The following is a 72,089-nucleotide window of genomic DNA, read 5'->3' as shown; positions in this document are numbered from 1 at the left end:
CCGATACATGCGGAGACATTGTCATATATCTCCTGTTGCCCCCGATCAAAATTTTTATAGGAGGGCACCCGCCTCCTGGTCAGAAAACCTGCCACCTCTGCGTTAATCTCCCTATGTGGCCGCATATATCGTTGCCTCGGCCTTTGTGCACCGGAGGGTTCAGCTGCCTCCTCTTCTTCACCCATTTCCACGTCTTCTTCCTGCACGGGTGGTGCCCCAGAAGTACGGACCTCATACTTGTTCCCCAACTCATCGGTCACAACATACTTATTTCCCGAGAACTTGACCTCTATCTTCCAATTTTTCTTCATGTAAGCCACGTTAAATTCCTCCACCGGCTTAGAGACCCATAGTGATTCCAAGGGTAAGCAATTCTGCTGCACAATCATGGCGCTAATGAGGCGTGCATACGGAATAAACCGCCTCTGGGACGACTCCCTGGTAGCCCATGTGTTCATCATTACTATGTGCCTCCACGACAGTGTTGGGGTCCCATACAGTAAAGCATGCACCACCCTGCAATCACTTACTCTCACTCCCCCACGATCACCAAACCTTGCCAATATGTTCTCAACCGAGATCCCCTGCAAAATCTTTCCCTCAAGTGACATATGCTTCCGTTTCATGTCACCCCCTGGGTGGGTCGGCAAGATAACCTCTATCAACTGCTCACCGTCATTGATGTTCAAATGATTATCCAAAAACTGCTCGATGGTGGGGTAGTCATATGCTTGTGCTCCCAAAGAGTCAAAACGAGCAATACGATTCATGGTCTCGAAAGACATCGTCATGCTCCCGCGAGTAGTCTTCCCCACTAACTTCCACTGTGAAGGGGATTCATTCTTGTTTACGAGCCTCAATGTGGACAACCATTCACATACCTCCGATAAGTAAATCCTGGAGGTATTATCTTCGCACCAATCAAGAACGCTTTCCCATCCTAAACGCTCAAACATTTGTACAATCCCGATGTTCCGGAATTCTTCTACATTCACGGTCCGTTCACATATCACTCTTGTTGGAACCGACGTGTTCACCCCATTCACCATCTTCCACTTCCACAACTTAGCTTCTAACTTTCTATCTTGATAGCTCGACAACTGTTTGTTCTTCTCGTCATCCCAAATTCTAGCACTTTGGCTATCCCTGAACTTTGCCCATTCCCAATCTTGTCTGTACAATCTTGCATCATTTTCCTCAACAGAGCTTATTTGCTCCCACTTCTTCGGTATTAAACCGGAAGAAGACCCAATCCCGGATGATGAAGCTTGACCTGTAGTCTTTTGTCTCTTGCTTCCCGCCATGACTACAATCACAAACAAACAAAACATCAATATAGATTCAACCTTCATTAACTCCCAAACTTTGAACATGAGGTATGATGTTGACAACTTAATTAACAAGTAAACGCAAAATCGCCTCTTTAAACTTCAAACGTCGCTCACTTTATCGTAAACTTATTAATCTCTTGTTAATCTTACAATATCTTATAATTTCAACAAAAGTCAACATCATCTTCATGTTCAATCATGTTCATAACAGTGTAATCACTTCACTATGGTTATGACATACTCAAATTCCATTCAAAACAACTAATCTTGCTCAAAATCATGCTAGCACATCATACATTGTCTAAACAACCTACTCTTAAACCAAAAAGTTTAAAATTTCGGAAGAAAAACACTAATATATAATAATCAAGCATAAATTTAAGAAGAATCCATACCTTTGGTGTTGTTAGACAAGAAGAACTAAGAAAAGATGGCAAACGAGCAATTTGATGAACACCCTTTCAAAAAAAACCTAAAGAACATGCCCAGAAATCTCGCACAATAGCAAGAATTGATGAAAACCGTGTTGGGGGTTTTGTTCCTCTTGAAAAATTACTCAAGATGGACCCGAAAATCAATGGATTTGGTGGAGAATTGAGAAAGTTATGGTAGCTTGAAGGTTTAGGGTTCTTGAGGTGAGATGAAGAAGATGAAGGGAATAGGTGAGTTTGGAGAGAGAAGTCAGAGATTTTTGGAGGTGAGGAATGATGTAAGATGGGTAGGGTTCGGATTTGTGGTGGATATTGAGTTTAGGTGATGTTTGGTTAAGTAAAAACAAGTTTAAAATCGTTTTTAAACCCTGAAACCCGACCTGCAGCGGAGTGAAATTGGGAACCTGTCGCCGACGGGTCCCACCCCGTCGCCGACGGGCAGTGGAAAATTGGTGTGGAGCCGACGGGTTAAACGTCTGTCTACGGGAAAAACTCACCCGACGGGTCATTAGAGACCCCGTCGCCGACGGGTACAGGCTTCTTCTTTTTTTTTTTTAAAGAAAAAATATGAAGTTTTAATAAAGGGACTATGTACATTAAAAATTCCTAAAAATTATTAAAAATGTTTTTGTGAATTTTTATAAGTTAAAATTTTTAAACAAAATAACCGTTAACGGCCCTACCACCCCCCAAAAATTCGTGTATTGTCCTCAATGAACCAAATCAAGTCTAAAACATACCTTGTATCTTCATGACCCGTTTGGAGTGCCCGAACTTCACACAATCAAGAAAGGTTAGTATAAAACGGAAACGATTCACATCCAAATACGCAAACAATTAAACAAGTATACATAACTTTACAAAAAGTGTTACCGGTCCTTTTACTTCCCTCATATGTTGGCACGCTTACCAAGAAACATACCAACTCCACATTTGCGTCCTTTTTCTCTTTGTTACCATCAAGGAATGGTTTAAGGCGGTGCCCGTTAACCGTTTGTTTCGACCCGTCCTTCGGGTCCTTGATTGTAACATCTCCAAGCCTTCCGACCCGTGTAATCACATACGGGCCCATCCACTTGCTCTTAAGCTTTCTGGGGAAGTATTTAAGCCTTGAATTGTAGAGCCAAACCTTTTGACCCACTTCAAACTCCTTTGGCTTCAACTTTGCGTCATGTGCCCTCTTCATGTCATCCTTGTATTTTGAGGCACACTCATACGCTTCTCCCTAAGCTCCTCCAACTCGCAAAGCTTTAGTTTCCGCTCTTTACCTGCATCATCGTATTTCATGTTAACTTCTTTAATAGCCCACCAAGCACGATGCACAAGCTCAACCGGCAAGTGACAATTCCTCCCATAAACTAAACGATAAGGAGTGGTCCCAATAGGTGTTTTATGAGCCGTTCTATAAGCCCATAAAGCGTCATTTAACTTCGTTGACCAATCCTTTCGGTCGGGTCGAACGGTCTTTTGCAAAATTTCTTTTATTTGCCTATTGGAAACCTCAACTTGACCGCTTGTTTGTGGGTGGTAGGGAGTGGCAATTCGATGGTCAACACCATACCGTTTCAAGAGTTTGCCAAAATTAAAATTCTTGAAATGAGATCCCCCATCACTAATGATCACCCGGGGAACCCCAAATCTAGAAATTATATTCGTTTGAACAAAATTGCAAACAACGGTGTGGTCATTCGTTTTGGTGGCAATCGCTTCGACCCATTTGGATACATAATCGACCGCCACCAAAATGTATAAATTGCCATGCGAATTAGGGAATGGGCCCATGAAATCGATCCCCCATACATCAAAAATATCTACAATAAGGATCGGTTGCATGGGCATCTCATCCCTTTTTGATATACTCCCTAACTTTTAACACTCAACACAATTTTTAGCGAAATTAAAAGCATCCTTAAAAATAGTCGGCCAATAAAGGCCACTATTGAGCACTTTGTGCCCGGTTTTGTGACCACTGAAATGGCCCCCACAAGCAAATGAATGCAAGTGCATCAAGACGCTAGGAATCTCCTCGTCGGGTATGCATCTTCGAACGACTTGATCCGGACAAAATTTGAATAAGTCCGGTTCTTCCAACGTGTAATACTTGATTTGAGATAGGAAGTGCAACCTCTTCCTTCTATCCCAATGAGCCGGCAAGTCACCTGTAACCAAATAGTTGACAATATTAGCATACCATGGTAATATTCCAACTCTTAAAATTTGCTCATCTGGAAAAGTCTCATTGATTTCTTCACGGGAAGAATCCTCCACACTCAACCGAGACAAGTGGTCCGCGACCACATTCTCACTCCCTTTCTTATCTCGAATCTCTAGGTCAAACTCTTGTAGCAAGAGAACCCATCGGATTAGCCTCGGCTTCGCATCCTTCTTGTCCATGAGATACCTAACTGCAGAATGGTCAGAATAAACAATGACCTTAGTACCCCATATGTAAGCACGAAACTTATCCAACGCATATACCACCGCAAGTAGCTCTTTCTCGGTAGTTGTGTAATTCAATTGTGCATCCGAGAGAGTCTTACTTGCGTAGTAAATAGCAACCGGTTTCTTATCTACCCTTTGACCCAACACGGCCCCCACCGCATAATCACTTGCATCACACATAATTTCAAATGGTAACGACCAATTCGGTGATTGCAAGATTGGGGCCTCAACCAACTTTTGTTTTAGCACATTAAAGGCATTTTGACAATCTTGGTTAAATTCAAACGGTTGATCTTTTAGCAATAATTTACATTGGGGTTTGGTTATATCACTAAACCCTTTTATAAATCTTCTATAAAACCCCGCGTGACCCAAAAACGATCTAATACCCTTAACATTCGTGGGATAAGGTAAAGTAGAAATAACTTGCACTTTTGCACGGTCAACCTCTATCCCACGACTCAACACTACATGCCCCAACACAATCCCTTCTTGAACCATGAAATGGCTCTTTTCCCAACTCAAAACAAGATTTTTCTCAACACATCTTTTCAAAACTTTTTCGAGTTGGTCAAGGCATGTATCAAATGATGACCCAAATATTGAGAAATCATCCATGAAGATTTCCAAAGACTCCCCCACCATATCTGAAAAGATACTCATCATACACCTTTGAAAGGTGGCGGGGGCATTACAAAGTCCAAATGGCATTCGCCTAAATGCGAAAGTACCATATGGGCAAGTAAAAGTGGTCTTTGCTTGGTCTTCCGGATGTATAGCAATTTGATTGTATCCGGAATAACCATCCAGAAAACAATAAAATTTTTGTCCGGCCAATTTCTCAACTATTTGGTCAATAAATGGCAAAAGGAAATGGTCTTTGGAAGTTGCGGCATTCAACTTCCTATAGTCAATACAAATACGCCACCCGGTTACCGGCCGAGTGGCGACCTCTTCACCTGCGTCATTTGTGACGACTTGAATACCCGCCTTTTTAGGAACTGTTTGTGTCGGGCTCACCCATTGGCTATCCGAGATAGGGTATATAATACCCGCATCTAGCCACTTCAATACTTCCTTCTTCACCACTTCTCGCATATTCGGATTTAGTCTCCTTTGTGTGTCGCGAGAAGGATTTATACCATCTTCCGTGATGATCTTGTGCATCACCACTGAGGGACTAATTCCCTTCAAATCCGCAATGGTCCACCCGATAGCGGCTCTATGGGTGACCAATACCTTCATCAACTTCTCTTCTTGCTCTCCGGTTAAATTGGATGCAATAATGACCGGGAGCGTGCTACCTTCACCCACATAAGCATATTTAAGATGCTTGGGTAGCACCTTCAACTCTAATACCGGAGGTTCTTCCAATGACGGCTTCAACTTCGTGTCTATGCTTTCCGGAAGACTTTCCACTTGATGTGTCCAAGTGGGTCTTCCTTCTTTTGCCGCCATAACCTCCAACTCTTTCATCTCTTCATCCATGCTACGATTTGTTTCTCCTTGCAACCTGTCAAACATGAAACACTCCTCTATTGTGTTTTCCCCTTCGACACTAGTGTCACATAGAGGTATACACTCGTCAACGATGTCCGCCATGTAACATTCATCGCCAACTAGAGGATCCGTTAATCCTGAAAAGACATTTAACCGCAACCGACGGTTACCAAAAGTCATGTCGACCGTGCCCGATTTGCAATTTATTTGGGCATTCGATGTTGCCAAAAATGGTCGACCTAGGATCACCGTTGGTTGCTTGGTTCGGTCCAAAGAAACATAATCTAACACAAGAAAGTCCACCGGATAGTAAAAGTCCTCGACCTTGACTATTACATCCGTGACTATCCCACGGGGTAGTTTAGGGGTCAAGTCGGCTAACACCACGGTGGTGTTAGACACTTGAAGTGGACCAAAATCATATTGGTCATATAAACTACCCGGCAAGATACTCACACTTGCCCCAAGATCCAAAAGTGCCCGTGTCATTTTGAATTCACCCACTTGTATTGAAATAATGGGCGCCCCCGGATCTTGAAGTTTTGGTGGAAGTGCACCCGAAAGAATCGAACTCACATTTTCGGTTAAATCAAGTTTCTTAGGAAACTTGTGAGTCCTCTTTTGGGTACATAAATCCTTCAAGTATTTAGCATATGAAGGTATTTGTTTGATTGCATCTAAGAGTGGTAAGTTAATTTTAACTTGTTTAAAAATTTCCCACATCTCTTCTTGATGTGGACCTCTTTTGTTTACCACTTTCTTAGATGGTCCCAAAAGAGCTTCGGGAAAAGGGGCGGTATTACCCTCCACACCCTTGTCCTTAGCCTTTGGGACGGGAACGGTCGCAACGGGTGTATCTTTGTTAAGTTTTAATTCATTTTTATTTTGACCCGTTCGACCGTTACTACCTTCATCATCACTCGCATCTTCCACCACCCCTTCAACAAACTTGGGTGATGGTGGCTCAACACCATTATCTATCACTCGACCACTACGTAAGGAAATTTTATTTATGGGTACCTCACGTGTGTTTTTCGAACTCGACCCATGATGCTTAGGGTTCACCGTGGTGTCGCTTGGAAGTCCTCCTCTACTTCCGCGAATTTGAGCCATCTCTTGAGCAAGTTGCCCCACTTGCTTCTCCAATGCCTTATGGGATTTATCTCGTACCTCAAACTCTTTCTTCATCTCTTGATTTGAATGATTGATAGCATTCATAATAGCATCCAACTTCGAATTTATTGAGTCATCACCTTGAGAGTTTGAAGCACTACTCCCATTTCCGCCTTGGTTGTAACCTCGTTGATAATTACCTTCACGGTTTTGATACCCTTGGTTACCCCCTTGATTGTAATTCCTTTGGTAACCCCCTTGGTTACCACCTTGACGATTATTGTACGAAGACCCACCTTGACCTCCTTGGTTACCCGATTGAAAATTCGGGTTCATTTGGTTTGAAGCATTACCATACCGGAAATTAGGGTGATTTCTCAAGCCCGGATGGTAAGTGTTGGAGTTCATATCATATTGCTTTCGGTCCCCATACACTTGATTAACTTCTTCGGTGTAGTCATTCGCCCCCGTTGGACATTGTTCCGTCGCATGCCCAATATCCCCACATTCTTCACAAACCGCAAATTGAACCGCATTCACCTCTTTCTTCTTTTTCAATTGAGCTATTTCCCGTTCTAAGGTGGAAATCCGATCCTTGGAATCGAGATCGGGAAGTGACCGGGAAACCGGATGCCTTTTGGCTCTATCGGCCGATTCTTTTTCTTTGGATCGTTTGCTCATCCTCTCCAAAAATTCCCAATCGTCATCCTCATGATTGCTCAAGAGTGTACCATTGCTTGTTGTCTCAAGCCGATTCCAAGTTGCATCATCCAAACCCCGTACGAAGCATTTCACCAATTCCCATTTTTCTATTTGATGATGTGGGCATTTCCTCATGAGTTCTTTGAATTGGGTGAATGCTTCATGTAAAGGCTCACTCGAAAGTTGACGAAATGACCGAATTTCATCTCTAGCATCGTCGGTCTTGGCCATGGAATAGTATTCATCCAAAAACGCTTGTTGCATTTGTTCCCAAGTTCGAATACTATTGGCCGGAAGTGTAAGGAACCACTGTTTTGCTTTATCTTTCAATGAAAATTGAAATAGCCGAAGCTTCACTTCCTCTAGTGCGAAATTGTGCCCTCCAATAGTATCACAAATAGACGAGAACTCCGTTAAATGAGTGTACGGCTCATCATTGGACCTCCCGTTGAAATGAGGAAGGATGTTGATGTAATGCGGCTTACAATCAAACATCCTCCTTTCGCATACTATCGGAGAATTGTTCTCGGTCACTATCGGTCGGAAACGGTCATTTACTCCCCGTGGAGGTTGTTGACGACGTTGTGGCCCATTAACTTCTTGATCGACCGGTCTTCGATTATCCCGTCTTCCACCCCTTCGATCCTCTCTTCGATTATCCCTCGGGTTACCACCTCCCACAAAACGAGGAATCCGGTTAGGGTTTACATTGTTGTTGTTATTATTGTTGTTGTAAAACCCTTCATTCTGGTTCCGTTGGTTATTGTTTTGTGGTTGACGGTTGTTCCCATAGCCATCGTTTCTTCCACCTCCGTACCCATAATCATCTTCCCCAACATAATTGGCGTTTTGAGACCCAAACTCCTCATCGTCGTACCTTCGAGCATTGTATACGTTTCCCCTATTCACGTAGCCCCAATCTTCATCATCATTAGCTCGATCATCGTAATACCCCCCATCGTCCGAATTTTCCGTATGAATGCTTACGTGTTCCGGCGATTGATAACCGGGAACACTATACGGTTCGTCATCAGGAATTGCATTCCTTAAATCGTCGATGTTGAAAAACGGGTCTTCATTTTCGGGATTGCCGCGATCACGGTTACCTCTTCGATCGGAGTTGACATTCCGATCATCAAGATTGATAGGTAACGATGCTTGTCGGTGAAGGGGTTGTTGTTGAGGTGTTCGTTGGGCGTTGTTGGTATTTTGGTTTCGGAAAGGTGGAGTGGGTGGTCTTGCATTGGTGTTACCACCCGGTTGCTCTTGAGCGGGATAAAAGGTTCCTCGGGATTGGAATTGATTTGGGTGGAGGTTTTGGTTTGGGTTAAATTCTTGGTTGGAATTGTGGTTTGCCATTGAATCGGTTTCAATGGTCGGTGTGAGTGGTGGTGTTTGGTTGGTTTGATTAGAAGCAAGAGTTGCTTCTAACCGGCTTGCTAGGTTTCTTCTTGCGAGTCTTTCAATTTCCGGTTCGTAGACTAGAGGTGAAGTCCTCCCGGAATTGCGTGTACGCATGCACTACCTGTAACCTGCACAAGTAACACACCCCGCGTAACAAGGAAAAAGACAATACAAAAAGAAAGCAAAACAAATTAAACAGTTAATCACAATAATTCAAACAATATCCAAACACAAAGCGCACGCACTCCCCGGCAGCGGCGCCAAAATTTGATCGGAGTGTCGCGCTCCGGTCAAAGATAATATTTATATACCCTAATTACCCTTAGCAAATAGCTAGTGGTAGTGAGGGGTCGAACCACGAAGAGTATGTGGTTTGCGAATGGACTTTGAATGAAATGTAGAAAATGTCACTTTTATGAAGCTTGCTAAGATATGTTTTTGTGTTTTTTGTTTGATTGGAAGATGTGAATTATAACTACTAAAAACAAGCAATTGCAATAATGTAATTAAAGGTTTTGACAAGATAGAGAAAACAAGGTTCACACCCGGTTCGGTTATTGCAATCCTAGGGTTCTTACAAGTTTTAGATTTAATTCACTTGAATATGTTATTAACGAATTTCTATCATCAAAGCTTAGGTGCCAATTGTTATCAACGCATACACGGACCACAATGCACTTCGTTACTTCGGACAAGTAAAACCTTTTGAATGACAAGGCATAATTGCACAAACTTATTTCGCAAAGTCAAATTTCATAACTCACTCGACAATTCACAAATATAGTTCAAATGCAAGACAATTGTCAATCAATTCAAATACAAGTCAAGTTGTCACAAAACCAAACTAAATCATTGTTCAAACCCTAGACTTACAATAACCTACACCGGGGTGAAACCTCCAAGAAATTAGCCGCTCATGGTGTAAATGGCACGATCAACGGATGCACGAGACTTGAATTGGGTCATCTTGAAGCTTGAAAATGGATGATTGAATGATTAGGGTTTGGAATGGTTGGTGGTGATGAATGGATTGAATGATGGTTGATGATTAGGGTTATGGAATGAAGATTGGATGGTTTTGATGGTGGGTGATGAGTCAAGGTTGTAGGATGGATGATAGATGGATTAGAGATGAAGTCGTTGGTGAAAGATGGCTCCAAGACTAAGTTTCAAACTCCAAATCATGTGTAACTCCCGAATTGAATGAGTTAGAGCCAATAAAAATCGAATTAGACCTCCTTTTGACCAAAATCCCGTTTCGCAAATCCAACACCCGTCGCCGACGGGCCTGACCCCGTCGCCGACGGGTTCCCAAATTTGCTCCTTTGGCCGACGGCCTAAATGACTGGATACGGGCAAACCTTGCATACGGGGTTATCTGGAGGGCGTCGCCGACGGCCTGGACCCCGTCGGCGACGGGCTCTCGTTTGTGAATCCCCCGTTTTCCGCACTCCTTGCTCCCGGTTGACCCGTTTTGCCTCCCGGTGGTCCCGTTTTCACTCCGGTGGCCCGCAAAGCTCCCGAAAAGCTCCTTAAACTCCAATAAACCTGTAAAACACAAATCTAATCAAGAGTAGGCAATTCGAAACTAAAACTTGTGTAAAAACATCAAATTAAACAATTACAAGCACCGGTTTTCAACCACGTATCAATCTTGTTGAAGAGATGTCGACTGAACTTCCACTGTTGAAGTGGCCCAGAGCATCCTTTGAAGGTCTGATTCAGAATCTCAAATTTCAGGAGAACTAGGGTGCTTTGTATCCTGAAGAGGGTCGAACGGCAGCAGATGCTCCGGCCGGGTATATTACTCTCTTTTGGGATTTTTTCTGTGACGGTAACTTTCGTTTGCCTGTTACCAGATTTTTCCTTGAAATTCTTGGATTTTACAATCTGCACATCTCCCAACTTCACCCTATTGGTATGGTTAGGGTTCGACATTTCGAATTTGTATGTCGGACGATGCATGTGGAGCCAACCGTTCCCCGATTTAGGGTTTTTTTTTATCAGATGCATTGTACCCAAGGATTTTATTCATTCGTTCAGAGGGCTTCTGCAAAGAAGATTTTACATCAACCCTCAAAACTTTTCATGATTGGAAGCAAAAATTCTCTTTTATCAAAGCTGGAGTAATTCCTGTGAGTATGGTTCTTAGAGGGAAAGAAGATATTCCGATCGAAACCCTTCAGACTCCAGTTGATGAAAACTGGTACCAGGATTTGAAGGATGTGCCCAATATTGCGTTGCCGGGGAAAGCTCTTGTCGGAGCCGGCATGAGTTTAAATTGGAAGATGGAGCGTGATGACAAACTCGTATACACGGAGGATGGTCATAGTAAGTTTGGGGCTTTTTCTCTTTCCCAGTTTTTTTTAACCTGTTCTCTCTTCAAATGTAGTTGTTTCTCTATATGTCATTGCCTTCAAGAGGGAAGGCGGAAGAATGGGTACTTTCAAGAAGAAGCCTGAAGAGGAGCTCTGGTATCATCGTATTGTGAGAAATTTTGTTCTTTCGTGGGACGCGGACCTATCTGTTCAACCGGCTGCTGGTGCTGGTGAGTTTATATCTGTTTTTCCTTTCTTTTTTGCTTTGAGTAATTTTTTGCCTTGCGCTTGTGTAGGTGAATTGTTGAATTTGGGCGTAGGCCCTGAAAAGAAAAAACGCGCAACTACTTCTACTTCCGCGCCGAAGAGAAGTGAGACTGTTAGAATTCAACCTTTGAAGGCGAGAAATGTTGGAGAGAAGAAAGCTACGCGCCGTTCTTCTGTCTCCAGGTGTGATTATGTGGTGGTTTCTGACTCTTTGGAGGGTCTTACTCCTGTAGTGATTATGCGGGAACCGAAGCCTGAACCAAAGGATTTTGCCGACATTCCCCCTTCTAACCCGAATGAGCCTATCGATCTGGATTCTAGTCCCGAGCATTTGGTTCATAGGAAGGTTGGTAAAAGAGAGCAAGCTGATACTGATGCGGAAGATCAACCTCCCAAGAAAGTGCAGAGGAAGAAAATTACCAGAAAGGGAAACCTTGATGCATTTGTTTCAGAGTCTGTTCCTGGTAAGTGTTGTTTTCCCTTGCTTTCTTTAAGCGGGTGGAGTTCTTACAACTTTTATTTGTCCAGAAGTTCCTGTTTCCCCTGTTCCTATAGAGATACCATCTGTGGTTAATAAAGAACTTCCCCCTACTCCTACGCGCGCTGCTGTTGCAGACCCGTTAGAGCCTTCAGAGGTTGCTGGGGAAGGTGTTGAGAAATCTGTTGAGGCTGAGAAGCCTGTTGGTGTTGATGCTGAAAAGGTTGTTGAACCGGTCATGGTAGATGATGTTGATAATCCATCGACCCCGGAAACTGTTGTTCAAGATTTGGGAAAAAAAGAAACTGCTGAAAAGATTCAATCTTCTCCCCCTAGACCTTCTGAGGCTATACCTGAGCATACTGAGAAGGTCACAACTGAGGAGACAGGTTCATCTGCTGGTGTTGATAAACAGTCTCCAATTCGTCCAGAAGAAACTCTGGGAGAATATTATTACCGGAATTATACGGAGAAAGACGCTTCTGATCCTCATGTCCCTGTTTGGAATGTGAAAAAAGGTGATACCTTCTCGGATTGGCGTGTATGCCAAGATTGGTTGCAGGGGATACTTCCGCCTGGTGAGATTAAATTTCAGGAAAATCAGCCTTATGAATAGACCTATCAGTCTTATCTTGCAGAAACTGCTTCTCATGTTTCTACTACTCACCGTATAGTGCGTGAGTGGTATAGCATGCATAAAGAGCGGGCATCTTTTATAGCATCGCAAAGGAAGTTTGCTAAAGATGAAAAACATGTGGCTCAGTTGAAGGCTAGATTAGAGACTGAGCAAGCTAAGTTTGAAGCTGAGCGCAAGACTGAGGAATGGTCTGTTGCATGTTGGAAAAGAAAAGCTGAAGCTGAAGCTGCGCTTCTATCTGAGGAACGCAAAAGTTGGAGGAGAATTTGTGAGAAGGATAATGCTGAGAAAGCAAACCTTCGCAATATTATAAATAACCTCAAGGCTGAAGTTGAAAATCTGAAGAACCAAGATGCGGAGGTAGAAAGATTGAAGAAAGAAAAAGCGGATATGGAAGCTGTGCTGGTGGAGGCACGTTCTCATAGGGAACGAAGTGAGCAACGGGAGGTACAAGCTTTAGCCACTCTTGCCATTAGAGATAAAGAATTAGAGGAACTTACTGCTTTGGTTTCTGACCAGGAACAACTGAAGAAGGATCTGGAGCTTGCGCATTCCGAGAATACTGAAACCTCCCGCCGTTTGACTGAGGTTGAAGAGAAACTGGAAAATTCAGAAACGGCGCGGGTTTCAGTGGAAAGCGAGCTTGAGCTTTAAAGAATGATATGGCCTGGTTGAAGGATCGCGGGATTGCTTGTGTAAGTTCCTTTTCCCTTTTTTGTTGCGAAATCATATATGCGCTTTTTTGATGCTTACTTTCGCTTGATTTCATAGGTTGCTGAATCTGTGTTAAACTCTGAAGAACTGGATAAAACTGTTGCTAATTTGATGGTTGCTGCACGGCGAGATGGGTATGCGCAAGGTTACGCGGAATGTTCCCAACATGTGAATAGCACGCTGAAGGTTAACTGGGATGATAGCAAGTCTGCTACCTTTGGCGTAAATACTGCCGCTGCGCTTGCTTCCATGAAGACGGAGTTTAATAATTTGCAACTTCCAGTTATGGAGTTGATAAATGTGGCGCTGCAATCGGATGATCACGTGGCGCAACTCAAAGAAATCTTTCCGGATGAGGGTGAAGATTTAGAGTAGGATGAAATTGTTTTGAACAATTTGTTTTTTGTGGGATGTAGATCCTTGTTTTGTCAGTGCGCTGTTGCGCAAGAATTCGAAACACTGCTGTGTTTGAAGCTCTTTAGGGCGTATTTGTACGCTGAAAATAGTATGTTTCTATTTGTTTTGTTAAATGACTTTACAATATTTTGCATGAGTACAATTGCTTTTACTTGAGTAAGGCGAATGAAGTTGGTATGAAGCTCATGTGTGAGTTTATGGTCGTTTGTGACGTGATCACTGACCGCGCATGGAGCTTGTTTTATACTACCATAATGTTTTTGCGCTTACTAAAAAGAAATTGCATGCACTTTGTAAACACAATAGAAACTTTGTAATTTTATTCATGGATAAAGCTCAGAGGCGTTACAAAGTTTTTTTTTTTTTTTGATAATTAAATGGAACTTAACTTACTCCCTGATAGTTCCGCCGCATTTGATAAGTCATGTCTTTTATGCGGAAAACCTATAGATTCCTTTAAGTTTTGGCCCGTTTGCTTGAGCTTTCTTCTCCCCGGGTAATCTGCTTAATCTCCTTGCGCATATTCTGGAGTAAATGCGTAAGTTCTCCATTTTTGAGGGCTTTCTCTATTTCCGTGCGCAGAGATATGCAGTTATTCGTGGTGTGCCCGTTGTCTTTATGATATTCGCAGTATTGCGCCGGGTCTTGACCACGTTTACTCTTCATCGGAATCGGAGGTTTGAACTGGTAGTGCTCAGTACTCAGAACCTCCGCCGGGGTCTTTGTTAGGGGAGTCCACTGCCTCTCCCTATTTTCGTGCTTGTTTTCTCTTTGTGCAGAGAGCTTGTTGATTGTTGTGCGGGCATCTTCAGAGGAACGACTTCCTGATGACTCGCGCCATGATTTTTTGAACCTTCTCTCACCGGTTGCGCTTAAGTCTGCGGGCCTGTTGTGTGGTGGTGGTGGCCTGTTTGTAGTAAGGTTTTTCTCAGTCTGCGCATAAACCTTGGCCGCCGCCATTATCTTTCCCAACTCTTGGGAAGGCCCTCTGTTCCAGATAATACCTTGACCATGTCGTCACATCTAACCGCGTACTTAAACTGAGCACGGATTAGTTGTTCGTTAACACCGCCAATCTCCAACACTTCTTTATTGTATCTGGTGATCAAATCCTCCAGATTCTCGTCATCGCGGCGCCAGATGTTCATGACGTCGGATGTATCACGCATGGAACGCCTTTGTTGGCTGAAGTGTGTTAAAAACTTTTTACGCAGATCTTTCCATGACTCGATTTGTCCCGTCGGTATGTTATCAAACCAGATTCGCGCTGGGCCGGTTAATGTTTGTACAAACAAATGACACCATAGCGGAAGAGTCCAACCACCAACCAACCCTGCGCTGGTGAATACTCTCAGATGATCATCGGGGTCAGTTAACCCATTGAATTTCCCAATGTTAGATGGTAATTTTGCCCTCTCCAATGGAGCCAGAGCTATCTCCAGTATGAACTTCGAGTTTTCCGCTGCTTCTGCGGGGCGGTAAACTAAGTCATAATTATGCTCTGCCTCAGGGTTATAAACCGCTCGAGGCCTGCATTTGTTATAGTTTGGCTGCAGTCTGTTGAATACGCTAGTGTTTGCACTCAAACGATATGTTTGATCGGATTCATCAGTGTGAGTGTCCCATTGGGAACCCAACCTATCATGAACCGATTGCCTTCGACGAGGGTGTGGTTCACCATGGTGTTGTCTCTGGTAACTGCCTGTATCATCATAAGTTGATTCTTCTCGCTGGGAAGCATGAGCTCTAGATCCCGGCCTTCGTGATTGGGTCACGGGAGTAGTTTGAGCACACAACTGTGTGTACACTGCGTTTAATGCCCCTTGGGACCGGACATACCATGATATCGGAGTTTCTCCTGGTGGTAAAATTGATTGAGCGGGATTTGCTGGTAACATTCCTGGAGTAACAGAATCATTTGCTCGATTGGATTGAACCTCATTATCTTCTGAGGCCTCTTCTACAATCCCTTCCACTGGTAAATTGTTTCCGACGTTTGGTCGAGGACCAGGTTGCCGGTGAGATGACGAATTTTCTGCCATGTGCAAAAACAGAAAAATGGAATGAACTGAATCGAAACGAGGTAGAAACTAGAAAAACTGAGAAAACGGTGGGCGCCAATGAAGAAACACTAGATAAATGGTCGGAACCGAAATATCTAGGGGGTTTGAATCCGCATAAAAGGGTTAGCTCTCTCTCTGTTGATTCAGTTGCTGCTGAACTTCTTCTCCGGTGATTCTGCAAAAAAGAGCACCGTTAGCCTCGCCAAGGGGAGAAGAGGGTTCTCTCCTTGACCCGACTCCGGTGTGAGAATAAGTATTGGTAATGGAGAAGAGAAAGTATTTGAGAAGTGAGTGTGATCTGAGTTTATACCTGAACAGTTCTCGTATTTATAACCGGGAGTTTGGGAGGGAAAACCTGTTATTGAAAAGATGACGGAAGATGCTAACGCCGTAGCGGTTATATCTTCTTCCGTTAAGTTTTTTGATCCAACGTCAAGTTGTCTCGATCCGATGTGAATGCACACGGATCGTGGTTTGATCTGTGGCTGGGGGATTGCCACGTGGAAAGTGATTAAGTGGAGATCATTCTCCAATTGCATGCTTTCATTGTGATTTCAGGGATGCTTGAGGTAATGACACGTGTCCAGACGGTTATAACCGTCTGGGTGGTGCACGATCATATTCTTTGTAGAGGATTACTGCTGTAATCTAGTGTGACACCTTACTGTGTGGACACAGATGAATAAATCCCAAGTCTGAGTAAAATGATATCCAAGTTTGGATATTTGGGCGGAAGTATTGATCTCAGGATTTTAATCCTTTTGCTAATGGAAGAAGGCGCAAGGATTTATGCTTTCCTTTGGGCGCGCGACTATAAATTATTGATTACTTTCTCCCTTTTGTAAGACCAATGCGCGGCCGCGCAAGGTTAAAAGGTTGAAAGGCCAGTTTGTGGTATGGTCTTGAATCCTTTTTATGAGGTTTTTGGGACCTTACCCCTTCATAAACTGAGAATAAAACTAAATTAAAAATGGATTGGTCCAATAGGGAAGTGCAAAGCAAGCTGCCTGACACTATTCCCTCAACTTGGGATTATATATATATATAATTATATAATAGTCAATGAATTTTCTAAAATTAATCAAAAGTTTATAGTTATAAAACTATTAATAAAAGGAATCTCGATCAATATTAAACGCGTAGACCATTTTATGTAAAACGTAGTCACTTATTTGCAAAGCTTTGTTCTGATTAGACACTGATGTAAAAGTGCTACCGCATTTGTGCCTACTAAGCATTTGCAAAGCATTGTTCTAATTAGACACTGATGCAAAAGTGCTACCACCTTTGCACCTAATAAGCATTATCGTAAAGGTTCTTTGTTCTAGATAGACATTGATGCAAAAGTGCTACCACATTTGCGTCGACAAAGCATTATCGTAAATGTTGTGTTATGATTAGACACTGAAGTAAACAGAGGCGGATCTACTTGGGTGTCGGGGGTTGCCCGGGATACCTCTCAACTTTCTTGTAGAAGTGCAATTTTCTTTTTTATCCTCGTTTCATTTATTGGGGATACCCCTGAGCACATATTAGGACACCCCTGAGTATAGATAAGGATGAGTTGCAATGCAATTTTCCGGTCGTCGAAATCTAAAATTTCCGGTTGACGAAAATTTGCAGCGGCATCGTTAAAAAAATTTGAAGAAGATGAAATGATATATTCTAATTAACATGAGCATTTGAAACTTTTTTTTTTTGAACGACAATTCACTTTATATATGAATATAAAGAGCCAGCAAGAAGCTGGGAGAATCCAAACCGGAAAACAAAGCAACAAAACGGAAAAGAGAACACAAACAATTACAACAAATCAACTACGTCAAACTTCACCCACTTCTCCCACTTGGGCTTCTTCATCTTGGATCTATTGCATATCCAAAGATAGGAATCTTCTTTAATCTGGTCCACCGTCCTCATAATCGGAATAAAAACCTCCTCAAAAACCTTAACATTTCTCGCGTTCCAAATTCTCCAGACCGTAGCGATACAAACCAAGTTAACGATACGTTTCCAAACACGACTACCCGGACTCTGATTAACATATTCAAGAAAATCAGCAAGCGAACCACAATCCGCCGGGAACCCGATCCGCATCCAAGCCAATACGTTCCACCAAATACTTCTAGCCCAGAGACACGAAAAAAATATGTGATCGGAAGTTTCGACCTGCAGCCCACAACGCGGACAGTTAACATCGGTCACACGCACACCCCTTTTCTGCAGCCCCTCTCTAGACGCAATCCGATCTATTCTCGCCCTCCATAACAGGAAATTACCCTTAGAAGGAGCCCAGCTATTCCAGTTCAGCTCCGGCTCGATATCCGAAGTCATGAGACGAGCCTTTTCCAGATCCTCTCTGACTTGCTTGACCGAGAAAGAAGAGTCCGAAGCATTTCGCCATTTGCATACTCCGTTCTCCATAATTAAGTTCTGATTCAAAATAATGTTTTCCTTCTCGAGCTTTTTATCCATCCTGCCAATATCATTCCATACCCCGGGAATCGTCTTCTTTAAAGGAATCATGAGATCCGATGCATTGTTATTATGGACCGCCAAGATCACCTTCGCCCAAAGCTGGTTAGGATTCGAATTGTATCTCCACCACCACTTGACTAGCATGGCGTAATTGAAATCCTTGATACTACCAATACCAATTCCACCAACCTTTTTGGCCTTTTGAAGTCTCTCCCATCTCAACCATCTGAGTTTTTTGTTGGCATCGGATATCCCCCAAACAAAATCCCTGCGGATCTTCTCTAAACTATTAAGGACACTCTTCGGGGCAGCGTAAAGAGACAGAAAATAAGAAGGGATACTGCCCAGAACTGATTTGGCCAGAGTAATTCTCCCCGAAAAAGACAAATAACGAGCCTTGCATTTGGATAATTTTGCCTTGAATTTGTTAATCACTGGATCCCAATACTTTGCTCTCTTCATGTTTACCCCTATAGGAATCCCCAAATAAGTGAAGGGGGATTGGCCTACACCACAATTCAGGATAGCGGCTAAATTCTCCTTCTCGGCCTCGCTGACCCCGAAACCGAAAATATTGCTTTTCTGATGGTTCACTTTGAGGCCAGTAACTAAAAACAACCATCGAAGAATCCTATTGAGCGTAATCGCGTTCTTTTCCGACCATCTACCAATAAATAACACATCGTCCGCATAACAGAGATGGGACAACATAGGACCTCCGTTAGGCAGTTGAAACCCCTCAAATAAACCGGCTGCCATAATTCTATTCATAAACAAACTAATGACTTCCATAGCAATTATAAAAAGAAAGGGAGATAAGGGGTCTCCATGTCTCAGCCCCCTTTTAAACTTGAATTCATTCGTCGGAGACCCGTTGACCAGAATGGAGCCCCACCCCGAACCGAGGCATCCCTTAATCCAGCTTATCCACCTCTCAGGGAAATTCATATACTCCATCATAAGAAAGAGAAACTTCCAGTTGAGGGAGTCGTACGCTTTTTCGAAATCTACTTTGAAAATTAGCAATTTCTCCTTTTTCTTTTTCGCCCAAGCTATAGTCTCGCTAATGATAAGCGGGCAGTCCAGAATATTTCTGCCCCCTAAAAACGCCGATTGGGTAGGAGAGATTAACCCGTCCATTACTGTTTTAAGTCGGTTGGCCAGAACCTTAGAGAGGATTTTGTAAATAGAACCAACAAGAGAAATAGGCCTGAAATTCGAAAGAACCTGAGGATCTTTAGTCTTCGGGATGAGGGCCACAAACGATGAATTACATTCTTTGCTTAACGTTCCGTTGCTATGGAAGTACTTCATCACGTCCATCACCGGGCTTTTGAGCTCATCCCAGAAGCTTTTAAAAAACTTTAAAGTAAAGCCATCCGGTCCCGGGGCTTTACTGCCGTCACTCTCTTTAACCGCTCTCCACACTTCCAATACGGAAAACTCCGCACAAAGCACCACACCATCATAATTCGAGATCCTGGGGAGCCCTTCGCCATTGAATTTCGGTCTTCGTCTTATTGGTTCCGAAAATTGCTTCTTGAACCAACCTCTAACTTCCTCCTTCAGCTCCAAAGGGTCAGAAACAAGTCTGCCATTGAACCAAAGACCGTTTATGCTGTTGCTAGCGATGTTTACGTTCAGTAACTGATGGAAGTATGAAGTATTGTCGTCCCCGAACTTAATCCACTTGGCTCTAGCTTTTTGCTGCAGGTTTTTCGCTTTAACATTCTCCACATTATTTAGTCTGACTCTCAAATCAATTCTACACTTTTTATCGACATCCGACAGCCTGCCCACCACAACTCTCCTTTCAATTTCCTCAATCTCCTTTTTGAGCTGGTCCACTTCCCGATTTTCGGCAACTTTAGAATCAGCTCTCCACTTTTTAATCTTATCTTTAATACCTTTCAATGACCTGGCTAACTTCACATCGGGTCTGTCTTGAGATCGGTTAGCGGCCAACCCATTTTTAACAAAATCCTGCACTTCTTTATTCTCCACCCACGAATTAAAAAATTTAAAGGGAATGGGGCCATAATCTATAGGATTACACAACAGGGAAATTGGACAATGATCCGAGGCACCCCTCGCTTGAACCCCAGCTTTGGCACCCGACCAATGATTCAAAAACGAATTGCATACCAGGAATCTGTCCAATTTACTCATTTTAACTTCCGCATGACCAGAAAAATAGGTGAACTTACTTCCGGACATCGCAAATTCGAACAGGCCGGCTCTATCGATGAAATTATTGAACGCCTCTGTAGCACCCCTATCAAACACAGAATTCACCCTCTCATCTTCTGCCCTAACATCATTAAAATCTCCGAACAAGATCCACATCCCATCCCACACATAAAGCCTGGAAAACCACTTCTCCCACGACTCCACCTCCTTCCTTAGATAATCATCTGCTTCTTTGACTGATCCGAACGAGATCAGCACTTTTAAGCCGCCCAGGTAGCTTAGTTCTAATCCTTCATGAAGCAGATAGTTTAACTCATTCAAAATTTCGATATCTTTGGCCTCTCCCACCAGAGACTTAAATTCTCTGCTGGATTTCACTTCAGTATTGATCGGTGGGAGTTCGATCACCTTCCTGTCCAGAAGGGACTTGCCTTTTGAGTTGCTCAGCACATCCCGGTATGACCTCCCACCCTTGGGGATATTTACATGACCAATCGTATTAGGTTCTCCTCTGGACTCTTTAGGGACTGCATGGACTTCTCCCAACCTATCAAAGACCGATCCCCTACCCTCCGTAACACCCGAAGCAACCTTTGATCCGTCTCTACCGAACTTGGCCAAACTAACATCAAGAATAACCCCATCTAATTTTACCTCTCTTAGCTTCTCTATCCAGAAACCCGAATCGGACACTTTGAAAAGCTTGAGAAAACCAAACTTATTCCCATCCCTTCCTCTTTTGACCGGCACATAAACGTCCTCTAGTTCCGGGATGTGACCAAAAGCTTTCCATAATCTATCTTGGTTACACGAGTCCGGCAGGTTAGAGATAAAGAAGGACGTGCAATTCCGCAGCCTCCACTCTCTTTCCCTAAATTTCTTCTCCAATCTATACTGATTCTTGCTAATCACCGTGTTCCATTGATTCGGGATATGAACGGACCTCCCTTTTCCATAATAATGCACCATGACTGCCTCCAAAGCAAAGAAGAACCTCAGCACCAAAACACTCGGAAGTCTCCTTCACTCCGTCAATTCTACGAAGTGTTAACGGGATTCGATTCAGTCTAGCTTAACTATACTCAGATAGCCGCGACCAAAATCAGACCCGCTAAGCCAACAAGAAAGGAGAAAGGCAGAAGGAGACTAGTTAAGAAGACAAAACGACGCACAGCAGTGACCCGTTCCCGGGAGCGAATGGAAGCAACAGTCCGACGTGATAGGATGAAAGGTACGAGCCAGAAGGATGGCGACCTCGCACTCTATCTCAAGCGACCTGTCTTCGTCGAGCCTCCGGCCAAACGGGGAAAATATTAGAGATTTGAGCATTTGAAACTTAAAACACCCTTCCGCAAACCTTCTACAAAAGTAAAAAGTAACATCCACCAATATAGTCAAACTACATTAAATATTTAGTTTATTAATTAATTAATAAGTTTTCAGGTTTTTTTTTTTAAAGATTTCTTTACTATAAACTAAATAATACATATGACAATTTTAAAAACATTTAAAGTTTGTAGGGAATTTTTATTAAAAACTAAATATTAATTATAAAACTTCTAAATAACAAAAAAGTTTTATAGAGAATTATATTATAACGTTCTTATGCATGGTACGCCCATTAATAAAAAATGATAAGTAACATATGCTTTAATAAATAAAATTATATTTGGATTCTATATTAAGTTATTTTTATTCTCTCACCTTATTAGGGAGTAATAATATATTAAAAAGTATGGATTAAGAAAGGTTAATTAACAATTTTCCTTTCAAAATAGTTTCACAACACGTGTCTATACAATTAATGTGTAATTTAAATTATATCTTATCTAAAAATATCATATTATACTATACTGATTGTTTAATATTTTTGTATTCAGCTCGTGTAATACACGAGAGTGTATAAACTAATAATTATATACATAGGAGCCGTATAGAGCCCCTACTGGCTCTCAAATTCTCAGGGATAATCCTATGTAAAAGAAAAATTTTAGGGCCAATTTTTACTAGTCGTACAGGGCCCCTAAGAGCCCTCGAATTTTAGTGGCAGTTATAGGTAAAAAAAATTTGGGATACCCCTGAATTATTTTTCTAGGTCCGCCACTGGAAGTAAAAGTAATTGTTTTGTTACTTGAGTAGGGGTTTTTAACTTAATTTTGTGTATAACAAACAGATTGGTAATTTAGAAAAAAAATCCATGAATATTTCATGCATTCATTCTCATCATTTTTCCTTTAGTCAAACATGTGTATTAGACTACATGTTGCGGCAGGCTATCAGCCCCACCGCAAGCCACGAAAACCTCGTCACGATGGCGAACACTGTAACGAGGTGGCGCCAGCAAGAACGGGCAACCCCTAGGTGAGCACCAAAGCATGAGAAAAGGTAGCCGTTGGAGGTGGGGCCCATGTTCTTGACCGTTGGCTTTTAAAAAAAGAAATTCAACTTTTTTTTATATAAAACCATTTCCTTTCCGCATCTCTATTCACATCTCAAACTTTCTAAAATTCTTTCTTCTCTTTATATAAAACCCACAATTTTACTCTCACAAAAATGGAATGGAATGATTTTGTATTAGAGTTATTTGTTGCATGTAGTTTTTTATTTCTTTCTAGTGTGAAATTTTATAAAAATATGTTTTGTATGAATATTAGCTTATAAATTTAGAAAGAATAATAAAAAAAATACTCGCTCAAGTCGTCCACTCACCTGGACCACAACAGGGTGATAAAACTTCAATAGTGACTTTATCAAGTGCACATTCATCATCCGGTTAGCGACAAGTGGAACAATATTACAGGATGAATTAGAAGTGCTAACTTTGGCTCACCTGACTACAACAGATAGTCTTAACAGAGTTTACACTTAAAAATAAGTTTAGAAATTGTAAAAAGGTTCCTTTAAAGTAATAAAGTCGAGACAAGAAATAAATTTGGATATCGAAGATCTATCCAAATTGTTTTATTTAATAAACTATATATTTTTTGAAATTATTTTAAATTTTGAAATCACAACTTTGTACGGAAAAAACCTAGTCTACAATTAAAGGTGGTTATATTGTTGTTTGTTGTTTTATCACGGAGAATCATTTGTAGGGCACACCTATAACCTATGAAGGCCACATACATAGTAAGTCTACAAGCCTGTCCAAATCTTGATTTGACTCCTCCATTATGAATATTTCAAAAAACATATTGGATTATTACAACTTTAAAGATAATGTAAACAATAATATTTGTCTACCAATTAAGTTCATTAATCTCAACAATTATTTGTTTCATGCTTTCTGATCAAAATAGTTCTTAATAGATTAGATAGCAACATACTTTTTCAAAATTATGTTTCTTCCTTGTGAAACATTTAATTAACGTAGTGTTTGGTATGAAGGAATGGAAGGTGGAATGGAATTGATCATTCTGATGGAATGAAAAGAAACATGTTTGGTTATCATGTAGTAATGAAATGGAGCATTCCAAAGGAATGTAACTCCTTCCAAATATAATAATTTTCATTACTTGATATGTAGGTGTTTTTTTTCCATTCCTTCAAGGAAATGAAAAAAAATATGTTCTTCTTCTTATTATATTTATACTTATACTTTTATTCATATTTATATTTATTAATATTCATACTAATATTAATATATATAAAAAATCTATAACATTAATATATTATTATTATTATTATATATACCTATACTTTTATTTGTATTTATATTTATATTTATTAATATTCATACTAATATTAATATATAAAAAATCTATAACATTAATATATTATTATTATTATTATTATTATTATTATTATTATTATTGAGGCAATTATATTTTTGTCGTTTTAATACAGTTGTGTTTCGTTGTAAGACCCAGTTTGATATTACTAGATTTACTGGTAATTAACTTGCATTTACTACAAAAACTTAGAGTTTACAAAAACTTTCAAGATTTTAAAACCATAACTAGTCATAACATTCACGTATTAATCCTACTAAACAATATTCAAGACAAAAACTACAAGTGTTTACATAGTCTTAAAACAAAACAGATCAAGTGCGGAAGCGTTGGTTTGAGTGTTCGGTTCGGATGCATTTGCTTGATCTTCATCCCCTATACTTGGATTACCTATAAACTGAAGATGTTAGACAAACATTAGTATTATGGTCCTTGGAGATTAACATAATCGAAACTAGGTTCGAAAACGATTTCAATGTAACCGAGAATATGAAAAATTCAACATTTTAACTGGGCGCTACCGTAACTTACGGTAGCCACCGTAAGTTACGGTGGCCCCTGAACAAAGGTGGTCTACCGTAACCCAGTAGAAAACCACCGTAACATTTTACTTGTTACCGTAAATTACGGTAGCCACCGTAATTTACGGTAGCTGCTGTACATTCTTTCCTGTTTTTGTAGTTTCGTCAATTCTTTTCTTACATCGCTGTAATTTAATTTTGAACACACTTAGCGCACGACTAGGGCTAATTATTCATATCCGGATTATTACCCACTATCATGTTTCGCCTTCCTCTTGAGGGATCGTTCACGCAATAATCTACATGCTTAATTCCGAGGTTTCGTGCTTGCCATTTTACACTACTTGACATGCTTACAATTCAGAACTTTAACCCCTATATTAGGAGATAAGTTTCTCAACTTGTTTAGCGTGTCCGCCACGCGGCTTACGCATTGTTTATAACCGTGCATTAAGTAATGATATCTAGCTTCATGTTTACTACAAGACTTGTTTTGACCCGTTTGGGTGTTGAATTAAGCCCCATTCAGGGCATTCGAAATCCATGTTTGTTACTTGTTTAAGACATTAGTCATATTCATGACATATTGGTAAATATTTGGTTATCATGTTTCACAGTGACGACATGAGACTAACAAATAGACGTAATGCAATGAAACGATAAATTTCATACCTTTAGAGCACGCTTTTCCCCCGTGAATTCCCTCCGGCTTGTCCGCTTGACGACCCGGACTCTTTGCCTAGAAATTCCAATTTACAACTTGTTTAGAACTCTCCTCTAGACCATTAACGCATTATTATGAGTCATGATCAAATCTGCGTTTTCGTCCTATTCTAACATCTAAATCCTTACTTAGGCATTTCAACAAACACCTAGTAGGTCAGATTTTTATACAGACTAAACCAAGTTCATATCTTGTAATTATCATCGAATTTCACTTCAATTAATCAACTTTGCACAAATCTTAACATCAACATTTCAGAAATCACTTCCTAATTTCAGATTGTGCTAGAACAAGAGTTATAATTTTAGCATTTATCAAGTTTCTTGAAGTTCACTAATCACCTACAATGGTGATTATGAAACCCTACAAGTATTATACAAGGTTATGTCAAGAAATCATCTAGGGTTTGTTCCTAAACCTCATAACCCTTCTAATTTCACCCATGCATCAATAATCAAGTTGAATTTTTCATTTTTCACATTTAACCTATAATTCAAGATGTAGCAAAATACCAAATTTTTACATACCTGTTGATCCCTATGACGAGGTGATCACTAATTTGTGTTTGGAATTCGATTTGGGACTGAATTGAACCTCTAATTGCTCAATTTCTAGTGAACTAGGGTTCTTGAAGAGGGCTCCTAGTTTCTCCTATGTTCTGGTCGACCCAAGCATACACTTAGGTGTATGTTTGATGTTTACTACAATTCTAGTAAATCAAGTTTTAGTTTTGCCTAGTTTGGTCCCTCAACTTTAATTTATCTTTTAGTTTAAGTGTTTTAACCCTTTTATGAGTTATTTCAAGACTTATAATTAACTAGGTTAAAATTCCTAGTTGGTTAATTCTTGTTTATTAAATTTTTAAAATTTTAATATAAGGATATATATTTTCGGGGTGTTACAAGTCCACCCTCCTTAAAAAGGGTTTCGTCCCCGAAACCGAATTACGTACCAAATAAAGTAGGGAAAAGTCGTTGCATCTCTTCTTCGGATTCCCATGTGGTATCAGCACCCTTCTTGTGTTTCCATTTGACTCTTACTTGATTGATCTTTTTATTTCTTAAGGTTTTCACCTTACGATCCAAAATCGCAATGGGCCTTACTACATAGTTTAATCTGTCATCCACTTCGATGTCATCGTAGTGGATATAAGTTGTCTCATCCGCTAGACATTTTCGAAGATGTGACACGTGAAATGTGTTGTGAATTCCGCTTAGTTCTTCCGGTAGTTCAAGGCGATAAGCTACCTTTCCTACCCGTTCGATAACCATAAACGGTCCGATAAATCTTGGGCTCAATTTCCCTTTCTTACTAAACCGGATAACCCCTTTCCATGGGGATACTTTGAGCATGACTTTGTCGCCAACCTGGAATTCGATTGGTCTTCTCCTTTTGTCGGCATACGATTTTTGTCTATCTTGAGCTGCTTTCAAGTGAGCCCGAACCGCATCAATCTTTTCATTGGTGGCTCGTACTATATCTTGATGGGCAAGTTCACGTGGGCCCACTTCACCCCAACATACCGGGGTCCGACATTTTCTACCATAGACCATTTCGTACGGTGCCATCCCAATACTAGCATGGTAGCTGTTGTTATAAGAAAACTCAACCAAAGGTAGATGGACATCCCAACTGCCTCCAAGGTCGATTATACGTGCCCGTAGCATGTCTTCCAATGTTTGTATTGTTCTTTCACTATGTCCATCCGTCTGAGGATGGTACGCAGTGCTGATGAACAATTTGGTTCCCATTTATTCTTGGAAATCTCTCCAGAAATTTGAAGTAAACCGGGTATCCCTGTCGGATACGATGGATACCGGTACTCCATGGCGTGATATTATTTCATTGATGTAAACTTCTGACATCTTTTCTGACGTGTAAGTCTTACGTATTGGAATGAAGTGAGCACTTTTCGTCAATCTATCAACAACTACCCATATAGCGTCGAACCCACGGTTCGTCTTTGGTAGCTTGGTTAATAGGTCCATCGTAACATGTTCCCATTTCCAAACCGGGATTTCTAACGGTTGGAGTTTACCGTACGGCTTTTGGTGCTCCGCTTTGACTTGCAGACACGTCAAACACTTTTCCACGTACTTCGCGGCGTCTCGTTTCATTCCGGGCCACCAGTAGTTTTGTTTCAAGTCGTTATACATCTTGGTCGCTCCCGGATGAATGGAATAACGAGACTTGTGAGCTTCATCAAGTAAAAACTTTTTAACTCCACATGTGTTAGGGACCTAAATTCTATTGAAACGGGTCTTCAAGCCGTGATTGCCTATTTCGAGATCTTTAACTTGGCCAATCATCCTTTCCTTTTTCCAATTTTCCGTCTTCACAACCTCTTCCTGTGCTCCTCGGATTCGTTCTAGTAAACCCGAGGTCACAATGAGTTGTAATGATCGTACCCGTATAGGAGTATAATCTGACTTTCTGCTCAACGCATCGGCCACTATGTTAGCTTTCCTGGGGTGGTAGTGTATTTCACAATCATAATCTTTGATCGTTTCTAACCACCGCCTTTGTCTCATGTTTAATTCCTTCTGATCGAAGAAATATTTCAAACTTTTATGGTCGGTAAAGATTGTACATTTTACCCCATATAAGTAATGTCTCCATATTTTTAAAGCAAACACTACCGCCGCTAGCTCCAAGTCGTGAGTCGGGTATTTCTTTTCATGGATCTTTAATTGCCTCGAGGCATAGGCGATGACTGTAACAACTCTCACTAAAATCAATACTTATTATGCTAATTGTCTATTAAGGAAACCCTAATTAAGAAACCCAAGCAATTCTGCATAAACCCTAAAATTTTTGAACAATTGGAATTAGGATCAGGGCCCCTAAAACTCAAGAGGGGTAAACCCTAGCCAACGATTATCCTTATAATTTGCTGTAGGAATTGAATTTCGTCGAATTATGACTCACCAAGGCTATGTTGGACACGAACCTACCCTACCCTAAATTGACACCCCAGGCGATACGCGGCAAGTGCCACGGATTCTTCCGCGACACGCGGGAGGTGCAAATTTCGGGTATAAATAGAGGGCCTTGGGACTTGAATTCTGACACTGAAACGACGTAAAAATTCCAAACGTACGCTGAGTTATCGTAGGAACAGTCCAACAACACACACGATTCACGAATCGCTGCCGCAATACCGGGTAATAACTCGATCGCTATTACGATTCAACGTCCGACCGATTGTAACTATCCAACGATTGTTTGAGTGCTACTCAAATTGATTTTATACTTTGTTATTCGTCGTGATTTCGACTTGAATGTTTGAGTGTTGTCCGAACACGGGCTATACTCTATCATTCGTTGAGAATCCGCTGAATTGTTAAGTATTGCACTTGTTAATCGTTGTGAGGGTTTAATCTCGTGAATTGTCGTAACTGCTGTATTAGTTACTAACCCAGTCTGTGTGCACTGTTATTAAAATTAGGTTAAACAAGGCTAAATCAGTAGGCTTATACACTGCTCGTTAAATCTGCAATGTGAGTCATTCTCTTTTTATCAACTGTTTTACAATACTCCAAATTATTTTCCAAAGTTATAATTATAGGGACTAAGTCGTGGATATCTTGAATCACTGGCTAGTGGGGTATTGTGCACATTACTAATTTTCTCACAGTTTGGTTCATTGACCTACTAGGGATAATCATCACTATTTGGGTTCATTGACCTAATAGTGGTATGACCATCGTCACCATTGTGACATGTCACCATTGTGACACGGCGCCAGATAAAAATAAGATATAAGCCATTGTAATCGCTCTTATGTTGTAATTAATAACTATGCATCATTTTATGTAAATACAATGATTCACTCAGTATTTCCCGCTGAGAAAACCTTTTTCAAACATGTTTCAGGTGATCTGTTATGATCAAGGAAAAGTGCCGTGAAGCACTACAAGCTTAAGAAAGTGGCTCATGATAAAATAAAGAAACATGTTTTGTAAAATAAAAGATTTCCCAGTGAAATCAAATGATTGTAAATTACCGGAGTTTTATCCCTAAATTATGTAAACGGGCAGTTTTAAATATTGAAAGATCCTGTTTTAAAAGACTTCCGCTGTCGCCTAAATTAAATACCACGGGATTTCTGTCCCGCGGCTCCTGAAACGGGTCAAACCGGGTCGGGGGCCGTGACAGAAAAAGGTGGTATCAGAGCCACTGATATAAGCTTACTACTGATTTAAGTCTATTAAATTATTTGAGGAATACTTAAATTGCTATTTTGTGATTATGTGTTTTATTATCTGACTAATTATGTACAGATCTTTATATGCTAGCCAATATAGCAATTAATGCAAATCCTTAAATAATTTGACCCAAGTTTTAGTACCTTTATTATCTACAGTCTAGAAGCCTTATTCAGTAAATAAATAAATTTACAAATAAAACCTAGCGTGTTTTAAATTTCAGTTTTTTTAGTAGTTACCCAGTATGAAATAATATTTAAAAATTTTTTTCTATAAAATTTTGTTATAAAATTTTAACTTAGTAATTGTGTGTATTTTGCTAAACAGCATGAGTGACTTGTCTGACGCCCTTCAGAATTTAAATCTCTATCCAGTAAGAATAGAGGTTTCCAGAGATTTCAATAGGTATATACCAGACATAGAAGAACCTATAGAATTCAACGCTTTACTTCTCGAGAAACCCAAGCCTAAGAAAATGGAAATTGGGGAAAGTTCTAGGCAAATTGAAAGGTTACCATCTCAGGAAGAGCTAGATTTTATATTGACAAGCTATAATACTATTAAGCCTGTTAATAAAAATGTTTTTATTCACTTTCTTGAAACACAACTACCAATGAACTTAGAACCAGCTATTCCAAATCCTTCAATTCACTCGCAAATAGACGAATGGTTAACTAATAAAATACAGTTCCAAAACAATCCCTATAAGCTTTTTCCTCAGTTCAATCCAGAACCTTTACCAAATCCACCAATGAGTAACGAGAATATGGCTGAACTTCGCCACTTTGGCAAAGAACTAATGGATACTTGGAATAGGATCCAAGAGATTGGGGGACAGATCTCCTGGAAATACGATGAGAGGGAACGCCATTACTAGAATATCATCTGACAAAGGATAGGGGATTTATGGAATTGTGGTTGTATAATAGTAACAGTCAAAATCAGTCTGTAAAATAACCTAAAATAAAATTTTGTAAGATAAAGGTGTGTATTGATGCATACTATTAAATATAAATGGAAATCCAGAAATCAATGAGTTGGCTATATGTGTATTGTGAAATTAATATGATTATGTATAATTGTTATTTATTGATACTAATAAATATATTATCAGATGGAAAATACTAATAATGAACCAGTTAATGAGGTTAATTAATCTGAGCAACAACCGGGGGATCAATATATGACTAGGCAGGATATAGAAAATATAGTTGCTTAAGGGATAGCCAACGCTATTCCAGCAATAGTTGCTCAAGGGATATCCAACGCTATTCCAGCAATCGTGGCTGCTGTTAAAAATCCAATAGAACCACAACAAATCATTCCTAGCAAACGTATTTCTGAAGATAACTTCAGTAATAACATAAACGGAGGCAATCATGAGAATGAACCACGACAAGCTCCTCCCCCTAAGAAAATGAAATTTGCAACGCCTGGTTGCACTTACAAAGAATTTCTTGCTTGTAAACCCACTGAGTTTACAGGCAATGAAGGAGCGACTGCGGCACTGCGTTGGTTAGAGAAAACCGAGGCAGTAATTGCCATAAGTAAATGTGCGCAGGATGATCAGGTCATGTACGCGTCAAACCTTTTCAAAGAAGGGGCGCTAGAATGGTGGAATACGGTGTTACAAGCAAAAGGAAGAAGGATGGCGTATGCTATGAACTGGGAAGAATTTAAGAGCTATGTAGAAAGAAAATTCTGTCCCGAATATGAAAAGGAACAAATGATAAATAAGTTTTTAACCCACCGGATGGTGGATGTAGATTGTCGAAGGTATACTTCGACATTCTTCGAGTATGCTCGAGTAGTACCAACCCTGGCTTCGCCAGAGCCGGTACTTATTTCTCGTTATATTTGGGGATTGATTGCTGAAATCCGTAATATCGTCAAGGCTGCGAAACCTCGCACGATTGATGATGCGGTGGATTTAGCCAATACTCTGACTGACGAACTAGTACGGACAAGAGAAGAAAATAGAAGGAAGGAAGTAGCCCAAAAGATTACCCAAGGAATCCGTCCGGGTAACCATAACAATTTCAAGAAAGAAGGGAATGGGCAATCTTCCACTAGCCCATTTTGCAATTCTTGCAAAAGAAAGCATTTTGGAAGATGCAAAGGATATTGCAATTTTTGCAAAATTCCGGGGCATCAAGAAGAAGACTGCAGGAGGAAGAGATTTTCAGTCTGTTACAACTGTGGAGAAGCTGGACATCTTAGGCCAGATTGTCCAAAACTGAACAAACTATCTAACAATAAAGCCAAACCTGCAGAAGAAGCAAAAAGGAATGTGAGAGCCTTCCAACTGACTGCTCAGGAAACAGAGCTCATTCCAGATGTGATAACTGGTACGTTCTTAGTTCACAACGTTTACACAAAAGTATTATTTGACTCTGATGCAAACCAAAGTTTTATAAATATTTCATTCTGCCAAACTCTTAACTTATCTTTAACTAGCATTAGGCAAATTTCTACAGTAGAAACGACAGATGGGAATTCAGTTAAATAAGGTTCTGCAAAACGTAGAAATAGAACTTTTAAGTCATAAATTTCTGCAACCCCATTATCTATGAAATTAGTTGAATTTGATGATGTGTTAGGAATGGATTGGTTAGTAAACAACCATGCTTAAATTATCTGTGATAAGAATTCCATAGAAATTTGTGCACCCACTGGAAAGTAATAATGATTACAGGAGATAAGCCATGTAAACCCATAAAGTTTATATCAGTAATGAAAGTTGCTAATTATGAACAAAAGCAAAGAATAGTATAAATGATTTCAGTAATCATTAATACTAAAGATAAAGAACTTAAGGAAAATTTCTGTAGTTTCAGAATACCCAGATGTATTCCCAGAAGAATTACCAGGGTTACCACCAGATAGGGAGGTAGAATTTAGGATTAATCTAATTCCAGAAACTATACCGATAGCCAAGGCACCTTATCGATTAGCACCCACAGAAATATTAAAACTGAAAAATCAATTAGATGAATTATTAAGTAAAGGTTCATACAACCTAGTTTATCCCCGTGAGAGGGGGCATCAGTGTTGTTTATTAAGAAAAAGGATGGTCCGATGAGAATGTATATTGATTATAGAGAATTGAATAAGGTTACAATTAAGAATCGATATCCATTACCTAGGATTGATGATCTTTTCGATCAACCTCAAGGAGCTAGATATTTTTCTAAAGATATACCTACGTTCCGGATATCATCAATTGAAAGTACAAGAGGAAGACATACCTAAAACTGCTTTCAGAACTAGGTATGGTCATTACAAGTTTACAGTCATGCCCTTCGGATTAACGAATGCACTTGCAACATTCATGGACAAAATGAATAGGATCTGTAAACCATATTTGGATAAATTTGTAAGTATCTTCATCGATGGTATACTTATTTATGCTAAAAGTCAGGAAAAACATTATCAGCACTTGCACGCACTCTTAACTTTGTTAAGAAAAGAGAAGCTTTTCGCCAGATTCTCGAAGTGTGAATTTTGGCTGCCAGAAGTACAATTTCTAGGTCATATGGTGAATCATGAAGGTATTCACGTAGATCCACAATGGAAATTAGGAGTTTTGTAGGTTTAGCCGGATACTATAGACGGTTTAGTAAGGATTTTTCCAAGATAGTTATATCATTAACTAAGCTAACATGTAAAACAGTTAAGTTTGAATGAGGACCTAAACAAGAAAAAGCTTTTAGGATCTTAAAGCATAAATTAACGAATGCCCCAATCCTAGCCTTACCAGAAAGGACAGAAGATTTTAAAGTATATGGTGATGCTTCAAAACTAGGATTTGGATGTGTGTTAATGCAACGCAAAAAGATAATTGCGTATGCATCAAGGCAATTGAAAAGGCACGAAGAAAGCTATACCACTCATGATTTAGAATTAGGAGCCATAATTTTGCCCTTAAGATTTGGAGACATTATCTGTATGGAAGTAAGTTTACTGTCTATACGGGTCATAAGAATTTAAGATATATATTTGAGCAAAAAGAATTAAACATGAGGCAAAGGAGATGGATGAAAATCCTAAGTGACTACGACTGTAATATTCAGTATCACGAAGGAAAGGCTGAAGACGGCTAGAGATCGCCAGAAGAGTTATACAGATAATAGACGAAAGCCGTTGGAATTTCAAGTTGGAGACGAAATGCTATTGAAAATATCTCCTGGGAAAGGAGTTGTTAGATTCGGTAAGAAAGGAAAGCTAAGTCCAAGGTACGTAGGACCATTTCCAGTGATCCAACGTATAGGACCAGTTGCTTGTCGTTTACAACTACCAGAAGAGTTAGCTGGAGTACATGATGTATTTCATGTATCCAATCTCAAGAAATGTTTATCAGACGAATCCCTGGTAGTACCTCTTCAAGATATAGAGGTAAATGAAAAATTGAAATTGTAGAGAAACCACTACAAATAGAAGATAGAAAGATCAAGTTTCTCAATCCCAAACGACTAGTATTGGTCAAAGTCAAGTGGAATTCAAAGAGAGGACCAGAATACACTTGGGAGCTGGAATCAGAAATGAAGTGGAAATATCCTCATTTATTCCAGTAAATCTCGAGGACGAGATTTTTCTTAAGGTGGGGAGGATGTAACAACTCTCACTAAAATCAATACTTATTATGCTAATTGTCTATTAAGGAAACCCTAATTAAGAAACCCAAGCAATTTTGCATAAACCCTAAAATTTTTAGAACAATTGGAATTAGGATCAGGGCCCCTAAAACTCAAGAGGGGTAAACCCTAGCCAGCGATTATCCTTATAATTTGCTGTAGGAATTGAATTTCGTCGAATTATGACTCACCAAGGCTATGTTGGACACGAACCTACCCTACCCTAAATTGACACCCCAGGCGATACGCGGCAAGTGCCACGGATTCTTCCGCGACACGCAGGAGGTGCAAATTTCGGGTATAAATAGAGGGCCTTGGGACTTGAATTCTGAAACTGAAACGACGTAAAAATTCCAAACGTACGCTGAGTTATCGTAGGAACAGTCCAACAACACACACGATTCACGAATCGCTGCCGCTATACCGGGTAATAACTCGATCGCTATTACGATTCAACGTCCGATCGATTGTAACTATCCAACGATTGTTTGAGTGCTACTCAAATTGAGTTTATACTTTGTTATTCGTCATGATTTCGACTTGAATGTTTGAGTGCTATCCGAACACGGGCTATACTCTGTCATTCGTTGAGAATCCGCTAAATTGTTAAGTATTGCACTTGTTAATCGTTGTGAGGGTTTAATCTCGTGAATTGTCGTAACTGCTGTATTAGTTACTAACCTAGTCTGTGTGCACTGTTATTAAAATTAGGTTAAACAAGGCTAAATCAGTAGGCTTATACACTGCTCGTTAAATCTGCAATGTGAGTCATTCTCTTTTTATCAACTGTTTTACAATACTCCAAATTATTTTCCAAAGTTATAATTACAGGGACTAAGTCGTGGATATCTTGAATCACTGGCTAGTGGGGTATTGTGCACATTACTAATTTTCTCCCACTTAGGTTCATTGACCTAATAGTGGTATGACCATCGTCACCATTGTGACATGTCACCATTGTGACACGGCGCCAGATAAAAATAAGATATAAGCCATTGTAATCGCTCTTATGCTGTAACTAAAAACTATGCATCATTTTATGTAAATAGAATGATTCACTCAGTATTTCCCGCTGACAAAACCTTTTTCAAACATGTTTCAGGTGATCTGTTATGATCCAGGAAAAGTGTCATGAAGCACTACAAGCTTAAGAAAGTGGCTCATGATAAAATAAAGAAACATGTTTTGTAAAATAAAAGATTTCCCAGTGAAATCAAATGATTGTAAATTACCGGGGTTTTTTACCTAAATTATGTAAACGGGCAGTTTTAAATATTGAAAGATCTTGTTTTAAAAGACTTCCGTTGTCGCCTAAATTAAATACCACGGGATTTCTGTCTCGCGGCTCCTGAAACGGGTCAAACCGCGTCGGGGGCCGTGACAATGACCTTGTCTCGTTGCATTAAAACCAAATTTTTACATACCTGTTGATCCCTATGACGAGGTGATCACTAATTTGTGTTTGGAATTCGATTTGGGACTGAATTGAACCTCCAATTGCTCAATTTCTAGTGAGCTAGGGTTCTTGAAGAGGGCTCCTAGTTTCTCCTGTGTTCTGGTCGACCCAAGCATACACTTAGGTGTATGTTTGGTGTTTACTACAATTCTAGTAAATCAAGTTTTAGTTTTGCCTAGTTTGGTCCCTCAACTTTAATTTATCTTTAAGTTTAAGTGTTTTAACCCTTTTATGAGTTATTTCAAGACTTATAATTAACTAGGTTAAAATTCCTAGTTGGTTAATTCTTGTTTATTAAATTTTTAAAATTTTAATATAAGGATTTATATTTTCGGGGTGTTACATTCGTTACTTCATCTTTTTTTGTTTATCAAATTGTACAAAGTAATGATTCATTATATTCACATATGAGTAACCAAATGATTTGTAGAGTAATATCTTTTTTTTTATGACGCCCAACGAAACATATTATGTCATATACATCGCTAACGTAGAGTTAGCCCACCAAAAGATACAATCACTAATGAGCAAATCAAACACCCATGTTCCATACAAGATAAATCGAAATTATAACATTGGACTCAAGTGAGTGCTTGAGATTTCACTCGATACCTAAGCCATAAGAAAGCCAATACTTTCATTTCCTCGACCACCCTCTTAGTGTTTGGGCGTTTTTGATTAAACACTAAATCATTATAGGCCCTCCAAATACACCATGCAACGGTCTGAACTACTGTGTAAACAACTTTTTTCCATTTCTTTGAACTCGAATATGCCTTTGCAAATCCAGCACTTCCTATTTATCTCTAACCTTCTCGGAGACCATGTATGTAGCGTGTTAAGTCGTTAACTATGTTTTACTTGATTCCATCATAAAGAAGAGTATAACCTTTTCAATAAAGGATTATTACGGTTGTTAACTATGTTTTACTTGATTCCATCATAAAGAAGAGTATAACCTTTTCAATAAAGGATTATTACGGTTAGAAAAACAATTTTTTTCAGCTAGCTATGTTTTATAACTATGATTAATCTTCCTCAAAACATAATGCAAAACACCTTTACTTATGTTTTCTTTCTAAAAGTAAAGGAATAGTGCTTACCAAGATAAGACAAGTTTCTCAATTTTTTAAACAATCACTAAACGGCATAAAGACGTGGTTGGAGGCCCGCCACACTCAATAGCTTGATGGAAACGATCACTAAACGGCATAAAGACGTTGTTGGATGCCACACTCAATAGCTTGTTGACAACGATCATAACAAAATGGGGTCATTGTGGCTTAACCCGAATTGAGGGTGATGAGGATACTTACTTTTGTTGGAGAATTCACGGAAGACGATATTGATTGTGAATATTTGTGAGGAAAGGATGCTATCATCGTAAAAACTTGCAACGTACGAGTTGGGAATATTGATGGTTTGATGTTTTGTTTAACTCGAAATTAGAAAGAAATTTTAAATACGATTTAAGCTCAGCCTATAGTGTAATTTTGTCCTACATTAATAACTTTTTACACAAAAAACAACATATCAAACAAGAAGTCAAGAATCAGTTTAACCAAAAGAAGAAGAAAAAAACAAAGTTCAAATTATAAAATAATAAATAAATGTAATTGCTTTAAAAATTGTATAATATTTTTGTATGGACAGAAGGACACAGCCGCATCTCACCTTGAATTGTAGAAATTATTTTTTACTTAGAATAAATTGTAGACCCAACCAATTCTTTATTTTAAATTTAAAAGAATATAGATATTTTATTATTATTTTTTGTTCCTATGCAAGGTCATTATCTTCGTGACGACGATGGAAAATTCAAAATCCGGAGTAGTCAATCTTGGTCTACTTAATAATTATCTCATTTAATAAAAAAATAATTGCACTTCTACTTAATAATTCTCTCATTTAATAAAAAACAATTGTACGTATTCTTTTCACATTAGGCCACAAACCGGGCCTCTAGCCACATCACCCCCATAGCGCCCTACACAATGTTGTCTGGGGGTTTGGGGGGTATTATGGAGGGTTTCGCCAAAGGCATAGCGATCACTATGGAGGGATGATGTCTGGGGCGCACTTGCATAACCAATCAGATTTCCTTTTTTATTTTAATTTCTTCTTTTATATATATATATATATATATATATATATATATATAATTAAAGGGGACATTATTTTACACATTGCAAGTTAACAATAAAGCCTAAAGTTCATCACTTACGTAACGTTGATGTGGCATGAGGCTTTATTCCACACCATGCAACCTTAGAGTGTGTAGCGGGTTAGCGTTCATCGCCACTGCTGTATAAGGGCGCCAAACGTTGCCTAAAGGGCGTTACCGGAGAGTATAAGGGGAAGTTGTAAGTATGGTAACGACCGTGACTGTTCCAATAAACATCACAACAAAGTATCATCCTAAACTCAACCATACACAATACACTAAACACTAATCATCCTAAACTCAACCATACACACAAACCGTTAGATTGTTTCAATACTACATCACTTACAATCGAATGGTTTTTCCATATTTCACTTCACACTATATATTATATGTCATTTGTTGTCATCTGTTCCATAAACTCTTTGATTAATTTTTTTACGGTAAATTTAGATCACTGACAGACCACTAAAGTATTTTTTTATTAAATTCCCTTTTAAGTACTTAGATTCTTATCCACTTATACAATTTTCATCATTATTATTTTAACCACCAAAACTTTTCATAATAGAAAATCTTACCCATTTAACTTCTTATCTACTCGACACTAAATAACATTAGATCCCAACTTACATCAAAATAATCAATTATTAGTACTTTTAATGGTTAACACTACGCCCAAAAACACACCGAATATACTTTAGGGATGACAATTGAACTTAATCCGATGACAAACTCGAAACCTAAAACATTAGAGATGGGTAATGAGACAAGTATTCAGGCGGGACCAAGTGAAATTAATTTTGAAACTTTTCACGGTTGTGGGATCGGTGATATCGGACCAGATCACCCGAAAACAAATACCCGATTACCCGCATCATATACTGATTCATATACTTAATTTTATTTTTTTTTTACTTTTCATTAATCCTAAATAATATATTGTTCTACTAGGTTATAACCCCGTGTATTACACGGGGTTGAATAAATAAATTTTATATACTAAATAATAAAACAATATATCTTTAAAACCTCACTTTTTGTACGAGTTGAATAAATATAATTTTATATATTAAATAATAAAAAATTATATCTATAAGAACCATATTATACAGGTTGAATAAATGTAATTTTATATACAAAATAAAAAAGTTATATCTTTAAAACCACATATATTACACGGGTTAAATAAATGTAATATTGTTTATCAAATAATAAAATAATACACCTTTAAAAAACCTCATTTATTACACGGGTTGAATAAATGTAATTTTATATACCAAACAATAAAAAAAAATTACATCTTTAAAAATATATACTAAATAATAAAACAATATATCTTTAAAACCTCGTTTATTGTACGGGTTGAATAAATATAATTTTATATATTAAATAATAAAAAAATATATCTATAAGAACCATATTGTACAGGTTGAATAAATGTAATTTTATATACAAAGTAAAAAGTTATATCTTTAAAACCACGTGTATTACACGGGTTAAATAAATGTAATATTGTTTATCAAATAATAAAATAATACACCTTTAAAAGACCTCATTATTACACGGGTTGAAGAAATGTAATTTTATATACCAAACAATAAAAAAATTACATCTTTAAAAATATGCGCATTACACGGTTTGAATAAATGTAATTTTATGTACTAAATAATAAAAAATATATATCCTTAAAAACCCCGTGAGTTGTACGAATTGAGTAAATCTAATTTTATATACCAAATAATAAAAAGTTATATCTTAAAAAACCTCATGTGTTACATGGGTTGAGTAAATGTAATTTTATACAGTGAAAATAAAAATATTTAATATATTAATACAAAGTTTGGTTTTCGTGATAAAAATAGATTATTCTGTTGTTGCAAAATTTGTTAACGAAGTCTCAATAAATTTAACCCTTTATTTAAAACTCCGTAAATGTATAAATGATAAATAATATTAGTTAATTTTATTTTAAATTTTAGTAAAATTTATTTTATACCAAACTAAACAAAACGTTTAAATATAATTAATTCAAATAAATAATATTATAAATGAGAAGGAGATTAAACTAAATAATAATTATTTATAAGATATTAAATTAATAATATTTAGTAGGAGGGTTATCTATAAATAATAATTATTTATAAGAGATAGCCTAATAGAATGACAATTGTCCCTAAAATGGTTTCTTTTATTATAGTAGTTAAATTATAAATTGTCGGTGTATCAAAACAATCATATAGAAATCTAGACATACGTGCACAAGTCGTATTTAATTAATTATGATTCCCGTTTAGTTCAATCATTATAACAAAATTATTTGATTGTCGGCAAGCATATCACTTATGGTGATTATGGCAAACAAAAAATAAAAAAAAAAATTGAAAATCTTGTGTCATTTGAAGTTTTCATTTTGTTTGTAGCGGGTCGGTTTTCCTTTGGTGTGTAGTTTGAGATTGTCATATTCTCATCTTATTTTTTATTTTTCTCTCACACTCTGAGAAAATAACATGTCATGATTCATCATATTGATGTGATTAGTCGATGTTTTTCGATGTACCTTGCGATAACAATATTTTTATACTATTCGTTATACTCATTTCACATTCCTCCATCCCTCGTTGCCATTTTCGCTATACTAATTTCACAATTCATACACTGAGAAAATAACATGTCAAGATTCATCACATTGACACCAAAAGTCGGTATAAAAAATATTTTGGTTCAGGAAATTCGGCAATAGTACCCGGTACCATTTGCTCATCCCTAACTCAACCTATGTTATACCATCACACACCACTCACCTGTTTTTTTTTTAATACAATTAAATAAACGTGGAGAGAGTGTATGTGAATAGAGTTGTAAACGAACCAAACGTTCAGTGAACAGTTCGGCGGGAGGTTCGTTTATGTTCGTTCGATTAGCTTAACGCACGAACAAGAAGAAAAAAATTTGTTCGGATAGCTTAGCGAATGAACACAAACACAGGTCTCGTTCGTTGACTGCGTTCGTGAACATTCGGTAATATGTTCAGTTATGTTCGTTCATGTTCGTTTGATTATATTCAAAAAATAATAAACCTTTAATCTAAACATATTGAAAACTTGAAACCCTAGCTAGTTAGCTAAAATTTGGACATTCTAAGACATTTTTGGGGATAATTATATCTAAGTTAGTTAATCTTGATTCATCGTTTGGTGGTGTAGTAGACTTCTTGTGTTTTGATTTATCATTTGATGGTTGTATTAATTACTTATATCCAATGTTCAAGGATAACAATGTTTTTATTTTAAATATTTTCAAGTTAAATGTTCGTTTGTGTTCGTTTTTATTTGCTTGCGTTCGTTTGTGTTTGATGCCAGTGTTCACGAACTATTAGTGAACAACTGAATTTTCTTAACGAACGAACACGAACATAAACTTATGTTCAGTATGCATTCGTGAACAGTTCACGAACATGTTAAAATCCTTAACGAACGAACACGAACAATCGTTTGGTTCGTTTACAGTCCTATATGTGAATGATGAGCTAGATTACCATCCTCTCTGAACTGCAAACTTATGGGATGAAGGGGACAACGTGGCATGATCCCGCGTGGCCACATCATCACCTCGCATCCGCCTCCTGTGAGTATAACACATGAACTAACCACATCATATAGATTTTTAAGAAGTATTCTCCAATATATTAAACATGCAAGGTTTTGAACAATAATAATAATAATAATAATAATAATAATAATAATAATAATAATAATAATAATAATAATAATAATAATAATAATAATAATATAATATAAGTATAATATAATATAAGTATATTATAATAAATACTAGAGGGTAGGCTCGTGCGATGCACGGCATGACTAACAGTTAGTGTCCTTCATTTTGTTGTGCGTTTGGGGAAAATGTTTATGTATGGATAAAAGATAATTAGCCAAAAGACAATGTAAGAGAAGTCATACAAAACGTGATAAGAGCTTGTACCATAAGCCGACCACACAAAATTTAAGGCGTGCATAGCACAGGAAACTTTGTTTGCGGAATCTGTTTAAGAACAAACATGTATGCCAAGTCTAAAAACATACATTACAGGAAAAAAACTTAAAGGAGTTCATAAAGCTTCCGGTTTTATTCAATAATTCACCAAATCTTCTGCCGCTAATGCATGGCCATGTAGTCGACGTTCCCCTTAGTAGTTTCTTGTCTACAACAGGTTTAAGGAAGTAAACATAAGCAACGGGTATGAGCTAGTCAAATCAAATATCTATATGCTTATAGGCAAAATATATACCTTTCACCTAGAGCGCTATCCACAGAACCATCTGAATAAGAACCTTCATAAGTAGGGCTGGGAAATAAAAAAAGGAAATGTTAGGCATAACTTTAACTTGGACGATGTATATATTAGTAGCTCATATGCCATTATTTTGTACTAAAAATTTGATAGAATGTAACTTCGTTCAAGTAGTGAAATAGCGACAAATATTCAATTTTGAACATTTACTTAAACACAACACAAATGGATATGATGTGTAAAACGTATATGCTTATAGGCTAAATACATACCTTTCACCTGGAGCGTTACCCACAGAACCATCTGAATCAGAACCTTCATAAGTAGGGTTGTGAAAGAAAGAAAGGAAATGTTAGGCAGAACTTTAACCTGGATGATGTATATATTAGTAGTTCATATTCCATTATTTTGTACTAAAAAGTTGATAGAATATAACTCCGTTCAAGTAAATTCCCATTTATGAACTGCAGTTCAAGCTCGTTGAAGTTCAATTCATTCCATTTAGCTATTTGGCATGTATAAATAGGGGAAAAAAGCATAAACTAATGATTTAACTTAAATACCGTGTGTTTCTTATTTTCTCGACCATGGTGTAATATTTCTTCAAGAGTCGCCAAACTTTCTGAACAATTAGCAACAACAGTGGTTTTCTTCATGTTGGCAGGTGTCTTCCGATATTCAGTCACAGGTTGCATAATGAAAGGGAGGATGCTTGAATGTGGCTGTGTATTTATAGAGACACGATAAGTAGGCTCTTGGGATGACCTGTGGCAGTTTTCATTTTAATGAAAGTTTAAATGCAAAAACGTTATAGGATCTGAATATGAGAAGTCATCAGGTGTAAAGTTGCTCACACATCTAATTGCATTAATGATAACAAATAATAATAATAATAATAATAATAATAATAATAATAATAATAATAATAACAATAATAATAATAATAATAATAATAATAATAATAATAATAATAAATGATGATAACATATATTTTGATGTTATGGAATCTGAATATGAGAAGTCTATATATATATAAATCTATATTATTAAATAAAATGGATGAGTTAATTGGTTAAAATATTATTTGAAAATCGTTTGGTAATTCCTGAAAAAATGAAAAAAAAAACCAATTTTAGCAAAATAAACAAAAGCCATTTCATAATTTTTTTTTAAAATGTATGATAATATGAACTATGAAGGCTGAATAAGTACCAGATACACTCCGTCTTCTCCGGTATTGATGGTTGCGTGAAATACGACAGAACTTCGGTCAGCATATCTTCGGAGCTAATATTGGATGTCCATGTCGATTTCGAAACCGAAGAATGATTACCTGACCACAATAATTCCCAGAATTAACATCAGCTCCATTATCAAGCAGCAATGCAACAATCTAAAACCACAAAATACCAAAAAAAAAAAAAAAAAAAAACAGCATAACCACAATAATTCCTAGAATTAACATCAGCTCCATTATCAAGCAATAATGTCCAAGTAATACCGGGTTTCCAATCGCGTATGTTACTTAGAAAATGTTTAGAGCCATACCCATTGTTGTAGATATCTCGGCCTGTGTTACGTTCATCGCGTTTTCTCTAAACGTTCGTGTCACTTGGGCCAACAGCCCGGGTTTGTCGGGTTTGAATAGCTCGAGACGCACACCCTCGGGTGCCCTTTTTTCAACCGCGACTTTTAAACACATGATCACTCGTTGCTTTTCGGCTTCTGAACTAATCGGGCTTCCATCTATATGTCTGATATAAAATTCCTGAAAAAATGAAAAAAAAAAACCAATTTTAGCAAAATAAACAAAAACCATTTCATATTTTTTTTTAAAATGTATGATAATATGAACTATGAAGGCTGAATAAGTACCAGATACGCTCCGTCTTCTCCGGTATTGATGGTTGCGTGAAATACGACAGAACTTCGGTCAGCATATCTTCCGAGCTAATATTGGATGTCCATGTCGATTTCGAAACAGAAGAATGATTACCTGGCCACAATAATTCCTAGAATTAAAATCAGCTCCATTATCAAGCAACAATGCAACAATCTAAAACCACAAAACACCAAAAAAAACAGCATAACCACAATAATTCCTAGAATTAACATCATTATCAAGCAATAATGTCCAAGTAATACCGGGTTTCCAATCGCGTCCGTTACATAGAAAATGTTTAGAGCCATACCCATTGTTGTAGATATCTCGGTCTGTGTTACGTTCATCGCGTTTTCTCTAAACGTTCGTGTCACTTGGGCCAACAGCCCGGGTTTGTCGGGTTTGAATAGCTCGAGACGCACACCCTCGGGTGCCCTTCTTTCAACCGCGGCTTTTAAACAAATGATCACTCGTTGCTTTTCGGCTTCTGAACTAATCGGGCTTCCATCTGTATGTCTGATATAAAATTCCTGAAAAAATCAAAAAAAAAAAAAAAAACAATTTTAGCAAAATAAACAAAAACCATTTCATAATTTTTTTTTTTAAATTGTATGATAATATGAACTATGAAGGCTGAATAAGTACCAGATACGCTCCGTCTTCTCCGGTATTGATGGTTGCGTGAAATACGATAGAACTTCGGTCAGCATATCTTCGGAGCTAATATTGGATGTCCATGTCGATTTCAAAACTGAAGAATGATTACCTGACCACAATAATTCCTAGAATTAACATCAGCTCCATTATCAAGCAGCAATGCAACAATCTAAAACCACAAAACACCAAAAAAAAAAAAAACAGCATAACCACAATAATTCCTAGAATTAACATCAGCTCCATTATCAAGCAATAATGTCCAAGTAATACCGGGTTTCCAATCGCGTATGTTACATAGAAAATGTTTAGAGCCATACCCATTGTTGTAGATATCTCGGCCTGTGTTACGTTCATCGCGTTTTCTCTAAACGTTCGTGTCACTTGGGCCAACAGCCCGGGTTTGTTGGGTTTGAATAGCTCGAGACGCACACCCTCGGGTGCCCTTCTTTCAACCGCGACTTTTAAACACATGATCACTCGTTGCTTTTCGGCTTCTGAACTAATCGGGCTTCCATCTATATGTCTGATATAAAATTCCTGAAAAAATGAAAAAAAAAAACCAATTTTAGCAAAATAAACAAAAACCATTTCATAATTTTTTTTTAAAATGTATGATAATATGAACTATGAAGGCTGAATAAGTACCAGATACGCTCCGTCTTCTCCGGTATTGATGGTTGCGTGAAATACGACATAACTTCGGCCAGCATATCTTCGGAGCTAATATTGGATGTCCATGTCGATTTCGAAACAGAAGAATGATTACCTGGCCACAATAATTCCTAGAATTAACATCAGCTCCATTACAAGTAGCAATGCAACAATCTAAAACCACAAAACACCAAAAAAAAAAAAAAAACAGCATAACCACAATAATTCCTAGAATTAACATCAGCTCCATTATCAAGCAATAATGTCCAAGTAATACCGAGTTTCCAATCGCGTCCGTTACATAGAAAATGTTTAGAGCCATACCCATTGTTGTAGATATCTCGGCCTGTGTTACGTTCATCGCGTTTTCTCTAAACGTTCGTGTCATTGGGCCAACAGCCCGGGTTTGTCGGGTTTGAATAGCTCGAGACGCACACCCTCGGGTGCCCTTCTTTCAACCGCGGCTTTTAAACACATGATCACTCGTTGCTTTTCGGCTAAAGGTCGTCTTATTCAAAACCCCAATTATGAGGCCAGACATCTAGCAGGGAAATACCCCAGAATGAAAGGGGTGATCTCGTAGTTCTTGGTCTGTGAAAATGCGTAGGACCCTCTCAAATAGAAATAGAGAACGAAGTAACTAGAAAGATTGTTAGAATCGCCTTCTTCTAGAGGGATCATCTAGAAAGCAAGTCGAAGAATCTTTGAAAGCACTTTCGAACCATCCAATCTTTTACGGAATCGATCCCCTTCTAGGAAAATGCCAATAGGAAGCAGAGGAGAAAAGACCTGAAGGGGAATGCCTGACGGAGCAATGCCGCGTGGAGGTAGAAGGCCCACGGGGTAGAAGTTTTGTATAAATTTATCGCCATGCTTCTGAACTAATCTGGCTTCCATCTATATGTCTATATGTCTGATATAAAATTCCTGAAAAAATGAAAAAAAAAAACAATTTTAGCAAAATAAACAAAAACCATTTCATAATTTTTTTTTTAAATTGTATGATAATATGAACTATGAAGGCTGAATAAGTACCAGATACGCTCCGTCTTCTCCGGTATTGATGGTTGCGTGAAATACGACAGAAGTTCGGTCAGCATATCTTCGGAGCTAATGTTGGATGTCCATGTCGATTTCGAAACCGAAGAATGATTATCTGACCACAATAATTCCTAGAATTAACATCAGCTCCATTATCAAGCAATAATGTCCAAGTAATACCGGGTTTCCAATCGCGTCCGTTACATAGAAAATGTTTAGAGCCATACCCATTGTTGTAGATATCTCGGCCTGTGCTACGTTCATCGCGTTTTCTCTAAACGTTCGTGTCACTTGGGCCAACAGTCCGGGTTTGTCGGGTTTGAATAGCCCGAGACGCACACCCTCGGGTGCCCTTCTTTCAACCGCGGCTTTTAAACACATGATCACTCGTTGCTTTTCGGCTTCTGAACTAACATCAGCTCCATTATCAAGCAATAATGTCCAAGTAATACCGGGTTTCCAATCACGTCCGTTACATAGAAAATGTTTAGAGCCATACCCATCTGAAGTTGAAAGCTGAAATTTCACAGGTTTTATATCCCAACCATGAACATGGTCGGAGTTGCAGACACGCCGCCCAAACCGCCTGCCTGACCGCCCAAGTTGTAGGCGGAAGTAGAGGGTGTAGGTCCCACAAGGAAAAGGAAACTCGACCTCACCATCGACTTCAAACCACCAAATTTGTTGGAGATAAGCAACTGAACGGAATCTGCATAAAAAACTACCAAATAAGCCTTATATATTAGTAGCATATCTCTCATCTATTTTACATATATATACCTATTTATCAAGTAAACAGTTCATAACTTCTTCATCGATTAAGTAACTTTTACATATTAACCTTCAACGCACCGTAGCTTTGACCAAACTTTGACCCAAAACTACACAGGGGCACGCCTTTTTGCCCCTGGTCGACACTTTTTAAACCAAAAAGCGGGGTTGAAAGCAGAATTGCTAGAACAAATCTAAACCATTCATTTCTTTTAAAGTGAAATAAAAGTTGGTATATTTATAAAAAAGATTAAATGATTTCCTTACCTAATTTCTCTACTTTTATTTTGCTCTCTCTTCCTCATAACAAACTTCGTACACATGTGCAGATCGGAGAATTATAGTGAATTTACATGTGTGAAGATGTTTAGAATATAGATGTAGACTTTCACCTGGATTCCTCTGTAGAAATCCAACTCCAGTATCTACGATCGTCAATCCCAGTTATCGCTAATCCATTGGAAGATATCAAAACACAAGCTTTTCCTATGCCTTTATCCAACCAAACTTTCTGCAAAAAAAAAAAAAAAAAAAAAAACCAAAATCATATCAATAAACTTTATTTAAAAAAAAGCAAAAGAACCCATTTCAAGAAACATCAAGATCACACCATCTGCTTTAGTAAATTACTACCTAACTCAATTCAGTATCAAACCAAATTATCATGTCATCATTGTGGGATGTTTTGGATGTGAGCATGCATTATGCATTTAAACTAATTATTGCAATTTCAAACAAATTATAATCCGCTTTACAACTCTGTTTCTAACAAACCCTAATCACCAACCAAAATACATATTCAATTACACATAAACACATACAAAAGTGAAGTCTTTATGCAACAAAAAATGTTTCTAAATAAAACCAAAAAGAATCCCAAAATCAAATCAATACACTTCACTAAAAACACAAGGATCCAATTCAAAATTACCACTATTGTTATTTCAAGTTAAAATCATCAGTTTATAGTACAGATTCCAAACAAATAATAATCCAATTTACAAATCTGTTTCTAACATACCCTAATCACTAATCAACAAACAAATTCAACCAATACACACAAAACACTAATAATTGGCAAGAACAGAATTACCTACGTTTCAAACCCTCTTCTGGCCTCCCGAGTCCCGAGCGCACCACACCACTGAAGTCTCCATCTCTAGCAGCCGACACCAACCGTTCACCGTAGGCTGAACATCCAAAGGAGTTCCTTGAAATGGTGTGATCGATTCCACAGCTTCAGAGGTTGAGAGAACCCTAATTAAAAGGAATAAGGTGGATGGAGGTGGACTTATGATTTTGTAATATATTATTTTAATCAATATTAATTTAAGTATTGCATTTAAAACATCATAAACGTTGATTTTAAAATAGAACATGTAACTAAATTTTAGATTATATTATTTTAATCAATATTAATTTAAGTATTGCATTTAAAACATCATAAATGTTGATTTTAAAATAGAACATGTAACTAAATTTTAGATTATATATAGATAGTTCTTTTAAGTAGTTTTATTATTTTCTTTACTTTTTAAGTTAGATAAATTTATGTCAACTGGTACTGGTATCGAAAAAACCAATACGGTTATCGATACATGAAGGTAAAAACCGACACCAGCCTGGTACAGAAAACACCAAAAGTCGGTATTGAATTGATTTTAAAAATCGTTTAGTTCTGAAAATTCGGTACTGCTACCTTGTACCATTTGCTCATCCCTGATCATGGGTGTCGTACGAACAACAACGGTATCATGCAACTTTTTTTGTTGATTTTCTTCAACTTTTAATGATTTCTTTTTTTAGTTTCAGGGGTAGGGATGAGCTCGGTGCCAACCAATACTGAATCGGTACTGGTACCGAAAATACCAGTTACGTTACCGATACATGAAGGTAAAAAAACGGTAGCGAACTGGTACCAGGAACGCCAAAAGCCGTAACGAATTGGTACTTAAGATCTTTCGGTTCAGGAAATTCGGTACCGGTACCCAGTATCATTTACTCATCTCTGACCACAGGTTTTATATGAACAACATTATTATTATACAACTTTTTTTTGTTGATTTTCTTTTGGTTATCTTTTAGTGTTTTTTCCTATATTTTCTTGTTATTATTGTGAAAGGTTTCCGTGTGCGCAACACGCTTGTAGTGATTTCAAAACACATGTAAACACAGACAAAACTATAAAAGACGTTCGCCGCAACGCGACGATAGTAAAAAAACTAGTTTTCTTAACAAACAAAGTTCTCAAAAATTTCCAAAAAAAAAAAAAATAAATAAATAAAAAAGAATATATTCACCAATCTAGTTTTCACAAAACTATTTACTTGAAAAGCTAAAGAAAAAAAAGTGGTGAAGACATTAAATGAAATTGAATAAAACCGGTTGAGATTGAAATAATCACAGAGAAAATAGATGTGAACCACATCTTTGACTTTTTTGGTCATCTTGATAACAAAACTAAACACCTTTAAAGAACCTTTAAAGAGCATGTAGAAAACAAATGAGGATTCACATAGGGTTTGTACTTTGTAGTGTTTGACCGAAACGACGGGATACGCTTTCTCCCTCAGACCAAGCTCCGACATGAGAATAAGTATATGTATACGAAAAACGATAGTTAAAAAAAAAAAAAAAAAAAAAAAAAACATTTTACAAGAATGAAAGGCCAACTTTAAACAAGCTCTCTAAAATGGCTTCTTAAATGAGATTAGATCCCTCCTGTCTAAACCCAAAAACCACAAGTTATTCATTCATTAGTATTATATAACAAACAAAAAAACACACACACTAAATCAACTCATAATCGAAAAACTCAATCGCCTTTAGTCGAAGGCTCGACACACGCGCAGAAATGGCCTTTCTTCCGCCTGTTGCTACTAACCGTCGCTTTCGTTCTCCCGCCACCATAAAGATAATCTTTCAACAGCACCCGTTTACTGCTATCCATAAACCTCGTTTTTCCTGCTGCTTCGGTTTCATCATCGAGTTTCACCAACACAAACTGTATCTTCTGTATCTCTAACTGCAACCGACCGATCTTTTCCGACACCCTTCTTGCTTGTTCCGACACCTTTTTTCTTCTCATACTTTCGCTCTCTCCTCCGTCGTCGATACCTTCTATTTGTTTTACGAATTTCCCGTTAAGCTCGTATAGTTTCTGGATCGCGGATTCGGCTTCCATGAGTTGGCCTTTTAGCGTCTCGCATTCGATCATCGCTTTTCCTCGTCTGCTACGTAACGTGATCTCGACTTTCCGTTTCAAATCCTCGATCGTAATCTGGAGATTCGTCAACTTTAAAACATCGGAGTTTAATCGTTCGAGAACTTTCCGCTTGCTTTCGTCATCACCACGAGACTCCTTGAATCTTCTAGAAACTTCTAGCTTATCCACTATGTTATCGAGAGACACGTCCGAAGCGGTTGGATTGTGTATGTACATACTTTTCGAATCATTCGCGGTTTCCCAAATCTCACCTTCGGTTGTTCCTCTTTTGCTTACACCGTATGACGAACATTCTGACGCTTGATCTAACATGATATCTTTCGGATCGGCGGCTTCCGAGATTTCCGATCGTGATTTCGGTTTACTACGAGAACTCTTTTGCGAACTCAACTCTTCGATCTGCTGCATTGCGGATTCCAGCTTCGCATCTGAATCTAACTTCTGTTGCATCGACCGCATTTGCATTTCGACTACTGCCGTTTCGATAACTTTAACCTTACTCTGAAGATCCTGCAACTCAACAAACGCATCTCGCTCCATTGTTGCGGATTCACCACCCTGAAAATAGCAATCATTAATTAACTGAAACGTTAATAGTACGGTTTCATCTAGACCTGTAAACGAACCGAACGTTCGTGAACTTGTTTGGTGGGAAGTTTGTTTGTGTTCATTTATTTAATAAATGAACAAATTTATTCTTTCGTTTAATTAAATGAATGAACATGAACACACGTGTTGTTTGTTCATTTATGTTCGTGAACGTTCGTTAATGCTCGTTATGTTTGTTAGTTTATATTTTAACAAATACGTATGGAGTTGTATTTATACAAATATAAACATAAAAGAGGTTTTCTAACTACTTATATACATATGACTAATTGATAATTTATATAAAAAACTACTTTATACATATGACTCAGGCTTGCTGGGTGGCGGTCTGCGAGGTGGGATCACCTCGGCGGTTGGGAGGACCGTGGAATATCCCCCCCCCCCACTTTATGTCCGTAATAGAGGTTATCGTAATTAATAAATAATTTATGTAAAAAACTACTTTATGTCCGTTTATGTTTGGTCATTTATGTTCATTTGTATTGTTTTATATTTGTTAAATTATGTTCGTTTAAGTTTGTTTGTTTATATTCGTGAACTGTTCGTTTAGGTTTTAAACAAATGAACACGGACATGCCCATTTTCTTAATGAACGTACATGAACACAAAAAAATGTTCGATTATATGTTCGTGTTCGTTCGGTTCGTTTACAGGCCTAGCACTTTTATCAGATATTCGACAATTACCTTTGCATCCTCGTTATCGGATTCCGGAACTTTGGTTCTGATACATATATGATCTTCCAATGATACGATGCTATCTTTCAAAGATTCAAGTGCCGGACCGTAAGCAGCCAAACGAGCTTTAAGATCAGCATTCTCACATTCCAAAACGTCGGTTTTTTCTTTAAGCAGTTCATGATTCACGTCTTTGGCGTTATATTCTTCTTGAAGATTCAAACAAACTTTTGTAAGTTCACGGATCTTCTCTTCCAATAAAACTTGATACATCGTAGACGTCTGCAAATCACCGTAAACTAACGACCCTTCGGTTTCCAAAAACCGAGCCTTTTCCTCAGTTTTTTCCAGATTTTCCGTCAATTCTTGCATTTTAACGTCAGAAATCTGGTTTTCGATACTCAAATGATCATTTTCTTGTAAAAGTTCGAGAATTTGTTTCCGTTGTTGATCGTTTGTCGTTTTAACCTCGTCGTTTTCTCTCCGCAAATCGGCTAAAATCTCCGACAACTCATTTTTGTCATTCTCTAACATCATAATTTGTTCGACCGCTTCCTTGTGTTCCTTTTCTTTTACTTGCAGCAAATTACTCGTGTTTGCTAAATCCGAATTTAGTCGATCACGAACGGATATAACGGTTTTCAACTCATGTTCGGATTTTTCCAAACTCTTTTTAAGATCAACGTTTTCCGTTCCCGCATCTTCTAATTTCTTCTCAACCGTCGACATTTCTTCATGTTTTTCATCAACGTAATTCTTCAAAGCTTGTGCGAGAATGTTTTGACTTAAAACCTCGGTCAAAAAGATTCCGTTTTCCTCTTCGGAAGCACGAATCTTGCTCTTGATATGGAAATTATCTTTCAACAAAGATTTGTTATCTTCGAGAACCGCCGAATTCTCCATCTGTAACGTTCGGAAAGCTTCTTGAGCAATTGATAATTCACACTGTATATTCCCTAGCTGAGTTCGTAACCCCGATTCGTTAATATCGCCTTCGATCAATTTACATCTTAATGCTTCATTCGTTTCCGACATTTTCTGGGCCTCGTTCTCCAACCCGAGAATCTTTTCAGACCGAACACGCAACTCCTGTTGAATATCGCGCTTTTCCGCCTCGAGATCCGCCACTTCTGTTTTAAACTGCCTCAAAAGTGCGACTAGAATCGATATTTCAACAACCAACTTCATGTTTTTTTCTTCGTTTTCGATTACGGCACGGTTTGTAGCCTCGAACGTTTTCTGTATACTATCGAAATACGTTTGTTCCTGCCCGTTTTCGGATCCAGCGTGTAAAGAAATACCCGCAAATTTCAACAACTGGTGCGTCCCGTTTTTCAACCGATTGTTTTGATCGGATAAAGATTTGATCTTTATCTGGCTTTCGGTTTTCTCTTGCTTCAACACACGAACGAGACTTTCCGACAACTGTAACGCTTCTTGGAGTTTACGATAATCATTGAACAACGAAAGGTTATTTTCTTCGAGATCTTGCACGCATTTCGACAACACGAAGACGTTGATTTCCGAATCGAAAGCTTTATCCAACCCTTCTTCGAATTCTTTGCTTTTATTTCGACGTTCTTCTTGCAGGCGTTGAATTTCGCTTCTCATTGCATGCAACTGTTTACCGTTCTTTTCGGCAAAAATAACATGTTCTTGATTTTGTAACGCCAATGATACGTTTAACTCTTCGACTTTTTGAATAGTAGATTCTCGTTCTTTCTCCATTAACGAATATTTCTCTACCAAATCTGTGTATTTCGTCTCTAGATCCTTTAACGTTCTTTCGGTAACTTCCATTTGTGAGACAAGAGTACCGTTTTCGCTAATAAGCGCAGACTTTTCATCCGCAAGCAACCGACACGAATCTTCGAAACTCTTCGACTTTTGCTTCAAGATTTCGAGTTTGACATGCGCGTCAAAAAGGGAATTCTCGAGAACCGTGTTCTTCTCCGAAACTTGACTTAAATTATCGGTTGTTACTTGTAACTGCCCTAATAAATTCGCCTTTTCGACAACGATATTCGATTTTTCTTCCGAAAGAGATTGATACGATTCTTCGAGTGATTTTAACTTTCCCCGTACCCCTTCTAACTCCGCACCCAAATCCGATAACGAATTCTCCAAAACCACGTTTCTCTCGAGAAGTTGACCCATAATTTCCAATTTCTCCAGTAACGCTTCTTTTGCGGTTTTTTCCGTTTGCCATTCGTTTTTCAAATTGACGTTTTCGTCTTGCAACTCCTTTACAGATGATTCGAAGCTTTCGGGATTCAACCCGACAGACGTAACCTGCCCCAAAATGGACCCGTGCTTTTTATTCAATTCGTTTAGTTCCTCTTTTAAACAGTATATTTCTTGCTGAAGAGCGTTTCGTTGGTCAACTCGAAGGTCAACCTCTTCCTCGAGCTTCCCGTTGACTTCTTTTAAGCTACTGGTCTCCGCCTGCATTTCGTTTAACGAAACACCCGAAGATAAGTTGATCGCGTTAAGATTCTTGTTCTCCTCGATTTGCTTTTGTATCTCTTGTTCCAAAACTTCGTTACGCGCTTCGATTTCGCGTAAGATCTGTGCCCTGTTTTTTAACTCTCCCGCCATTGATCGTAACTCTTCTTGCGATTGAGCGTGTAATTGTTGTAACGTTTGGAACGCGGTTTCGGCCTCCACGAACCGTAACCGCTCTTCTTGTATACACGTCCATAACCTCCCTAACTCCTTCTGCTTCTCGGTAATTTCTTGACTTTGACTCCCGATTTTGACCTCCATTGACGTCAGTTCCATGTGAAGACTCTTGTTTGACTGTTCGAGAACTAACCGTTGTTCTTCCGCTTCCTTTAAACGTAAAACTCCGTTATCGATTTCGGTTTTCAGCCTTTCTGTTTCTTCTTGTGCACATACAAGTCGAAGTTCCAGACTCGCAACGGTCTCCATGCATTTCTGGTATAAAACCGTTTGCGCGTCTTTCTCTTCGGTTAATTTCGCAATCGCTAGCTTTAACTTTTCGATTTCCGTCTCTGCTTCTCGTAACTTATTTTCCAAATCCGATATCGAATTCAACGACTGTTTGTACTGGTCATACGCCGCATCCCGTTCATTTTTCAATCTATCGATTTCTTCCTTCAAATTTTGCTCGTTAATTTCCTCGATTTTCTTTTGCGCCTGACGGTAATGCTCAAGACTTTCCTCTTTTTCCGCTTCTAACTTTTGCAACACGTCTTTCAATTCCCGCGATTCAGCCTCGGCTTTACTTGCACGATCGGCGAGTTCGCTAGATTCTTCTTGCGATTTTAAAATCTCGTTCTCGAGTTTCGCTAATTTATCCAAACTCTCGATGTACTGCTTTAATCCCGCTTCTTTTTCATCTTCTAATTTAGCCAAGGCCTCTTTTAACAACAAGATCTCTTTATCATCCACACCGACACTCTCTAGGTTTCGATCGTGGGTCCCATTTTTATCGTTGCTAGCATCTTCCGTATCACTGAAGTTAAGCGCTTTTCTTGCAGTTCCTGTTGACCCGTCTTTCTGTAACTCATCCGGGTCAAAATACGGGTTTCGGGTGGTTCTCGAATCTGGGGTCTGAGGATCGGTATCGTACGGAGAATTAGTCGCTGAGTCGTCGCATCCCGCGGGGACTTGATTCGGGAATGCTTCGGTCATTGTTTTGTGGGCCTGGCGGAGGGCTCCAGTTGCGTGATCGTATCTTTCGGCTAAGGCACGATACGCTCTGTATAACTCTTCGACCAGTTTCATAAGCTCGGGTCGTTTTTTGTAATACATTTCTGCGCGTCTAGCGAATGAATCGGCGTCTTCTTCGATGAGTTTTATCATTGCTTTCACTTTGATATCCACATCTGTTCATGCACACAAGGAACATGTTAATAACTTCCACAAGGACCAACAGAAATGTCGAATACGCTTTTACGGAATCAAAAACTCATACCTGTAAGATTTTCTTGAAGCCATTTAGAATTCTTGGGACTGATATGGCTGTTCCACCACCATGAATACATACGCCGGGAATCCGCCTTCGACAGAGACGCCATCGTTCGTTCCAACGTCTTCCGAATTTAATCCGAATCGCGACAGCAAAATTTTCTCACCACAGAAGGATTAACTTATTTAGATCAACCCACAATTCAGCACTGATAAAAAGTATAAAACCTTAATTTCCAGTATCCTTCCTGTAACAATTCAGAATTTCAGATCAAAAAAAAAAAAAAAAAAAAAATTAATAGCGAAAATTTTCAAAATTTCTATAAATTCAGATGTGGGTTGTATTTAACTATCTATTGACCTTAAAAAACAAAGAAAAATTATAAAAAAATTGATGTCTAAAATTTTCAAAATTTCTGTAAATTCAGATGTGGGTTGTATTTAACTAGTTTTTGGCCGTTATAAAAAAAAAAAAAAAAAAAAAAACTTTTATTGTAAAAAATATTAATCATGATTTTTTTAACACTTATAAAACTTTAATTAGCCACACCCAACTCCAAAATCAACAAAAAGCAAAAAGTAACAAACCCTAAAACACAAGATCCAAAACCTCTACTCCGATCGATCATGATCACAACACAATTAACCTAAAAAACCGATAAATTCTTCACCGATCGGCACCTAAGACTCTAAACAGGTGATCAACATCTCATCAACAATTGAAGAAACTTACCGGAAAGCTGAAATTGGGTTGTGATTTGGATGATATTCAGCAAGTGAATAAACAGAATTATAGGGAATTAAGAGGGGGTATTGGGGCCTCGAATTTAACCCATGACAGCTTGATCTGGCAGCGGTAGTTTCTAGAAGTAACGGTAGTTCGTCTTTTTATGATTTCTTCTTCTTGTTATTCTTGTTGTTGTAGAGAGAGAGAGAGAGAGAGAGTTGTGTGGGTTTTGCCGTTTTGTGAATTGGAGAGAGCTGTCGGTTTGATGATGATGAATAATAATAAAAAAATGCCTTTCAAAAAAAAAAAAAAAAGAATAATAATAAAATAATAATTGATAAAGTGGAAGGAGGAGGAGAGTTGATATTCACAAAATGTGAAATGAGACAAATTGTTGAATAATTGTTTCTATACTTTTGACTTACTATTTCTATTTACCACTATATTAATATTAATATATTATATATATAAATATTCAATTTTTTTATATTTACCACTATATTATAAAGAGTTAAATGTTATTTTAGTTCATGTGTTTCGGGTTATTTTGTCAGTTTAATCCAAAAGTATCATATTTTGCCTGTGGGTCCAAAAAGGTTTCACCGTTGCCATTTTAGTTTACTGGGTTAACTTAATCCATTAATTCTGTTAACGAGAAAGGTAATTCAGTCATTTTATATGGCTGAATTGTTCTTCTAGTTAATAAAATTAAATATAAAATGACCGAATTGCTCTCCTCGTTAACAGAAAAAATGGATGAAGTTAAGTCAGTGGACTAAAATTGCAACAGTGAAACCTTTTTGGACCCACAGACGAAAAATAAAACATTTGGACTAAACTGACAAAATGATCTAAACCACAGGGACTAAAATGGCATTTATTATAAATCATTCAAGTTTTTCTAGAAAAATGTGTGTGTGTATGATTATGATTGCTTTAGTTTAGAGCAAATATAAAATTAGTGTGTTTTGTGTGGATTTGGAGTGTGGAATTACTTGGTGTGACGGATGATAACTAGATGATTAACCGGTGTAGTTTGATTCTTGTAACATCTCAAAAACAGATTTGGTAATTAAACCAAATTAATTGGGGATGAGCCGGTAAAATACTTCTAAAAAGCATTCATTTATCTTTTATTTAACATCTGGCTTATTTAATTAAATCTTAATATTTATTGAGTTAACTTTTATCACTAACGGTATTTTAGCCGCTCATCCCACTTAATTTGATTTAATTACTAAATTTGTTTTTAGAATGTTACCATTCTGAAAACGGTGCCACTCATATACATAAAAGAAGATTATATGTTGATAGTTTTTTATGCTTATAATAGGCTTAATTTTATAATACATATAATAGTTTTTTTTATCTCTTTCTCTCGTATAGATAATAAGTTATTAATTTGTTCTTACTCATTAAGACTATTTTTTTCTATAATTATCTTTGCACACACAGGTGTTATGAAATGGGTTATTGGATTTTATCACCCTTAACTATTGGCTATTGGCCGCTGTCACCCCCAACTATCACTTTGACGCCCGCCACCCCCAACTTAACACTTACTGTGTTCTGTCACCACGTCGTTAACTAATTACTAACTTTTAATCCTGTTAGTATACATTTGGGGTGTCCTAAGATCCCTGAAACCTTTGTAAGATCCCTATGACACCCCCAAAAGTATAGTAACATGATGAAAAGTTAGTGATCAGTTGACGATGTGGTGATAGAACACGTTAAGTGTTAAGTTGGGGATGACGGGCGTCAAAGTGATAATTGAGGGTGGCAGCGGCCAATAGCCAATAGTTAGGGGTGATAAAATCCAATAACCCTTATGAAATATATACTATCTCTAAAAGGTAAAAGCGTTTTACGCTCTTTAATTTAAGACCATCCGCAAATAAGAAGTTATGGAGCCACATAGCACTCGTGTGACATCAATGGATGCATCCACCCATCGATGCCGCATTGCACGGCCTCATTTGTGGGCTATTCAAGATGGATATATCCATGAGGACAGACGGACGCCCACATATGAGTCCATGTGGGTCTCCACATTTCGATTTTTATATGTTAAGAGTAGTTTGGATGGTTTAGGATCAGACGATGATTTTGGTCGTTGATTTTGCCATCAAAGAGGAAAGAAGAAAGCCTTGTGTAGCCAAAAATGGGAAAGAGAAAATAGTCGAGTGGGTGGAAAAAAGAAAGATTAATTGCATTAAGGGTGTTAATTGTGTTGGGTTAGCGAGTTTAAATGTGTAACCCGAACACGACCCACATTATTATTTGTGTAAAAGATTTCTACCCTAATCATACCCACATAAATTTGGGTCAACCGGTTTGACTCATATTCCAAAACCTAGTCTTTTTGTATCATGTTCAGGTCGTATCAAAAACTACCGTCCCTAAATTGCATCATGTGGATATTGAATATAAATCTAAAAGTTGGTGGTGAATTGAACACCATAAGGGTGTTTGACACAATTCTCACGAAACAGTTTTCGTCATCACACATAAGCGTTTCTCATGGTACAACAGTTGAAATAGAAAAATACTTAATTGTGAAAAGAAAAGTGTTCAATCGCATAAATAGATAAACACAAATATTAAATTGTATTTGACTTTTTTAATAACAATTTAACAAACTTAATAGACAATTATAGGCAAATCAAATTAATTGTCATTAATCATAAGACTTTTTGTTACGCAAACTCTGGTTGTACAAGCACAAGAGTTTTGGTCCCGGCTCACAGTGAGACAACTAAAAATGTTTGCTAAACAAGTTTGCATGCAATTTCATACAAAAACACTTCCATTTTAACACATGTATCATTTTGGCGTCGATATTTCGCTAATTTAGCTTAATTTTACACTTCTGACTTCTTAACGCGTTGAGAATATCTTATCAGTGAGATTGCAAATCCGGTATTTAATAATTATATTACGAACAAGTTACCAGTGAGATCACAAACCCGATATTTAATTATTATATTACTAACAAGTACTTATATATATACCAAACGGTACAAAACTAAAAAACATAAAAAAAATCAGTTTCATGGTTTTTTTATTTGCATAACTTACACATCTTCATGTAAGAAGCATAAAATTTATAATAGTACAAACCACTAAACAAAAATAAATAAATCTAATCCTAATAAAAGAATGAAGTTAATGACAAATGGCATTCTCTCATTTCATTTATTTTCATCTAATGCCATGTGGCATTCTCTTATTTAATTTATTTATGAATTAAATTAATTAATACTATTAATATATTAAATTAACTCTAATTTATTAATATATAATATAATATATCTAAATAATATATAAATATAAATATAAATATAAATATAAATATAAATATAAATGATTGTTATACATGCTCTTAATTTATCTTTGTATCAATTTTTTAAACTTTATTTTTTTTAATGATTATATGGATTTTGTCTTTGCTTTCTTTTTTTATTAAAATATTTAAATTATAAAAATATAAATAATTTAATGAGTATTTAAATTAAATTGTATATAATCCTTAACTTATATTTTAATTTATAATCAATGAAGTTATTTCTAATTATCGTAGAGGATATTTATATAGCATCTTAAATTTATACTTGATTAGTGGGATAAACCAACGGGACGGATTTGATTTGCTTTAGTTATTAACAATAACTAATATATAATTTAAAGTAATAATTACTGAAATCCCCTGTGTGATTCGGCGGGAATTCAATTTCAATCGATACCGGTTTGGTTCACTACCAACGACACTCTATATAACAACCGAAAGAAAAAAAAAACCAAAGAAATAAAGTTGTTAAACTTCAGTGTATAAAAAGTTTATAGCCATTAAAAAAAATAAACTTTAATGTTCTTGTCACAAAGACACAAAAGAAAAGAAAATATTATATTAAAGTGAAAACCGTTAATTAAATCTATGCTCAAGCTAATATTTAACACTTAGAAGTACTAGCATATTATTGATGTTAGTGTTTCATTTGAAATTATTTATAATTCAAGTTGTTTAAATTGTTAATTTAACTTATGTATTTAATAATAATTAGCAATAATTATCAGTTACATATTGGTATTTTAATATGTGTAAATTTATTTCAAAATTATCATATTTTTCTCTAAATTTCAAAGAAAAAACCTTTGACATTATCTTGATTATGGGCAGTTTTAAGCAATTTTTATATAATATTTTATCATCTTTTAACTTATGTAAGATATTTTATTTATTCAACCCATGTAATACATGGGTCTATAAACTAGTAAATAAATAAATAAATAAGCAATTCAGATTCATTCCAATCTCTGATCACCAGTCACCAACGAGACAAAAGATGTCCCGACAGGCGGATTTAAAATATAACTATCCGAATCCATATCCGAAACTGAATCCCCCCAACACTTAACCTCACCAGATGTTTCCAAAACCGTGCAAACCGAGGTTTTCGCCGACGCTAAAACGAGAACCCGATCATTTATATTTTCTATAACTCTATTGTTTGTTCTATTTTCTAATAAAAATGTTAATGTTAATATGCTAGGATTTATTCGGCTAATGCGGTTCGAGAAGGAGAGGCGAGCTCGTCAACTATGACATCGCGTTTGGAATTTACCCATTCACGTGCCAAAATCAAGGCTCGATAAGTTTTATAGTTTTTTAAATATTTTAAAATTTTAATTTAATGAAATTTAATTGACAAAGAAGCTTTCAAATTTTGTATGCTAAACCAGCCTTGGAACGGGTCTTATATGACCAATTATTCTTTATATTTTTCTAATCCTATTAACTTTACAAGTATTACTTTTGATATGATTAGCTAATAATATAATACATGTATATTAGCATGCATTATTTTAATTTATACCTAATAAATTTATTAGTAAATTCCCTCAAATAAATACGGTGTGGTATGGTATAGTGGCGGATTTAGAAGACAAGTTTAGGAGTATTCGAAAAAAAAATTATTTTGGATCTAGGGGTATCATAATATTTGCTCAGGGGTGTCCCCAATACATAAAACGGAGAGAAAATATTTTTTGCACTAATTTTACACTCCGTCGACAAAATTGAGGAATAGCCCAGGCTACCCCTAATGTCTTTATACATCCGGCCCTGTCAGTGGTGGATCTAAGAACTTTTTTCAATGGGTTCTTTTTGTTTGAATCTTACTAATTCTTACTATTTTTTTTACAAATTATACGAGGTTCTCACTAATTTTTCCCATTTTTTCTAAACCGAATGGGTTCCTAAAAACCCACAAAAATGACCTAGATCTGCCCCTGAGCCATGATATAGTGGTAAAATGTCTCATCTCTATTCTAATGGTGATGTAACTTGTTAAAAGAAAAATGATACTTGTTATTATATGTTAATAGACTTAAAACTACCAACTAGTCATTGTCAAATAAAAATATAGAATAAATTAGTTTTTGAGTCCCTGTGTTTTAATGATTTTAATCATCTAAGTCCAAAATCAAAAAGTTTAATGCTCTGAGCCTCTGAGTCCCTAACTGCTCATTTTATAACGTTTTAAGTCCTTGTGTTATAGTGGTTTTAACCACTTGAGTCCCAAATCAAAGTACAAGTTTTAAAAATTGGACTCAAAACGTTATAAAACGAGCGATTAGGGACTTAGGGCGTTAAACTTTTTTGATTTTGGATTCGTTAAAACCACTAAAACATAGGGACTCAAAAGGTAATTTACTCAAAAATATAATAGGGGCAGTTCATAACTTTTTTTGTTAGATAAATCACAATTAATTAAATTATAACATCATCATCATACTTAGTAAATCTCACCAATAACAAATCTAAGGTAAGGTCTGAGGAGGGTAAGATGTAGACAGTCTTATCTCTACCCCGTAGGAATAGAGAGACTGCTTCCAGTGAGACCCCCGACTCGATGGTAGTTTTGCATCAAATCTTGGACGTAAGACACATAACACTCGACAATTAAGACAATGGTCAATTAGTGCATGTACTCCATTGTCTTTCAGATATCAACTTCACCACATGATGCATGATTAACTATTCCCCTCTTTTAACATTATTTTCACGAAATTAGTAAAATAACGTTAAAATTAATGCACTTTCACTTTTGTTCTCTGAGCGCCCACACATATATACATTATATGCGCATACCAAAAGCAAAAGCGGGGCGTAATTAATTTTTGTAAATTATACAAATAGCGTAAATGGTCTATACGCTTTATAGTTATTGATTTCCTCCTCAAGGGTATGCTTTATAGTTAGTTTTGATTTCGTCCTCAAGGGTATGCTGTATAGTTAGTTTTGATTTTTAAGTGTTCAAAACTATAAAGTTCGCTAAAATAACACATGTAATCTTATTATATTGTATATAAACTTAAAAAGAAAGGTCGGTGGCTGTCACATCACAGCCACCGCCTTTACTTTTATATATAAACATTAGTTGAGCTAAGGGAAACCAAGTTGTAGTTTGTTTTAGTGGTTGCTGCATCTTAACCTAAACAAAAGGTAGTTCGAATCTTTATTCTTCCCTTCTTTTGTCAAATAGAGTTAAAACTTCCTTTTTCTCAATTAAAGTTTCCTTTTGTTTCCAAATACAGTTTAGAATTCCTTTTTCTCAATTACAGTTTCCGTTTTTTTTTTTACTTTACTTTTTTTCTTTCAAATGCAATTTAAATTTACCTTTTCAAAATTGGAGTTTAAATTTTATGTGATTATTACTCGAGTCAAAACTTACTCAAATTAATTATTTACATATAATCTAATATTTATTTATTGTATCTTAATAATAAAAGTAGGTCCCTACACATTTTAATTTGACACCTCCATCCCTTATTCTTTAAGTAAGTTACACATTTAGTTTTAATTTTTGGTAATTAATAAATTTGACCCGCCAACCTTCTACTTAATAATTTGACGTCTCATTGTATTTGAATTAATTTTATGATTTTACACCGTAGCGTGTCACACGTTAATATGTTTTTATATCCATGCCTAACTGTTTTAATGTCAAAATTACTTTTACGATTTTACATGGTTGTCTAAGTTACCATTACAACTTTACACCACAACGACTGAGACATACTTCTTTTTATCTATGTCAAATGACGTTAATATCACAAACATACCGTGTGTGACAATGTAAAAAACGCTTAATTTCACATGTGGGCATCACATGTTAATGTCATTATCGTACATTGTAGCCGCAATACTTGTATAGGTTACACTGAGTTAGATTGGATACGCCGAAACGCGTGTTTTTATATGGTTAACGTACCGCCAACTATAAACAACTAAGGTGTCGCAGCCGTAACACGCGACGTATGGCAGTTTTAACGCACATGTCGCTTTCAATCCCCGTTTCAATGGAAACGATTAACGTTTTGACATAAACTTTTTCCTGAAACGAGTCTGGTCAAATATAATACGTTTTTATCCTTATTTTGTGTACCCCATTTTCAATTTAATTTTATTCGCAGCTTAAAATTACGGTTTCGTCCTTTGTTTAAAATTACGTTTTTCCCCTAATTCAAAATAAAATTATATTTTTGGTCTGACTCAAAATTTACGCTTTTGCCCTCAGTTCAAAAATTCATTTCTAATTCTACTCTTAGTTTAAATTTACGGTTGCGTCCTCCGTCTAAAATTACGATTTTGCCCCCCCTTCAAAAAAAATTATGTTTTTGCCCCTAGCTCAAAATTACGATTTTGCCCCCAACTCAAAATTACGCTTTTGCCCACAGTTCAAAATAAAATTATGTTTTTCCCCAAAGCTTAAAATTATGATTTTGCTCTCAGTTTAAAATTATGATTTCGCCCCCAGTTCAAAATACTTTTACGATTGCCCTCTGCTCAAAATTATGATTTTGCTTCCATTTCAAAAATTACGATTTCTCCCCCAGTTAAAAATTATGATCTTGTCATCGTTTACTTTTTTACACTCACACAACCAATCATATATACATAATGGCATTACTTCTCAGCTCACTAGACATGATTTAATAATAATAATTCCTTGCAAAACTTTTTTATTCAACGGTGACGTAATTTTTTCGAAAAAAAGTTGGATCAAATATACGATATAAATGCGAGTTACTTTAACTTTTGACGCCGCCGCAACGCGCGGCGGGTCAAAGTCCTAGTATGCACATAAAGGGGTGTCTCCTGTGCGAAATGAAACTATGTTAAAATAGTACGAGAACCATTTAAATACTTGTATATAAAATCTCAAAATGTGATTCTCTATATAATTATCTTTTGTAAAATAAAAGTGGTAAAATAGTATGATTTTCCCTTTTTTATTTCTCTTGATCTTATTCTCTCTCTGATCCTCTATCACCCCTCTTGTTTTTCTTATTATATTGCTTGCAACCAGTGTTGTAGAGATCGCTAGGCGCTAGTCGGGCGGTGTAGTACTGATTAGGAATTAATCGGGATTAATCAGGATTAATCGGGATTAATCAGATCGGAATTTTTATATATAATTTTTAAATGTATATATATACACGTACATTAATATCAATATAATACATAAAAATAGTTCAAAATTCAAACAACTAAGTTTAAAACATAGCAAATCAAATATTTAAACATTCAATACACACATTAATATCAATACAATACTTAAAAATAGTTTAAAATTCAAACAACGAAATTTAAAACATAGCAATTTAAGTAGTTAAACATTCATACATTAACATATCAGTCATGGCCTCATGGAATATGTTTTAAGGGGTTAGAAACATGTTTTTTTTGTGCAAGAGTGGAACCAAACAATTTGGGCATGTATTTAATGGTTAAAACATTTGTTTGGGTCAGATTTAAACTTAAAAAGAGTGGGCCGACTAGAAACGATTTGGCCGACTTGGGTCGATTTGGGCCGCCTAGCACCGACTAGGACCGACTACCGACTAATGGTCCGACTAGCTCAATATTAATCAGCCAATGCCCGACTAGCGCCTAGGCGCCGATTAATACCGATTTTTACAACACTGCTTGCAACTATGTATATGTGCATAAAGTGTATTTTTATTTGCATATAAATATAACATTATAAGTACATGCTTTGAAAAAGGTATAAAAATATTTATTGCGTGTACATTGTACACCTAGTCAATTTATGTAATGGATCAAACCATAAGTGCATTACATGTTAAAAAAGAAAGCTACGTTTACAACAGCTATTTAACAAAAAAAAAAAAAAAAAAAAAAAAAACCTACGATGATATACACTTTGTATCTAATGTAAATTGTATCCGTTAATTAATCCAAAAACAAAATATTATACGTACAATACACAAATGTGCACGCATAAGAAATATTGTATATTCCCATGCTTTTCTAAAAACACACATATATGTTTGTAATTGTATTTGTGTCATCATCTACAAGAGCGAGTTCCTAAAAAGCGAAGGCATGGGTTTGTGTTGCTACATTAAGTAGTGGTGGTTCGCCTCATGTTTATAAACAACCAAGGTGTAACTTTTGGTGGTTATTTGCATAACGTGTACAATAACATACGACTTGTGGTGGTCCGCCATATGTGTATGCACATAGGTGGCTAATTGTGGTGGTTTGCCTCATACAAACGACCTCATAGTGGTGGTTTACTTGATGTGGCTTGTGGTGGTGAGATGGGTGGCCGAATTTGAGATAAGGATGACGTAACACCCAAAACATTGTATACTTGAATACATGATTATTAAAAAAACAGGTGTCAACTGTTTAATTACTTTTATCAAACATAATTTCCATGTCACATATACAACCAAAAAATAAGACGACTTCTCAAAAACTTTGATGTTCTAATCTCGCCCATGAACTTGGTCAATAACTAACCAATGTGCATATTACTTTGAATTTTATGCGCACAATATTAGCATGTAGCTAAGTGAGATTACAATTACCCAAGCAAGAAATCCTATACTTAAAAGCAACTCAAGAAGATATTCAAAGTGATATATAAAACATTGGGTTGGACTAATTATACGTCACCACCATTTTGGCCTGGTGGTGTATATGGTAGCGTATGATGGTGACTTTAAGCATATTTGCTTCCACAAGAGCATATAATAAGCTAGTGGGCGTACAATACAAATGCTTATAACTTAAGTTTCTCTTTTGATGACTTAAAGCATACAAATCAACCCCCCCCCCCCCCCACCTCACACACACAATACAACACATTATAAGCACATGAAGTTACAACAATCTTTCCATGTTAGAATAAGTTCTCATGAGTTAATTAACACGGATTCTCAAAATAGGGTCATGTTCTCATTATGACCGGCACCTTTACACTTATCATATGTGATTAAAAATCATGTGCGCCTACTCTTGATAGAACAAGATTATCTCAATGAGCAACCCTTGTGTATCAAATAATGTTGTTTAAGACTACATAGTACATACTCATTGCGTACTCCTCATGATGAGACTTTGCTCTTTTACTAGACGAAAATTATACTTCACATAGTACCTCTAGTAATTCATAATCATACTCGATATTCAAAAGAACACAAACTCATAATTAACACATAACATGATAAGCACATATACTTTCACATATGGGTTGTGTAATTAGTCACATTTGTTTGATGATCCCTTGGTTGCTCGTTTCTTCTCACATTGATGTTCATCTCTTATAGTCAACACTTAACATGTAAAAAATACAAGTCTCAAACATACATCACACTACAACTTAACTCTTTAGGAAACCAAATAAAAATTACACCTCTAGCCACAACATATGTGAACATGTGGTCGCGTATATACGTTTCACTAGGGATAAACACGGTACTCGTTCGGTATTGAACCGGTACCAAAAGTACGGGTATCGAAAAATGAAAAAAATGGGTACCGGTAGCGAATACACCGGTTCGGTAACGGTACCCGTATTTATCGGTACCGAAAAACGGGGAAAGTGGGCACCGGTGCCGGTACCAAATATACCCGGTACGAATCGATACTGGTTTGGTATCAGTACCCAGTACCAAATGCTTATCCCTACATTTCTCCAAGACTTAAAAGTCATTAAATGTATTTTCATGTCTAGTGTGAATTACATTTTCCATGTACGTGAACCTCCTATCATATCATGTATCAAATTTCCCTCATTAATGTACATGTCTGCTAGTACTTTAAAGTTGTTAGGGATTGACACATTTTTCATTCTTTCAATTGTTTATAAAGTTCTGTAAATTATTTTTTTTGTTGTTAACAACTAAACACTCAGATCTTCCGTTACGCAACCAATATGTTAGGGTTTCAATAGTTTTTATTGTCATGTCAAAAACTGGCTACTAATTCGTAATAGGGTTTTCACTCACTTTTTTCCATTCAAGTGTGTAATGATTTTAATATCCATCAAACTATCAAAATAAAGATTCAGTATGAGTGAATTTTAAGGATTGTCCTTTATCTTTATATCTATTTCCAGGCGTTGTTCTTTATGTTCAAAATTGACGAGTTTTGTCCTTTATGTTTTCAAATCATACATGTTTTGTCCTTTAAGCCTAATCCAGTTAGTTTTTTCAGTTAAATTTGGTCAAGTGCTTTGCACATGAATGAATTTTTGTCAATTCAAATTTGGTCTCTTCCACCCATCCCCACCTCCAATCCACCTCCATCACAATCTACCACCACCCACCCCACCATACCTCCACCTCCATCAACCGCCGCCTTCACCACTTGCCACTAACCACCACAATTACCATGTGCCACCTTCCTCATCACCTGCCATCACAGACTGCAACCACCTTTAAATTCAAATTGGGGGTTATACCTCACCTGCGGGTTTGGATTACAGTTACAACTCGTGGCCGCAACAATTAATTAAGTGTAGTTTTTGTTTAGGTTGAAAGCTGTTGGGTTCAGATACCAGTTGGAATTGGGCGACGAGTTGTAAGCTGTTGAAATAAACCCTAAATTCAAGGTTTGATTTCTTCTTATCACTCACTGAATTGAAAATAAAACAGTGATACACTTAGGAGTTTTTTGTTCACAAAATTGTTCCTCATCAGGGAGATTGTTGATGTGCAGATGGCATAATGGAAAGGCCAAGCTTTAAAGTTGGGCAACTGGCTGAAATGAGAACATTTGAGGACGGATTTCATGCTGCTTGGTTTCGGTGCAAGGTATGTATTAATTAATTAGTTTTCCATATCCATGTATAAATACTTTCCACTAATACCACCCACCTACTTTATGTTCTCTACAGATCAACGATATCAAACTCAACGAGAACAAAATTTTGCTGGACTACATCGATTTTGAATTGGAAGGTGAGATCCACATCATTAATTTCGTTTACTTGCTTTTTCTAAGCATCCATTTTAGTTTCAATGTTTTTTAAGAACCAAGCTGGGTGAAGATATATCACCTGCGGGTTTGGATTCCAGTTACAACTCGTGGCCGCAACAGTGGTGCAGGTAAGGTATAACCCTTATTCGAATTTAAAGGTGGCTGCAGTCTATGATGGCAGGTGACGAGGAAGGTGCCACATGGTAATTGCGACGGTTAATGGAGGTGGAGGTAGGGTGGGGTGGGTGGTGGCAGGTTGTGATTGAGGTGGATCGGAGGTGGTGATGGGTGGAAGAGACCAAATTTGAACTGGGAAAATGCTCTCATGTGCAAAGCACATGACTAAATTTAACTGAAAAATTAACTGGGTTAGACCTAAAGGACAAAACGTGTATGATTTGAAAACATAAAGGACAAAACTTGTCAATTTTGAACATAAAGGACATTGCCTGAAATGGGTATAAAGATAAAAGATAATCCTTGAAATTCACTCTAAATAAATTCAAAAAGATTAAAAACAAATTTGTAATTTGTTGTTTTGTGATTGGCAAAAAGAGAAAGTTTCTGAGATATCTGTGAATGCTAGGGGTGTGCAATAATTGAATCGTTAATTAAATCTGAATCAGAAAATGAACCGAAATTAACCGAACCATTTATATTTTCATATATTTATAGCTTTTATGCCTCTGTTTCATGTTTTATACTTTCATTTCATGTACTTATACATCCACTTCATGTTTTATACTTTCATTTTATGTACGTACCTCCATTTCATTTATTTATACTTTCATTTCATGTATTTATACCTCTATTACATGTATTTCTAAGCAAAAATTTTAACCTTTGTTTGATTTGGTTATTAACCGAAAGTAACTGAACCGAACCGGAAACCGACAAATTAATCGAATTAACCGATGACTTCGCTTACGGTTAAGCTTAATGCTAATAACCAAACCGAACAAACCGTGCAAACCTAAATGCCCCCACACCCCATTCTTTCACGCTAATGTAGGGCTGGCGTTTAACGCTAGTAACGTCAGTCGCCCATGCCTTATCGCATAACACATACACTTAAGGAATGTTTTCAATTAAATCTTACATTTTTATTTTTATTTTAAATACTAAAATTGACAACACAACATGACATGGATTTTTGACTTTTGAGAATGCAAACAAAAAAAAAAACTTAAATTATTTGTTAGATGATGTTCAAGTTTCAACTATGTTTTCATCATGTGTTTGGTGGACTTGTAATTTCACCACTCATTTTGTGTGACACTAATAAAATTAAAAAGCACATAAATAATAGATCAAAGAAAACAAAATAAAAGCATATAAATAATAGAGCAAAGAAAACAAAAAATTAAAGGAAATGCATGACGTCATCTAAGAGTGTTTGTTTTTTTAAGTGTCAACAAATCAATCTCAAGCAACTCCGAAAGTAACTCGAGTGGTTCACCACCAATTTTGGGAAAAACCCGGTAACTCATCCGTCCGTAGGCACGACGGTAAATTATCAGTAAAACCCGTTTGACTCAAATATCAAACCCGTTTTTTTTTAATCAAAGAAAACAAAAAAGAATTTGTGGCTATTTATGAAGTGGGTCGGTTGCAAAAGTGGTTGGTGAGGACTGGGTGGCGTGCGGTGGCCGGTGGCCCTACCGTCGTCATTCTCTATACGACACTCTATCTCCGGTGGGTCCATATTCTCTTCCAAACTATAATTATATATCCTCCAGACTAGCATCTTCACCTGCACATGTTTTTTTCCTTTTTTTTTCTTTTTGATTTTTTTTTCAGTGTTAATAAAGATGGGACCGTTGCAGTCTTCTTCTGATGAGTCCTGAAATTCTCTGGTAGCAAAATAATTATGTTTGATTTCCTGATTTTTTAATTTATATATATGCTATGATTTATAGTTATTTCTACAGGGCTACAAAACAAATGTTTGGTGAACAATTCATGAACTCTTCGGCACTAAGTTTGTTTGTGTTTGTTTATTTATTAAATAAATGAACACGAAAAAAATTCGTTTGTTTTAGTTAAATGAACAAATATGAACAGTGTCCGCGTTCGTTCATTTATGTTCGTGAACATTTGGTAACGTATTTGTTTTTGTTCGATAGTTCATTAATGTTTTAGTTTTTATATTTTATTTAAATACATCAAGATTTCGACAAATTAAATATTTGATATGTGTTAGTGTGTTATATATACTTTGTTCATGAACGTTTATTTGTGTTTGTTTGTTTCCATTTGTGTTTATAAACATTAGTTTGTGCTCATATGTGTTAATTAATGTTTGTTTTTGTTCGTAGCCTGAAGTTAACAAATGAACACGAACAAATTCATTTCCTTAACAAACGAATACGAACACAAAATCTCGTTCAGTAAGTGTTCAAGAAAAGTTTGTAAACACATATATTTCTTAACAAACGAACACGAACAAAGTCTTGTTCGTGTTCATTCGGCTCATTAGCAGCCCTAGTTATTATATATGAGATTTAAAGCGCTAGAATCATGTCTTTCTTGTAGAGTTGTAGATTTATAGTTCTTGATGAGGTTTGATCAAATCAAGACTCGAAGATGTGGGATTTGTCCAACAAGTTACCAAACCACCTATAAGGACTCGCCATTTTTGATAATGCTTGTGCCCTCGTACCGAATTAGACATGAGCGAATATGATATATACCATTAGTAACATCCGACTTTAAACCAAACAATATTATCCGTTATGCCTTACAAGAGTAGTTCACGAGCGGTTTGCCTCATATACACCTCTAGTTTTGCACTTTTGCCTACAATGAACTCACGACTGTGTTTTTTGCTTGTCTGGGTGGGGATTTCTCAGGACGTTATCCATCTTGGAGTTACTCTCATCTAAGAACACTTTTGCGAAGTTCCCATCTTAACCACGACCAATAATTCCAAAATATGTTGGTGATATCTGAGGTCAGACCTTCCTTACGAGCACATTATCTCTCCTGTTCCGAGCGATGTATATTTCCTAAAAGTCTTAGAAGGTTTGTTGTTGTAAACTATAGACTATCACTAAAAAATGAAAACAATCAAACAGTTTATTTTAGGTCTAACATACTATAATGGTTCGATTTGAAAAATCATAACATGCATTCGATTTGACAAATAATAACATGCTTTAATGGAAAGTTCGGTTTACACTTTATGATTTGAAAAAAAAAAATGGTTTCGGGGTTCAGTTCACGGTAGGAAACTTACAAACCAAACTTTGAAATTAAAAAAAAAAAAAGAACTTTGAATATAAATTAACAACTTTGAAAAAAAAGAAAAGAAAAAGAAAAGCATTTCAAACCACCATCCCGAACTAGTTTGGGTTAGACCGCTTTAAAAGGTGTTTCACGCAAAGAGACCAAA

General features: G+C 37.1%; 2 protein-coding genes, 1 long non-coding RNA gene and 1 pseudogene across 4 annotated transcripts; 1 reads left to right on the top strand and 3 right to left on the bottom strand.

Moving 5' to 3' along the window:
* Positions 1 to 6,922, bottom strand: part of LOC118485437 — a 9,903-nt pseudogene extending 2,981 nt beyond the window's left edge.
* Positions 6,923 to 41,925: 35,003 nt separating this feature from the next.
* On the bottom strand, positions 41,926 to 47,766 carry LOC110864833 (the record flags this gene model as incomplete). The annotated part of the gene is made up of 6 exons (XM_022113996.2): positions 41,926 to 42,130; positions 42,493 to 42,535; positions 42,784 to 42,985; positions 43,433 to 43,553; positions 46,679 to 47,160; positions 47,615 to 47,766. Coding segments are annotated over 6 exons (1,131 nt in total), but the record flags the coding sequence as incomplete, so codon positions are not given.
* Positions 47,767 to 49,872: 2,106 nt separating this feature from the next.
* LOC110864823 (protein NETWORKED 1D) lies at positions 49,873 to 56,649 on the bottom strand. Of its 2 annotated transcripts, none has more exons than XM_022113985.2 (4): positions 56,401 to 56,649; positions 55,675 to 55,915; positions 51,744 to 55,585; positions 49,873 to 51,006 (listed from the first exon to the last, which is right to left on the bottom strand). In XM_022113985.2, the coding sequence occupies exons 2-4, from the start codon at positions 55,775 to 55,777 to the stop codon at positions 50,038 to 50,040; spliced, it is 4,914 nt and encodes a 1,637-aa protein (XP_021969677.1). In that variant the 5' UTR covers positions 55,778 to 55,915; positions 56,401 to 56,649; the 3' UTR covers positions 49,873 to 50,037. The 2 variants fall into 2 exon arrangements, with proteins under 2 accessions (XP_021969677.1, XP_035834074.1); XM_035978181.1 differs by having other exon boundaries at positions 51,744 to 55,570.
* Positions 56,650 to 70,092: 13,443 nt separating this feature from the next.
* On the top strand, positions 70,093 to 71,734 carry LOC110864848. The gene is made up of 2 exons (XR_002550115.2): positions 70,093 to 71,085; positions 71,231 to 71,734. It is a non-coding gene; the product is annotated as an uncharacterized LOC110864848 (long non-coding RNA).
* The last annotated feature ends 355 nt before the right edge of the window (positions 71,735 to 72,089 follow it).

This window comes from Helianthus annuus, chromosome 1, assembly GCF_002127325.2.
Source record: "Helianthus annuus cultivar XRQ/B chromosome 1, HanXRQr2.0-SUNRISE, whole genome shotgun sequence".
Lineage (NCBI taxonomy): Eukaryota > Viridiplantae > Streptophyta > Magnoliopsida > Asterales > Asteraceae > Helianthus > Helianthus annuus.
Note: the sequence above shows the minus strand (reverse complement) of the source record. Positions and strands in the feature narration are given on the sequence as shown.

Bases quoted from the DNA above. Each gene is read 5' to 3' on its own strand.
- LOC110864823 (XM_022113985.2), bottom strand. From the start codon at position 55,777: ATGGCGTCTCTGTCGAAGGCGGATTCCCGGCGTATGTATTCATGGTGG. The intron at 55,586-55,674 runs GTATGAGTTTTT...GTGCATGAACAG, and splicing joins GCTTCAAGAAAATCTTACAG to ATGTGGATATCAAAGTGAAA. The intron at 51,007-51,743 runs GTAATTGTCGAA...TGCTATTTTCAG, and splicing joins CCGATAACGAGGATGCAAAG to GGTGGTGAATCCGCAACAAT.